At 43.4% G+C, this 72089-nt stretch overlaps 2 protein-coding genes across 3 annotated transcripts; one reads left to right on the top strand and one right to left on the bottom strand.

The window, feature by feature from the left end:
* Nucleotides 1–13002: 13002 nt before the first annotated feature.
* Nucleotides 13003–56676, top strand: ckap5 (cytoskeleton associated protein 5). Of its 2 annotated transcripts, XM_083764169.1 has the most exons (44): nt 13003–13107; nt 15743–15842; nt 17397–17590; nt 20934–21140; nt 23933–24104; nt 24191–24326; nt 24561–24661; nt 25138–25251; nt 25490–25594; nt 25959–26048; nt 26238–26402; nt 27263–27391; nt 27564–27722; nt 27907–28011; nt 28140–28250; nt 29227–29319; nt 30129–30314; nt 30829–30923; nt 31366–31549; nt 31889–32058; nt 32719–32893; nt 33303–33416; nt 34546–34674; nt 36182–36376; nt 37102–37228; nt 37775–37866; nt 38295–38405; nt 39642–39764; nt 40403–40552; nt 40672–40875; nt 41306–41441; nt 41983–42176; nt 42338–42534; nt 44909–45082; nt 45735–45855; nt 48842–49021; nt 49429–49616; nt 50607–50682; nt 50818–51006; nt 51295–51438; nt 51720–51803; nt 52634–52766; nt 53353–53477; nt 54125–56676. In XM_083764169.1, exons 2-44 carry the CDS (start codon nt 15786–15788, stop codon nt 54374–54376), a joined length of 6186 nt encoding a protein of 2061 aa, XP_083620295.1. In that variant the 5' UTR covers nt 13003–13107; nt 15743–15785; the 3' UTR covers nt 54377–56676. The 2 variants fall into 2 exon arrangements, with proteins under 2 accessions (XP_083620295.1, XP_083620296.1); XM_083764170.1 differs by lacking the exon at nt 38295–38405.
* Nucleotides 56677–58183: 1507 nt separating this feature from the next.
* On the bottom strand, nt 58184–63219 carry LOC310857673 (G1/S-specific cyclin-D1-like). Its single transcript, XM_083763458.1, has 5 exons — nt 62562–63219; nt 60962–61177; nt 60406–60565; nt 60027–60175; nt 58184–59713 (listed from the first exon to the last, which is right to left on the bottom strand). Exons 1-5 carry the CDS (start codon nt 62763–62765, stop codon nt 59552–59554), a joined length of 891 nt encoding a protein of 296 aa, XP_083619584.1. The 5' UTR covers nt 62766–63219; the 3' UTR covers nt 58184–59551.
* Nucleotides 63220–72089: the final 8870 nt, after the last annotated feature.

Below are 72089 nucleotides of genomic sequence, written 5' to 3'. Positions count from 1 at the left end.
CTGTCCAATTTTGGGCCTGTGGCTCCTATTTGTTGAACTCCCTCTGGTGTTGTCAGTGTGGACTTCGTTGACATTAAGGAAGTATTTAGACAGGTACATGGATTGGGTATCTTCGTGGTGTAGCGAATCTTGTAATCCAGACCCATTGCAAGATGCTGTATTCTGTCGTCCTAAGCCATTCCAGCCTGTCAAAATGGGCAGGGCTGAGGTGGGTTCGGGGAGTAAGGCCAAGTAGTAACCTGACCAGTTTTTTTGCGGCTTTCGCCTTTATTTTTTTATAGAGGGACAGACAGTAGGCTGACAGGAAATGGGGGAGAGAGATGGGGGGGGTGACATGCAGTAAAGGCCGTCGGGATCGGGAGTCGAACCCACGGCACACTGCCAGACTCTGACTACCGGCCAAAGTGCCTTGACTGCTGAGCCACGGACCAGGCCCTGTAGCCTTGTTTTAAGGGCCTTTGAGGTGCTGTGGTACCAAGAGGTGCATGCATAGTCGAAGAAACCTTGTAGCCTACAAGGGCTCTAGGGTCTTTAAGGTGTTTTTGTTGACCAGTGAGGAGATCCCACACAGGAATCTTGTTCTTTGGTTGACATTTTTGATTACGTTGATGATGGCCATTTTATCACCGGAAAGATTTGCCTCCTAGGTAGGTCATTTCAACTTTTCGTGTGATAATATTGTCACCCACTCTAACTAAGAAGCCAGATGGCTTTCTGCCATGCTCAGACAGTTAACATGCATGTAAAACTAATTATTTTCTCTTAAACCAACCAACAGTTAAACCAACACTGCTGTTGTGTAGTACTTTTATAAACTTTATTTATGTAGCAACTTTTTGTTACAAAATGTTTTTGAGATAAAGGAAATACAGGTACAATAAAATGAACACTAAATGAGCACTAGGAGATCTTAGTATAATCCGATCGACCGTAGGAATTGGCTTTAAAAAACTGTTCTGTTCTGTGATGCTTGTTTCAGAACATTAAAAAAAATCAGGATAATACTCCAATTTTCTGGTCAGGTACAGTAGGTTATTTGCGGGCCAGCAATATTAATGGAATATGAAATTGGACAGATCCATCTAGATCACATGACTAGAGATACTGTAGTGTGTACCAATTTGCAGGATGTTACTTATAATAACTGTACTCTGGTCCCAGCAAATCAGGCACAATTTGCTATTTTATTTTACAGATTATATATATAGTATATGTATGACTAGCTCTCAATGATGACGTAAGAAATATGGTCATGTATGTAATCTGGTCCCAGCAAATCAGGCACAATTTGCGGTTTTATTTGCATACGCATCAAAAGTGGCGTGTTGGCTGGGACGGTTTTTGGCGCAAAGTAACCACAGTATACCGCTAATCAACTTGATCAGAGTTGGAACAACTGAGGTTTGACCAAGCAGAAGACAACCAATCACCACTCACCAACCACTGTCAACTCCACCCTGTGCCACCCATGCCAACCACTCACCCACCTCCAACCAGGCCGACCACTCCTACCTCACCGATCACTGGGGCCGCACACACACACACCTCAAACCATATAACAATATGACTGTACATCTGATGCACAAGCTTGTATATCGGATGCCATCAGATGCCAAGAATATGACGTATGACCTCTTCCCCCAATATTAACCTTCATCATTCAACCTCTTATTTATTTGTCCAAAGACTGACATAAAATAGTTAACATATACTACTCACATGCTTTATCCTCAGGATGGCACGCCATACAGCGATCCAGGTACTGTGACATGAACTTGAAGTAACTGGGCTGAATGTGTACACTGCTTACAATGAATCTAAAATGTACCTTTGCATACTTCATATTCATATTTTATAGAAACAATGTAGTTAGATATATTATATTCCTATAGTATTACTTCAACAGTGAACTGTTAATTATTCTATTGCAATATTTTGGCTATGAAGAGAAAACACTTTTTATCTCCTCAAGTGGTCCCTGGACCACTGGTTGAAAACCACTGCTCTAGTGAGAACATAGAAATAGAATATGTTTGCAGCTGAGGGACATGGACATGAAACATGACCCCAAGTATAGGCTACATCAACTAAAAACACAATCCCCATTCCCCATACCTTCTCTTTAAATAGAACATTGTTGCCACCTAGTCTTAGATACATACAATGTATTATTAGCCTGTACATGCATATTACATGTATCACTCCCGAGCAGAGTTGGACATAATTTCTGTTTTAGTTTAGGCCTACTAAAGAGCTGGAGAATACTCATTCCTTTGTCAATGATAACTTCAAACACTATGTAGGGTCTGAATCATGCCTGGTATGATCTGTTGTTCTTGGATCTGGAAACCTCCTTTACAACTTGAGCAATTCTCCAGTGAACCTTTTTTAACCACCATAACCTTCACACAAATGACATTGTTCTGGATCCCATTCCCGTTCTATTCTATTCTCTTTCAGGGCGACTCCAAACTGATGAACTACATTCTTACCTTGTCTCTGCGTTCTCTGCATTATTCCACCAAAAAACATGTTGAAAATATGGGGGACCAATATTGAACCACTGGAAAGTAGTAAAAAGTGCTTTGGACAAAACCACAACTCCATTGGACCCTCAAAATGTCTACTAAAGCAACTAACTCCACCACCTCTCCTCATTGACTATATATAAAGTCACACCAACTTTGATGAGGCAGTATTGCTGTGTTTTCAAAATGAAGGTTCTTAATTTCCTGAAAAATGAACATTGGAGTTTCCTGACAGCAGAGATAGTCCATATAGATGACACCATCAGTGGCTGGCAACATGAAGTCTCAGATGCACATTGGGGGCCACACTGTTCCCATGTTGATCCACACTATTAGAATTATTTTGGCACCCTAGTTTTTGAGGGGTGCTATTCCCTCCGACATTTGGCTTTCATTACATCATCATGTGGCAGCCAAGTCTATGGACTTTTAACATTAATGGGTTTGAGAAACAAGTTAACTACAGTATAGGGGTGAATAGAATTGACACTGTGCCACATGTGGAATGATCAAAATGGTGAATGGGTAAAGAGGCCGCCTGGGAAACCGAAGGTCTCCAGTGCACCTAGTTCCAGGCTCTAGTCTATGAGCCCCAAGTGTCTGTGAGCAATTACTTCTACCCCACATTCTGTATCATGAAAATAAAAAGTACTCATTATGCAGAAGGTCCCGTTTCACAGGTTTTCAAATTTAAGTTTTTTAAAATGTCAGAGCTACAAGTGAGATTGAAGATCTGATCTGATCAGAGCTAATAACCAAAATCTACAAAGTAGCTATAACTAAAGTTTTCAAACAATTAAGATCATAATTTGTATCACTCCCTCAGTCCAAAAATGAATCAGTTCTGCATACTGCTGGATTTATTGAAACCAACGTTGAACTGATTACACAAATGCTTAGACTAACATGGCATAAAAATAAATTAAAGAACATACATACAAAACATTTGTCAAGTGACAGGCGTGCACCTATGTCTACCCGACACCAGACGGCCATATAAAGGGTTCCACATTAGCCAAAACGATGGCACTTCCGGCCCAACTTTGACATGCATTGAATAAGCATATATGAGCAATAACTGAAATTAAATACAAAACAAATTACAGCAGTTACAATTTGCCTCCGAGATGTAGTGGCTGTGGAGTAGAAGTAAAGTAGAAATAAATTGTGCCCAGTTAGTACAAATTAAATTAAATGTGCCTAGTTACATTCCACCACTGGCACCTGAATTGATCGCAATAGAATGTAATAACCCAACCCTAATAGTGTAAAACGTTATGAGGTTTCCTCCCAACAGCAACGATATGTAGACGAGCAAATCGGCTAACCAATCAGATATTCAGTTCAATGAAAGGATAAATTAGGTCGCATGTGCCTCAAATATAACAAATTTGTGGCAACAAACATTAAATGCCATTGCCAATGAAGGGAAAATTTACATCATATGTATTGTAGACTAGCAAATCAGCTAACCAATCACATCAATTCAGTTGTTCATGAGCTGATGTAATGATGTAATGATAAGAGCGACCCTCACTTCACACAGGTGTGATTTTTTTTAAATGATTTAGTTTAGGTACCCAATGAATAGACCCTTATGTGTCTGTGCCTCAGTGTACAGTGTGTACACACTCTTGAAGAAATTGACAGGATTTCCCATTAACCCATTTTGGACGGGAACCCCTTTTGGCGTTTTAAGAATTAGGTAAAAATAGCAGATCTGCTGCAATATGAGCTTGTAGATCTGCCATTTTTGAAAAATCGTGAAAATGTGGCACAAACACCAAATGGGGTTCCCGCAAAAAATGGGTTGAAATACAATCGAATTCTCTCATAGAAGTTAAAGTGCTTAAACTTTACACAAACTGTAATCCTCTCATGAAAGTACTAATAAAAGCATTCTGTATTATTCTATATGTCTAATGTATGAAATAAAAATGTCTGTCCTGATTCCACACCAGATCGTGGAATCCTCGTCCCCAGCGATGGTCATGTCGTCATGGACATCTCCAAACACGGTGGGCTGGATGGCCACGCCTCCTCCACACATCAGCTTGGCTCCCTCCTTCCCACTGCAGATGTAGCGAACTGCTCCTCATCCACCTGCACAGATGTTGTGGTTCATATACTGGCTCAATACATTTCAACATTGTCATGCCTCAAGTCAAATCATTCAGTGCATAATCAATACTAGTTCGACCTGACATTTAATTTAGAACAGTGATTCTCAACCTTTTAAATTTCCAGTTTGATGAGCATTCAGCCACGGACCCCCATTTTATACAACTTTTATTGATCAGTTCCCAATCCATCTCGACATTACTAATTTAGTGTGACAGTCTTCTCATTAATCCAATAGCACCCGATTCTACAAATCTCTTCTAAATCAGTAGTTCTCAAATTGATATGCATTTGGCCGCAGACCACAAATCAAGATTTGTCAAAAATGTTCACAAATTGCAGATATGAGCTTGTACATCTGCCGATATCCAAAATTACACTTTTAACCCATTTTGGGCGGGAACCCCTTTTGGTGTTAGCATTATGTTATGATTTAGCTATTTAGATGGGTGGCGCGCTACGAGCTTGTAGGTCTGCTATTTTTTTAAACAGTCAGGATTTAAGACATTTTTAGAATCTGATCTCAGGTCAAAATGCGTTAAAGAACCACCATTCTTCTGTGTGTTAGAATCTGATCTCACGTCAGAATAGGTTAACAGTGCCGCAGTTGTGATTTACCTGGGGTCCTTGCTCAGTGTGTTGTAGAGATCTCCCAACGCCACCACACCTCCTAGCATGCTCCACGGTGGTGTCTCGGATACCCTTGTGGTGATTTCTGTAACACAGGTTTGTTCTATCTACGGATTGTCCTTAGTTGATCCCTTACCGTTTGAGCTGTCCGGCATGTAAATGCCATAACCTGCTCTCTGGGTAAGAAATACATAAGCTCCTCCGCCACGTCAAGGCGTCAATCCATGGGAGGAGACCCAATTTAGTCATCGCCAATTCCCAATTGCCCCAAGTGTCCTCGAGTCCCTGTGGCTGGCACCACCACCCCCACAGCTGGGGAGGTATAAACTACTGTGTGCATCCCCCCATACACACTTGCAAGTAGCTTCTGCAGTGCAGCAAAAGGGACGGTCACTTGATCCATCGCCAGATTAAGTTCCCCACCCGTAAACACGGCCAATTGTGTTTGATGGAGCGCCAGGCCAAGTTGGAGGCACTGCAGTTAATGCTGCAGTGGTGGGCGAGTACTTTACCTCTTACCACACCCAGACGCCCCATAGACAGACGTTTCTAAACGCTCAGGCGCAAGATGCAACCTAGAGCCTGGCTCCGCAAGACGCCAAGGCCAGTGACCATCACAGGGTTGAAGGGCACCTCAAGCCAGCCCACCAGACGCGAGGCCAACTGACTGGTGACGACTCCGTCAGTAGAAACCTGTGGACAAACTAGACATAGTTAGTGCAGAAAACAGACAGGCAAACATACAGACATAACTTTTTTTGTTGATGCAATACTGCTCCATTCTGCTGCTCTGTGGAGAGAGAGGGGGTTTTATTTATTAGTTTTTTTTAAGACCGTGTCAAGTTTCTCTGTGAGGCCTAGCACGTGGAGGAACATGGAATGCCTCCAAGATCCACTTCCTGTTGAAAAGGCACAAAACCAACCTGTACCAGAGGTCCTTAAGAGCTGCTTGTCGTCTAGGAAAGGTCACTTACCTGGTCGATCCTCTCATGAAGTACTACTAAAAGCATTCCGTATTAATCCACACAATTCTATAAGTGTAAGGTATGAAATGAAAATGTCTGGCCCTCAACTTAGCTGCATGTCCAGAGATAGACGGCTCCTTGATCAACTTGATGCACCCCCGTAGGAAAGGAAAGACCCTGTGCATGCAGCTGCTACAATGACCAGCGCACCCCAGGTCTGTCTGAGTTACAGTCTTAGACCCGTCTTGCTTCGAGGAGGGCCTCTGTCGATGCGACCAATACCATCGACATCGGTCTTCCCCTCTTCAGTTACTTCTACCCCGTCACTAAAGACTATACGCCTCCTTACAGTTTCAGGGAAGCTACAGAACACGGACAGCTGCATCTGTCCGTCTGACCTATAGACAGTCACTCTCCACTGCCTTTGGACTGGCCTTCCACCCAACTCCCATGTGGCGGAGACGCCAGAGATGACTCTGGCCAGCTGCTGACCGTTCACCTCCACGAGGTCATAACGGCTGCCACAGCGGGCGTTCCAACACCTGAAGGGGGGCGTTAGGGTGTCAGGGTGGGACGGAGTCACCAGGGAACCAGAGAACTCCTGGAAGAGAACGTTGCTCTGGGTAGTCACCACGGCTTTTGGTGGCGTGGGAGGGCGGACTAGCACCCACGTCTTAGTACTGGGGACATAGCGCTTACAGAGACACCGGGTGACTTTACGGATAAAAGCTGGTCTCCACTGCTTTCTACGACGGTCATACCAAGGAAGCACTGGCCTCCACTCATTAGTACGCTGGTCAAAGTAGCATGCACAGGGTCTCTCCTCAACAACGGGTGTGACATCCTTCGGAGGTCTGAGAAGCTGCTTCTCAACTACTACTAGTGAGGAAACGTCACTTACCTTGTCGAACTGGCGGTACAGTTCAGGGACACACTCTGTGATGGTGGCCAAGTCGTCAGCTGTCAGGGCACGATTCACCAGGTTGTCCACGCGGACGTCTACCTGCCTTCTGAAACGAGCCCTGAACTTACCTGCACGTCCAGAGACAGCCGGCTCGTTGATCAACCTGATGCGATACTGCTCCATTCTGTGGAGAGAGAGAGAGAGGGAGAGAGAGAGAGAGAGAGGTGCTGCTCTGCCTGTGGAGAGGGAGAGAGAGAGGTGCTGCTGTGCCTGTGGGGGGAGAGTACTGAGACAGAGTACTGAGAGAGAGAGCTGAGAGTTGTATAAGGCTGATACCTGTGAAAGAGAAATGTAAAAAGAAAAGTGAAAGAGAAATGTAAAAAAAAAAGAAGAGAGAAACAGATCTAACAATGAGTATTATTTATGCTACAAGTGGTTAGCTTAGGTCTGTGACTGCAGCTATGTTAGTTTGATTCAAAATGTAATGGCCGAGCCACAATTTGAGTTAACTTTTAAATGTAGGCCACCTAACTAACTTAAGTTTTAAACCCAGTACAACGGTAATAATTAAGACGGTAACCTGACGGTGCAAAAAAACAATTGCCCTCTGTGATAGTAGTTGTGGCCTAGCTAGGCTACAACGGATACAGACAGCCTAAATCCTTTCAAACGTTTATGAAAATCACAGACGTTATCGAGGCAACGATGATACCAAAACCCAAATGCTTACAAATGTATTTGAAAAACTAAACTACAGACGTTGACGATACCGACACAACTACAGTCAGACGTTATCGATGCAAGGAGATACCGACAGCCCAAATGCTTACAAATGTATTTGAAAAACACAACTACAGTCGACGCAACGATACCGACAGGCGGCAACGGCCGGCCCTTACCCCAAGCCCAACGTAGTAATTCGAAAATAAAACTCACTGTGTTGAAGAAGGAAAGCAAGAAAATTAGCACTGGTGCAAAATAAACACTGGTTTCGTGGTTGTCGTGTGTGTAATGGTAGTCCGTTGGTGATGTATATCTGATGAGCAGGTAGTTTCAGATTGCTGTTAAGCAAGTGGAAAATGCGACTGGTTCTGTGAAAGTCTCAGTGCATCTGCCTGAAAGCCGGTGCGAGCTACGCTACGCTCAGCTGTGGCCCACCCCTCGTCGTTGATTTGTCGGCTCGGCTGACTCAGGCTGACGTGGCCTATCGCTGGTCGCTGATTGGTTCGGCTGTGGGCTGTCGCTGGTCGTTGATTGGTTGGTTTAAATGTCAGTTTGAAAGTACGATTGCTGGATTATTTTTGATCGCAATGAAATTATGTATTTCCATCAGCCGTGTGTGTGTGTGTGTGTGTGTGTGTGTGTGTGTGTGTGTGTGTGTGTGTGTGTGTGTGTGTGTGTGTGTGTGTGTGTGTGTGTGTGTGTGTGTGTGTGTGTGTGTGTGTGTGTGTGTGTGTGTGTGTGTGTGTGTGTGTGTGTGTGTGTGTGTGTTGTGTGTGACATGGCTGGCAGCTAGTGTTACGGTGAAATTGGTGACCTGACGAAATATGTGATCATCTTGTGGACTTCTTGTCTTTGACACAAAAATACCGCTAGGTTATACTGCTATAAGTGGCAAGTGCTAATAAACAAACAGCAATGATTTACGTATGGAATGGACACTGACGTTATATGATGTGTTATATGACCTATTTCAGCAGGTCACCAATTTCACGGTAACATCGCCATGCTGGAATGAACGAGACTCGGCAGAGATTTTGGGTATTGTAATTCAGCGTTTACATGACATCACGGTGTCAGATCACGTTCAAGACATTTAGCAACCGTTCTGTAACTTCTGTAGCTACTGTCATGTCGACCAGACGACCACTGTTACTGATTTACATAATGAACCGAATACCCCATTAGTTATGTAAATGTGGCCCACATGACAGCACTAGCACTCTATTGATACTAGTAAACTAATCTGTTCAATACACAGTAACACCCCCTGTTGTGTATTGAATAGATTGAACAATGAATAGAGTAGTTAACCTTTCGACTTTTGTGTCGAAGACTAAAGTTCAAGGCCTTCTGTCTTGAACTTGACCATAGGAAACCTGAGGTGGTTCAGGGGAGTTCCTGCAAAATGTGTTTAGCATGTACTTTAACCACGCCTGCAGAAGTGGCACTAAAACCATACGAGTTGCGATTTTTACGAGGAGGGTACCGAGATAAGAAGAGAAAGGACACTGCTGTATAGGCTATTCATTTACAATTATTATTTAATTGTATTTTATTATCATTGTTTCATTGTCTTTGCATTGTTTAAATTAAGCTGTTCTTTTTGTATAATTGCTACTACTATCATGTTATTTTGTAATACTAAATATTATAAATACTAGGCCTACTAGAAACTCAATTGACAATTTAACATGTTCATATGCATTTGATACTATCCAAGGTGAAAGTAAATAAGGTTTATGCCAGTATATCAGCACTCGAATGTAAAAGTCATTATATACTGCCCTCATGTGGCCATTCTCGGGTCTTCAAATGATGCTCCTTTGTATTCTGGCAGTGTAAATAACTTAGGGGTATATTTGGGTGCTGTATTGCAATCATTGTCTCCACCAGGCCGAAGGCTTGGGGAGAGAGTATGTTTTGCACTCCTTCTGTGTGTGTGTGTGTGTGTGTGTGTGTGTGTGTGTGTGTGTGTGTGTGTGTGTGTGTGTGTGTGTGTGTGTGTGTGTGTGTGTGTGTGTGTGTGTGTGTGTGTGTGTGTGTGTGTGTGTGTGTGTGTGTGTGTGTGTGTGTGTGTGTGTGTGTGTGTGTGTGTGTGTGTGTGTGTGTGTGTGTGTGTGTGTGTGTGTGTGTGTGTGTGTGTGTGTGTGTGTGTGTGTGTGTGTGTGTGTGTGTGTGTGTGTGTGTGTGTGCGCCTTAGGCTACTGTAGTGAAATAAATATTTAAATTTATTTCATTGCAATGTACTTTTCAACCCTGTTGAATAATAATTTATTAGATTTATATTTATATTATTAGCTATGTGCACTATGATTTCCACTGCCTTGACCTAAAGTGTCGACACAGACTAAACACTAAAGGACATTCCCAAAATCGGAGGTTACGTTGGAGCATCCAAGTTATAGAGGGGTGGTGTGGATTCTCTGGCTGTGCACATGGTGCTGAAATAACCAAGACGCTGCTGATGTAGCTTAATATAAAGCATGGATCCCATGGAAGGCTCTTCTGAAACTGATGGGCTTGCTTGCTTCATGTATGATGTAGCCTAAGTTGCCCAACACAAAATTGAAAATTTAGGAATGATATCTATTATAATGAGGATAGTCAATGTTCACACATAGTGGGCCCTACACTAGCTCTGATCCATAGCCCAAGGCATTAGACTCTAATGATTAGAGCTATGGATCAGAGCTAGCCCTACACCTGACCTATGGAAGGCAGGAATCCACCTACCTGTCTGCATATACATGCCACCTGTCTGACTAGTGACTGGTGACTGCATGGTCAAAGCAGGATTCCGAGAAGGATTAGAGTTAGGTAGTCAGGTAGATTCATATTACAGCTTCAAGCTGTGCACCACCAAATTGTCATGCAATAGACCGTGCTGGGTTATTTAATAATATCACAATAATCTTGCACAAACATGAGCTGACAGGAGAGGGATTTAAAAAACTCGTCACCCAACTTTAAATATTCTCTACAGCAACACTCAAGTTTTGTTTTTGCTCAAGTTTAAGGACTAGAAACAGACTTCCCTATGGTCTGACATGTGACAATGACATTACTGTAGTCTATATTAGATTAAAACTGTTTAAATTCCATTTTATATTTAAATTGTGTTTATAGCACTTCGATACCATCAAAACATGGCTATTTGAAATAGCCATGATCTTACAAGTGTTTGTTAAAGTTATCTTCCTCAGATCTTTGGCTCACTAAGTTATATAGATATATAGACAGTTAAAATAATTGAGTAACTAATATGTTGCACAGTTTAACAATATGGTACATAAGTAAGAAATTAGTCTTTAACAAGTTTATATAGTAATTTCATTCTCTCTTCCTTATATTTATAATATTTTCAATAACTTGAATTGATTTACAATAGGAGAAAAAGTAACTCCCGAAAGCCGCATTTATACTTTGTTGCAAAATATTTCCCTCACGATGACTGTTATTTTCAGTGAGCGACAGTATCCTACATTGAAGTATAAATTTGACAAGTGCAGTACTTGAGAATGAGAGCATAGGACGACATCCAATGTGTGGCACTGCGGCCTACAAATAAGCAGTCAGTCATCATCATTCCATCTCAGCTTAGGGGGCTGCCGTCTCGCTCACTCTTTACACTTGTAAGACAAAAACAATGGATGACAAACCTTTTATTTATTATCAAAGCAAGAACTTTCCACAGCCGAAAGACAGATTTTCTGATTTCCAGGCCTGTAGGTTATAGTCCTTGTTCTTTTATTTGTGAAACCGGTCAGAACTGCAATTCTTTTTGAGTGACTGAGGGTTTTGTCAGTGTCTTCATGTGCGCCCGCATACATGCCTGTGTGTGTACATAAACTGTCCTATTTCAATACATCCAAGTGCTCGTCATACACACACAAGAGGAAAGGAGGAGTATCCTTCCCAGAACACATCTTGAAAAATGATACAACACTAGATTACAATTGCCAGGCCCTGGCCCCATTACCAGACAAATTATTTTACAGTTTCAACAAAAAAATGCTTTACGTTTAGGTACAAAATAAAAAGGTATGAATAATATAATGCAATTGTCTTGTAAATTTTCTTTAAAAAAAGAAATGAGAAAGGCATGAAACCATACCCAAACAGAAAATAAAACGAGTATCGAGCACATTTGGTCTCAACCAAAAATTATATTCTTTGTGATTTAAATTTTATTTATGACGACATTTGCAAATCCATCTCTCACTTGGGTTTAGGAAACTGACATTCCCGCAGAGTGTTTAAAATTGAATCTTTAACCCAAAATGTTCTTTATTTTCTCCTTCTCTACAACTCAGAACTTTTTACATGTCAGTACAAAAAGTGTTCTCAACCTTAGAAAGAAGAAACAAAGCCCTCAAATGGGGCAAGAGTCTGGGGGAACCAGGAGGAGAGGGAGGATGTCCCTGCAGATGGTGGGCTCCATGGAAACAGTGTGTGTTTCAAGAAAGATCCCCATAGAAACGCAGCTTCAGCTGAATCGTTCCTCTTTCCTGCCTTCTTGTCTTGCTTAATTTAGCAAACATATATTATCATTATATCAATCGTATCCATTCCAGCTATTTTACAAATCAGGAACCACATTTTGTATTTAAATACCTTCATGTTTTTGGAAGGTTTATAAATCCTTATAAAACATGAAAACTAAATATTATTAGATTAATACAGTATTTAATTGTGTGTGAGATAGATCTAGCAAATACAAATATATAAATATACTTCATACTAAATTTAATATACTTCATCAGACATACAATTATACAAATATAAATTCTGACTTCTATGCAAAAAAAATCTTCATATACACCGTCACGGTTATAGAAAAAAGGAAAGACGTGTACAGTATGAATACACAGGACGAATATTATACAGGACCACAAATTATGGAAGTGCCACTGTGTAGTACTATTTGCAAAGTATACAAACGATCTATCAACCACACACACACGCACACACAAATCCACCGCCCCTTCAGTAGTACGGTGGTAAAAAAAAGTGAGCAGATCTACAAGCTCACAACTCGCCGCGACGCCTCGCGTCGTCCGCTTGTAGATCCGTTGTTTTTGGAACGCGCAGTTTTCCTCCGCCTCTCCGCCCTTGGAGGCGTTTCAGACCAGACATATCTCGGCTCGGGAGGTGGTGACGGTTGGAGAGAATGATGAACACCACCGCCATCTAAACACTGACAGCATCGACTCTCTAGCTGCAGATACGCACGCAGGTAAACAAAACAAACCTGGAATATAAATTATCCTTTTGTGGGATTTCCTCGGCTCTGTGTGATACGCGGGTTGGTGGTTAATTGTAGTGCTGCGTTGTGTGTCAGGCAGGCCTCGCTGGGTGTGTTTGTGTTGTTAGAAAGCTAACGCTAAACCCATTCTAAGCTAAATGTTAGCTGCCTTTTGAATGATGCAAACGCGATACCGTCTCTGATTTTCGTGCACTTGAACTTCTTAGCGTCGCCATTGTCCCCATTTCTGCCATCGTCTGTCACCAACCTGAGCTTGAAGATTTATTTTATTGTATTCTTATTAAATATTGAGGCGTTCTCTTGGGCAGTTGGGCGGATTGAACCTGCACACATCATGGGCCTGTGTTGCTAGCTGCGGCTAACGCTAGGTTAACTATAACTAGTGCGGGTTAACTAGCACGAAGTTGAGGCCAGTGTGCTCAGTTAGTGCTCATCTGATCAACTCACGTGATCGGAATAGGAATGTCATACTCTTGGCACAATTGGCCTACATAGTATAGAGGTTGAGATACACGCAGGTAAATATGAACGTTAACCTAGTTTAATATAGTGTAACTGTATGGCTGATGGAGTACATTACTGTTTGGATGTGCTTGCATAGTGTTGTGCGCATGTATTTGACACCTCTTCTAAAGTATAGTGGATTTTTAGTATTGCACATTTTAAATCTTTAATTGTGGGGGTTCATTTTGTATTTCTAATACAGCTGCAGGTGCAAGGCTATCCATTCCACGCCGTCTGTACAGAATACAGATTGTGACACATCAGCTGTCTTAGACAATCGGGTACATTTCTTAAGCAGGATCGTTGTTTTACAGACATTTGTATGTTTTGAAGGTCAAGCTAGGGTCTCGGGTTGAGATGCAAAATATAACCATGTGGCTCCCAGGCTGTAAAATGTGAAGCACTGAACACTGAAGCAAGTGTTTGACTCCTAATTGCAGACCCAAATTGTTGTCTGGATGTGACGTCGATGAGATTTTCTAAAGGCACAATTGTAGGGTTGGGGTGGGTGTGTGAGGTGTGTGTGAGAGAGAGTGCGACAGAGAGAAAGTGATGACAAAGTAAGACTATGACATCAAAGTTATGTAATTTGTTATGTTGGAATCTGGAATGTTGTAACTGTCCCAGAACGAGAGACAGTGGTTTCAGGTATAAACTTAAATTATAAAATATGGTTTTGGTTATGATCATACTTGGGTTAAAAAGGTTATTCAAAAGGTAAAAATGCACCCTAAGCAAGGGAGTCACATGATCAAAGTGTCACATCATTCACATGACGTCACCTATCAGTAAGGGTCAGAGGTTGAACTGAGTTCCTGGAGAGAAGTCGATGTTTTGGGAACGTCAGAGAGACAGACAATTATAGTTCATCTGCACATGGTTCAAAGGCGCACACGGTACATATATTCTTTATTATGTGTTCTTCTTTATTGTGGTGTGTTGTATATTTCTGTAAATGTGGAACTGCAGACTTTATTGACAAGTTGGACTCACATGTGTGGACTCTCTCTAACTAAGGACTCTGTTTCCTTGTGTATGGACTATGGACTCAAAAACCTGAACAAAATGTCTTTGTTTCTTTATTATAGTTTTCACGGTGTCTTGGTGACTATCAAGAGGAGTATCACCTTAAAATAAAACCAAATATGACATCTGTATGATGCGTGGACATTCCAATGAACCTGTACAGTTACAAATGTCATTACTGCTTTATGATTTACAATACATGCCGTTTATCCACATTTCATTTCAGCACCATGGACTTTAATAGAAATGGGGACAACGACTTTTGTTTTGTGCTGTTCCTAAGTTTAAAGACCCGCAACCAAAATCATGTTTTTGTAGGGTTAAAGACAATACATGCTCCTTCCGGAAAGTGGGGGTCAGGGTGATGATATCACTTCAAATTGACGACGTCATTCAGAACTTCTGATGGGTGGTCTCAGAACTTCTTCTCAGAAGAACTCCTGCACTGCCAGTAGTTCCCCTGACATTGTGTTCTTTGAAGCATAGCCATGAAAACACTGAAAACAAAAAAAATATCTGTTTCAGATGAGCAGCACACTGAAAACTGGTTTGACTTAGGGCAAAGCCTCATCATAGACATAGACATGTTTTCACTCAGTTAGTGCTCATCTGAAAACCAGATTTAGGTTGAATATACTTATGTATTAATGATTTAGAGATATGACAAGAAACGTTCAACTTCATGTGCAAGACAAGTGCATGCATTATGCACTGATTATTATTAAGCCTGCCCTGGATTTATTAAAATGTTCCATTAGTGAATATGCACTATTGAGTGAAGACTTAATTTTATGCGATCACCACAGCCCCGGGACCAGGGGTTGTATGTCAGTTTCCATATAAGTTGCTATATAGTTGGCAAATATGCTGCTTTTGTTTATCCTTCTTTCTTGGTGGCAGCTAAATATGGTAAAGATAGTCGGCTACTTTCTGGATAAAAGTTAGCTGTGATGAAAAGCACCAAGAGTGCTGTATGTTATTATGATGGTGAGCCTTGGAGTGGTTCTTAAGTTACAATGTAATGGCTTATGGCGGCGGCTCTCATCTAATTATTCTACTGTTGATGTCATCCCAGTTGTTAAGTTCCTGAGGGGAAGGCCGCCCCCAGATTGGCCACCATGGCGGACGACAGCGAGTGGATGAAGCTTTCTATCGACCAGAAATGTGAACACAAGGTGAGCGCGTCACTTTGGAGTATTTCCTATATAATACCAAAACATGTATAGAGTACAGTAGGTCTGATATAGTGTGCTTAACCTGTGTGAGCATGCAAATAGAATGGGAGTGGATATGTGGACTGTGAGAAGGTGTGACTAAACAGAGTTGTGTGACTGTCATGTCATGCTTCATTTTAAAGGTACTATACTGTGACTTCATGACAATGCAGCTTTACGTAAAACATACAGAACTATAAATGAATGTGGGACTGGGACTAAACATGAATGTGAACCTGGAGTCTGCCAGTGACACTCTGTGCTTGAACACTATGTGCATGCATGATTGGACGAGTGGGTTCAGCAGATGTCGGACTCCTAAATGTCTAATGGTTGTCTGACTACAGTGTACTTTTTAATAATGCAGTATAGCCATGTCTGACATTTAAAGATTTTAAAAGGTGAAACCCAACAACAACAAATTGCCTGCTGTCGAATCTCTTTGCCGTTGTCAAATCAGACGGGGGGGGGGGGGGGGAGGGGGGGTTTGAGATCCAGTATGACGTCTTTTGAGATGCAGCCAATTATGAATATAGGTCACATCGCTCTACCTTCCCAAGTACAAATTGGAAGAGCTAAGGGACTGGTCGTTATTTGTCAAAGCTTGATAACATATATATTGAGTGTTTGAGGGGGGCATGTTTTTTTTAAATTATCATACAACTTTAATTGTTGAATTTTGTGTTTAATTTATTTTTGTTTTTCATACATGTTTTACTCCCCTATCTACATTAAGTTTACCCTGTATGGCGAGTCTGGCGACCCCACTTGCAAGTTGGTATCTCATATTTGTGCGCATGCAAAAAGAACAGATCTATAAGCTAACGCGTCACTTGGCAACGTGTTGTTAGCTTGTAGATCTGTTGAGTTCTACCAGGAATGTATCCCCTAGCTGCCAGATTAATATTTAGATCTTTAGTTGAAAAAGTTAAAACTGCAATGGCATATTATGTTGACTATAATTGAACCAAATGAGCCCCCAACAGCCGGTGCTATTCGCCATTTCGCCTAAATACTTTCTGCTCCTACTGTTGGTGTGAATATAAATAATATGGTGGTTGGGGGTGGAGGGAATACATTTTCCCCCACTCTATGAGGAGGGGTCACAAGAAAGGAAGAAAAAAAACAAGAAATTATGACATATTTAAATGTCAGGTGAAACAAGCACTGTCTCCGTTGTCTTTTTTCCTGCTTTCCAGTTAGCTCATGACATTAGCCGGTGTTATCATCAGGCCCTACGCTCCGCGCTGTGGTGATTATATAAGTCTCTATGGTTGCAGAGTGTGGTCTGGGTGCAGACTTCTGCGTTGTTATGAAGTCATAAAGGATAGAGGGAGGACTGGAGCGACAGCCCCGCCCCCCGCTATTCATTTCAATGTTAGTTGCTCCGGTAGAACATTCTACTTCCGCATTTGTTCTATTTGGACACCAACATTTGGTGTGTGTCCCAAATAACGACCAGTCCCAACTTAAACGGTTTGTGTTTAATTTCTCCCTCTCACATTCCTTAAACAGGTCTGGAAAGCCCGCCTCAATGGATATGAAGAAGCCCTGAAGCTCTTTCAGAGGATTGATGATGAGAAAAGTCCCGAATGGGGGAAGTACTTGGGACTAATTAAGAAGTTTGTCACAGAATCTAATGCTGTGGCCCAACTCAAAGGTCTGGAAGCTGCTCTGGCATTCATAGAGCGTGCACATTCAGCTGGCAAGTAAGTAAATGGATGGTATTAATGGCATATAGCCTACGCTACAGTAATTACCTGATATTGTCTCCACCAGGCCGAAGGCATGGGGAGAGCAGGAGAGTATGTTTTGCACTGTGTGTCCGTCCGTGTACAGGACGGATCTTCGGCACCGTTGGCCCGGCTGATGCCAAACTGTGCACACACACTCCCTGGATGTCAATGATTAACCTCTGCCCCAAATTCCTCAGAACGGCCTGTTTTAGCGCCACCATAAGGCCGATTTTTGCTAAACACTTCATTACATTACTCGTGCATATGCAAATCGGTATACAGTGTATACACTATCTCTCTATTGTCATGTGATGAACATGTATCTGGTCCATTTCCCATATTCCATCCTGAGCTCGTTATTAATGCAGTGGTTGGCTTAGTCAGGCCTCATTCACACGTATCGAACACAAATCAAGCAAATGTTTGGTCGTTTCTTTTGGCCACCACAATGCTTTTCCAATGGGAGTCGTATATGGTTTGACCAAACATTTGAGTTTGTTTGGTGTTTGAAACGTGTGAATGAGGCCACAGAGAACGCACACATGACGGGTAGTGAAATAGACACGTTATCAATACAATTCTAATCATTAAAGTGTCCAGTATTTCACCTATAAAAAGCATACAGCAAGCGGCTTGCTTTCCATTGTGTTGTCATAGAATAACTGTATGAGAGGGTAATATTGATTACATTTCTTAAAGTTGACAATTATTGATGCAGAATTTGTTTATAGGCACGGATGCTTTTGGTTAATAAAAATTGCAACCGAAATCAATAAAATCCTGACGACACCCTTCCTTAACCCATTCTGACCGGGCACCCATTTTGGTGTCGGCATCATGTTATGCTTTAGCTATTGAAAAATAGCAGATCTACAAGCTCATATCGCGCCACCGAGTGGCGCGATACGAGCTTGTAGGTCTGCTATTTTTGAAAAATCGAAGAGCGACTGACTTTTTTAGAATCTGATCTCAGGTCAGAATGGGTTCATCAGGACCAGTGTGTGTCCGGCGGAAACCTCGTATGAATCTGATCTCAGGTCAGAATGGGTTAAGACTATTGTCTTGTGGATATAAAAGATAGTGTTACATCCCAGCTCCAATAAATGATAGATGACCATGACGTCTTGTCTTGTCTTTTCAGTAAAACTCCGTCTCTTCTTGCTCTTTCTCTCTTTCTGGTCTATCGGATGCGGTAGAGTTCTCCTCATGTACAGACAGAGTAACCTGATATTTGTCTAATGGTTATTTAAGAGGAGCAGCCAGGTACTACTGTATGCTGTTAATGGTCTATGTTTAAGAGTCTTATTGTGTCACATGTACAGTATGCGACAGGCAGGAATAAAGCGACTGCATTAATTCGATTTCTTTTAGACAATTAAAAGGATACCCTGATGTGGTATGCTGCTTGTATGAATTAATTGAAATTGGAACAATGCCATGATCAATGTAGATTTTTCCAGATATTATATTTTTGAGCATAAATGCAGTCAACCGTGCTCCATGTATCGGCAAATGCTCAAAGGCCCCGTTACATAAAGCATTGATCTTAATTACATTAAAAATGGAAGCGATTCTATAATGTACACAATCACAATCCTAGATTTTTTTTTACTAATAACATGCACAAATTTGTAATCTGATTAATGCGCTCAAAGTCGGGCCCAATAGGTTTTCCTGTTAGATCAGTCAACTTGATGCATTTTGCACAAGGCCCAGTTCGCACAAGGCCCAGTTATCTTGCAATTGTCTGGCTACTGCCTGTTAGAGCGTTCTTTTGTAATGTGGGACAATAATGCCTAATGTATACTCTGTCACACAATGAATGGTGTCACGTGCTGACAAGAACTGTGACACGTTAACTGTGACATGTTTCCTCCCCCCCCCCCCCCCCCCCCCCTGCATGTCCTGATGGAGTATTTAATTTAATGCTTTAAACAAATTGCTTGTTGGTGACTGAGATGATGTTATGTTATTTTGGATACACAAGTCAGTCACTTGACTCGTGTCTGTAATGTTAACTGAACAATGCGCAAGCTGACCAGCTAACAGTCATGCTCCTCTGAGATAAACAATAGCTGTTTATTTCAGCTTGCTGAAATCTCAGCATCGTAAGCCGCTTGCATTTTCATTAATGACAACAACCTATTACACTTATTAATGCAACATTGCTGTCACAAGTCTGTTCTCTCTGGGTTAGGGTTGTCGCCACCATTCTGAACCACCTTTTGCCAAGGGCTTGGATTTCCTTGCATCTGCGGTTTAGCTATGGACTCGATGAACCATCATGGCTTGCCAACTCTGGATGGTTTTCTTTGTTTATATCCACTGGCGGTTGCAGCAGTCCATGCCTCTGCCACCAGTGTTTAGTCATGCGTCATGTGCCACTTGTCTGTTATTAGTGGATTTGTCTTCCCTGTTGTTTAATCTGTTATGCCTTGGGTTGTAAAAGTAATTTAGGTTTCTTTCTTTTTTTTAATGGCTTTCTATATTATTTTAAACATGCAGTCTCAAATTATCGATACTGTTGACAATCCTAGGAGGGTATAGATATAGAACATTAGTTGCAACATTAGGTAATTAAAAATGGGATAACCAATCTTACCTACTGTATGTACTCTTTACAGTTGAGTTGACATCAGCAGTGGGCAGCAACAATATAGTTTTTGATAACGGGTATACCAACCACACGTGCACCCTTCAGCCTGCCATAGGAGACACACGCAGAGAAAGAGATTAGAACATCCATCTATAAATGCACCACGTCTCGGTGCGTCTGTAATGCACGTAACTCGAGAACCGGTGGGCCATGGATCTCCAACTTCCATCGTTACCGACTCTACGGCCGGGCACCGGTCTGGTATCCTATAACCATAATTCAACCATTTTCTGTTCATTCTTGACATTGAATTAACACAAAGCTACTGAATAATACAAGGATTATAAGTACAATTTAAACTTTCACCATAGGTCCCAATTTCAGCAAGTGCGGAACCGGACTCTCGTAGCATGGCAGGCTACCGCTATGGTACTATTACAGGTTTGGGACAAATGACAGGTCTGCTCTACGGTTTCATCTCTATGGGGACAACATTCCCTTCCAATTGTGACAAAACATTGGTTCAATGTTGAATTAATTATATTCTTGTTAACCTCGGGACAGCAAGTGAGATAATTGTCCCCCAAGGATTTAACAAAAGCAAATCCTAAGACCTGAGTTGGATGTTCATAGTACGGGTGCCCTATGCGATATTATACAGTATATGTTGTCAAATTGACACTGGTCTATCATGACGTTTTGATGTCTTTTCCATTGCAGGACGTCAGGAGAGGTGGTGTCGGGTGTGGTGAGTAAGGTGTTCAACCAACCCAAGCAGCGGGCTAAGGACCTGGGCATGGACATCTGCATGATGTACATAGAGATGGAGAAAGCGGAAGTGGTTCAAGATGAGCTGCTCAAAGGCTTGGAAAACAAGAACCCTAAGATAATTGTGGCCTGCATTGTGACACTGACAAAGGCTCTCAGGTTAGTCCAACGACTACTAATAATATGGTATAATCTGTCTGTCACTGTAACTGCTACATACTTTAGTATTATAACACTGTCTTCATTGGAAACCTCCCCATAGTTCTGATGCTGTGTATAGTCACAAATCGATAAATCATTGTCATGCTGATGCATGAGAGGTTTTAGTTGGCAACCATAATGCTTTTGTTTTAAATTTGGTTGCTGTAATAATCACTATCAACTGTTCTAAAAGCATTAATATCACTGATAAGGCTTAGCTACTGGCTTTTAAGACGACACCTGTAGCCGTGATATAATCATGGTACGGTATATAACACCCTTTTGTGTATTATAGTACCGGTATGTGTTATAGACTATTATTATGTTCTATTCTATGTAGTAGGGATGTCAGGGGTTAACCGGTTAACCGGTTAGCCGACCGTTAAGAAACATCCGGATATTTTTATCAGCTTTAACGGTTAATTTGCATAATAATAAATGCGTGTTCTGATCTTAAATCCCTTTATTTTAGATCGTTTTTAGTAATAGTACAACATAAACATTACAGAGACTGTAGTTGTCACTGTACAATACTTTAAAACAGTTGTCATGTTGCACACATGCCTAAAATTGCTATTTGCGCCGCCCAGCTTGTCGCACTCCAGGCTGCATGAACAGCGCTCAGGCTCTGTTTTCTGCCCCCTCAATGTCCCCGTTCTCTGTTGTACTTCAATGGCTAGTTGGCTACAAGTTACAACGGTAGCTTTGCGGTAGTCAAAATGTAAGCGAGTGACAGCGAGACGAGATGAACACATGTCGACCGTATCAATGCAGAGACCTACATTATTAAATCCATTATTGGCCATTTGGCCTGGAGGGAGAACGTTTACAGCCGCCGCTGCCGCTTCCTCCTCCTTCTCCTCCTATCCGTCTCCACACTGGCACGGCTTACGGCTATCAAAAGTTAGCTATCGATGTTTGAGGGTTTTCTCGTCAGCGAAAAGTCAACAAACGGAACACGGTGACATGCATGCTGATCTTCCTTAACCCATTCTGACCTGAGATCAGATTCATACGAGGTTTCCACTGGACACACGCTGGTCTGATGAACCCATTCTGACCTGAGATGAGATTCTAAAAATGTCAGTCGTTCTTCGATTTTTCTAAAATAGCAGACCTACAAGCTCGTAGCGCGCCACTCGGTGGCGCGATACGAGCTTGTAGATCTGCTATTTTTAAATAGCTAAAGCATAACATGATGCCGACACCAAAATGGGTGCCCGTTCAGAATGGGTTAATAATAAAAAAAGGCTTAGCCCATGCGTCCAGTGGCTTTATAGGTATAGGTTGCTCGGATCTGGACTGGATTTATTTATGTTTTGTTGGACTAGAACCGGCGGACCTCTGTACTGTAGACGCGCAGATGCATGCATCATGCAGATGCGATGCGTTGTTTATTGATGATTAAGCCAGAAGCCTACAACAATTTATTTATATTGTTAAATGTTGCTTTTTTGTTTGTCTTTTATAAAAGGAGCATAAATAAATGTATGCCATTCGTCTACCAACTTTAATTATGTAGCCTGCTATACATGCATATTACATTTGGGGTAGCCTATTAAAAAAAGAAAAAAATCAACCACTATCCGTTAATGAACCGGTTAATCCTAACGGGTAACCGGTTGGGAAACTATCCGTTACTGACATCCCTACTATGTAGTGTATATACTCAAAGTAGGAATTACCATAATATTATCTTATACTAGTCCATACCCGTTCGGGGATATGACATACCCAATCCCTACCTCTCTCGGCTCCCTCTCTCTCTCTCCCCCTTCTCTATCTCTCCATCTCTCTCTCCCCCTACTGTCTCCCCCCCCCCCTCTATCTGCCACTTATATACAGTATAATGGGTGTCTCCTGTGGCACACCCGTTATGCAATGCTCTGCCAATCACGGCGCTGATTTTTACAAAACTTATCATTAATACTTTCCCCGCAGAAAAACGTAACCTACGTTAATCATTAGTCTCTGCAAACGCCAATAAATGTAAGTTACGTATATTCAGTTGTATAAATGTTTTAATACGATCTACTCTAAATGCTACTCTCATTAGCTGTTTTGAAAAGTCGTGAAAATATTTATTTCAAAAAACTGGATTTTTTGTAACAGCTATTATCTTACACTGGACTGCGCCATCTTGATTTGCGTGTGCACCCGCACGTGTGTGCGCACGCGTTCAGTCACTTTTATCCAAATCCCCGTCCCAGGTGGCATTTCTAGTCAAAACGAGGCTTATGGCCCAGGCCGTGGCGTAACGGTCTGGGCACCTGACTGGTAATCCAGTCGCAGTGTGCCGCGGGTTCGACTCCCGAGCCCGACACGGCCTTTACTGCATGTCATCCCTTCCTGTCTTCCTGTCAGCCTACTGTCTGTCCCTTCAAAAATCAATAAAAGGCGTAAGCCGCAAAAAAAAAAAAAAAAAAAAAACGAGGCTTATTGCACAGAGCATAGCAGTCGCTGTAACGGCGCCGGCCTGTACTTCTCATCGTCCAGCGAGAGATCAACATCCGGTCGACACAACACACACCCAACATGACCCAACATCCGGTCGCAGTGTTTTGGATCTTCAAAATAAGGGTTGAACGGGGGGGATATCCTGGCATATAGTAATCATTCTTTAATTAATCCTGGCGGCCAAACGGTGAAGATGAACATGGTATTAAACCTGGCTGTCTGTACTCTGTACACACCTCCACTCTGGAGTATTGTAAATGACTTACCACCTGTGATGGTTGTCTTCCCTCCAGTGAGTTTGGATCCAAGATAGTGACGCTGAAGCCAGTGGTGAAGGTCTTGCCCAAACAGTTTGAATCCAGAGAGAAGGCAGTGAGAGACGAAGCCAAGCTGCTGGCCGTGGAGGTTTACAAGTGGATCAGAGATGCACTGAGACCTGCACTGGCGGGCATCAACTCTGTTCAGGTTGGAGACGCACTTGCACTTTATATATTTGAGATAAAATGTGTTATTGGTCTAGTTAACTTAACATTTATTTTCTGTCCCCCTAGTTGAAGGATTTGGAAGAAGAATGGGCGAAGTTGCCTCCCTCCGCTCCAAAACAGTCGAGATTCCTCCGCTCTCAGCAAGACATGAAGGCCAAATTTGAACAGCAACAAGTCCAAGGAGGAGATGAGTGTGATGATGGTAGGTTTAACAAGAAAGAAACAATAAAATAAAATGAAATAGTTATTTGTTCAAATATCATACTCCAGGGGATGAGGATGGTGTTGTGATTAGCCAGCTAAACTACAGTATCACTTCAGTTTATGGCCAAAGGTTTCAGGCCATCTGGCCCATTAGCTGATTACAAGACTTGTCAGTCTGATGTCACAGTTCTCCTCCCCACTCTCTCCTCTGCTCTCTCCTCTCCTATACCAGATGAGGACGATGAGGAAGCAGCAGTGGTGGTGGACGCCTACGATCTGCTGGAGCCAGTAGAAATCCTCTCCAAGCTCCCCAAAGACTTCTACGATAAAATAGTATGGTTATCCAGCTGTTTGAAATGAACTTATCTATATTGAATATCGGTACGATATAGGATGAATAAAGGACTATGCGGTCATGTTTAGCATACTTACTGTGACTTGTGGGAATTGCATACTTGGCATTGCTGCTGTCCATATCCCAATGCATAATGTGGTTTGTTTGATATTCGAGGACACCATTCAATTTTGTTAATTTCAGTACGGCATGAAACTATGCACAAGATGGGGATTCCCCCCTGAGTCCCGGCCGACACAGCACATATCATTGCACAGTTATAGTCAATATTTCATTTTAATGCAACGATTGATTTGAAGAATCTATCTGAAAAATGGGCTCTGGAGAAACAATTGATTGTCCATAACCTAACATGCAATGACACATAGCTAACATTGACATAATTATTCAGGTAGGTTCAGATATGTTTAATAGAGTTTTGAGTGTGATCTCAGTCTTGTCTTTGTCTCTACAGGAAGCTAAGAAATGGCAGGAGAGGAAGGAAGCCCTCGAAGCTGTGGAAATTCTAACCAAGAATCCTAAACTGGAGAATGGAGAATATGGAGACCTGGTCAGAGCACTGAAGAAGGTACTGATCTGTTTTACAACAATTGATGCATAAATATCGGCATGCTCTTTAAATCTCCCCAATAGAGCATTTGATGGCTGGCTCGAAAAGTTAAACTCTCCCTGTGTAAAGGTATCGATCTGTGGAGTGAAATGTAACTGCATCATAGTGCAAATGAAGCAGACTGCTGAATTGCTGAAACTTAACTTACTGCACTGAGACTTTCCTCCACAACTAACTGGTTGACCTTGTGTGCTAGGTGGTTGGCAAAGATGCCAATGTGATGCTTGTGACGCTGGCAGCCAAGTGTGTGGCAGCGCTGGCTTCAGGGCTCAGGAAGAAGTTTGGAACATATGCAGGACTTGTAAGTCAAATTGACATAGCTGCTAAATATTGTTTATTTAGCTTCTTGAGGGAAACATGAAATATGCTAGTAATGATGCTAGTTTTCAAACTATAACCCACCATTGTCAAGTAGCTCTGCTCTTTAGAATTCCTGTATTGAAAATGCAATAACTCTGGCAGCTATTGTCAATAGTACAGAGCCACACAAGACATTGCGCTGTTCATTCTCTTTCTTATCATCCAGAATTAGATTTTTTTTAAATAAACAAAAGAAGCAGGTCGTGGCATGGGTATCTCTGTGGCATAAAAAATTAGCAGATTATGATGTGTACCCAACTACCCAACAACAATTGCTTCAAACTAACTCTTATTTATGTTCTCAGATTGTGCCGACAATTCTTGAGAAGTTCAAGGAGAAGAAACCCCTGGTGGTGCAGGCCCTGCAAGAGGCCATTGACGCAGTCTTCCTTACTGTAAGCATAAACACATGGTTCTCTGTGTGCTTTCAGGGCCCTGACCATCCACAATCTGACACAGGGAGTCTTTGCCACGATCGATCCCTCCAGATCATCTCCTCTAGAAACTGAAGTCGATACTGTTAAGTGGCATGGGTGGATTAATGGATGCATGGACTAATGGTTGTTGTTGCTCTCATCTTCCAGACCAATCTCCAGAACATCTCTGAGGACGTCCTGGGAGTTATGGACAACAAGAACCCTTCCATTAAGCAGCAGGCCTCTCTCTTCCTGGCCAGAGCTTTTCGACACTGCACGCAGGCCACGCTGCCCAAGAGCATTCTCAAACCTTTCTGTGCTGCCTTTCTCAAGGTACACGAGACTGTAGTAGATTAGAAGAGCGTTCTCAAACCTTTCTGTGCTGCCTTTCTCAAGGTACACGAGACGGTAGTAGATTAGAGCAAAGCCATCTGCACAAACAAATGGCTCCCATTAAGAGGATTTTATTTAATGCAATGATGTGACCTTTCGATCAACGAGCTATTCCTCAGACTTCCCCTCCAAACTATCATGGACATCCCACTGGAGAGTCAAATTAACTGAAAATCATTTAAAAGTCAAAATCAGTGGTTCCCAAACTTTCTAGTCCGCGACCCAAAAGACAAACATTCAAGAGAAACATTCGTTTTCTAATTTATGGAATTTCTCAGATTTTCTTTCTATTAAATTCCTGGAAAAAAAAATCATTGAATTGTTTTAATTCATGAAAATCTTTGCTTTTTTGGGAATGTTTTTTTTTAAATGTATTTGAAATAATATTAAAGGTATATTCAGTGATTTCACTTAATTCAAATATCACTTATTTTTTTGTTTTGTTGTGATAATCCTCCCTACTATAGAGTGTGCTGGCCATAGAAGGAGTTCCTCCCTGTCCCCAGTTAACCCCTGGGTTAAACCTTAGGTTTCGTTTTTGACTCTATCCTGATTGGACGAAAGGCTGGGTCCCACAGCCAAAAAACGAAACCTAAGGTTTTTTGAGTGAAATCACTGAATATACCTTTAATAATGAAAACCAAAATGTAGGGAACCAAAAATAAAGCGACCTATAAATGGGTCCCAAGTCGCCCCAGTGTTTGGGAACCACTGGTCTCTAAATCATAGATAATGCTTTCTTGGCTTTCCTTTTCCCATTTTCCTCCCCTCTGAATGTCTCCTTTTTTCACCTGCTTCAGCAAGTGAATGACTCTGCTCCAGAGGTCCGGGACGCTGCCTTTGACGCTCTGGGCACGGCCATGAAAGTGGTGGGCGAGAAGGCCGTTAACCCTTTCCTCAGCGACCTGGATAAGCTCAAGCTGGATAAGGTGAGGTTTATAGGGGTTTTATTCGTTTATAAAGTTGGATGTTAGGAGGAGTGAAAGATGGAATTTTGTCTGATTTTGATAAACCAATGACATGACGATGGAGGGAGGAGAGGAAACTCAACTCTGAGCCGTTTATCTTAATCTAACGGTCTCTTTGTTTCCATGGTAACAGATCAAGGAGTCTGCTGATAAAGTGGAGCTTCCAGGACAGAAGAAGTCTGGAGGAGGAGGAGAGAAGAAGGCTGCCGCCAAGGCCCCGCCCCCGGCAGAAGCTCCGCCCAAAGCCTCCGGTCCTCCCAGGAAGGTCCCCGCCGCCGCCGCTGCTCCCAAGGTGAGACCCGGAGACCGTTTTCACACGGCCGAAATGAAGTGGTTCATGGATGTTTTAAGAGTTTAAAAGTACAATATTTGGAACCGAGATGTAGTGGAGTAGAAGTAAATTCAGTAAAGTAAAAGTACCTCCAACACTGATTCAATCCGTGTGTGTGCGTGTGCGTGTGTACGACTATCTGCAGGCATCGGGCGGTCCACCTAAGAAAGGCAAAGCAGCTGCTGCCCCTAGTGGGAAAGGCAAGAAACAGGCATGTGAGACCAAAGAGGTGGCCGAGGCGGACCTGGCGGTGAGTGTGCAAGGCATGCTGGGGTTTCCCCCTAAACTAGCTGGACCACAAACGTTCCGTGCACAAAGGGGCATGCAAGATATTTGTATTCCTGCCAGCTGAGTCGTTGTGTCCGTTCGTGCTTTCAGCCGGAGCTGTGTGAGGAGAAGGCGGCGGCCGTCCTCCCTGCGGTCTGTCTACAGCAGCTGGACTCTAGCAACTGGAAGGAGAGACTGGCCAGCATGGAGGAGTTCCAGAGGGTAATGTAGTCCTTGTTTCACTGCCTCACGTCAGATTACATCAGTGCTTCTCAGACTTTTTGCCATGTCAAGGACAAGAAGACTCACCCCGGTGCGTGCCTGTTTTTCCTCCCGGAATTTTCCCCAGTGAGGGGGATAACTTTGTAATATGCTATTGGCTGTTTGTATTCTTTTTGGAAAAATATAAAAAGATACTCCTGTGGAAAGGCTATATTATATTACTTATATTGACCCTATAAACAATTTAGTATTATTTAGTGTATGTAAGGTTTTGCCCCCTCAAATGGTACCTCGTCAGATAATCTCCACATATCCTACAACAACTTCTGTGAACAGACTTCACTGTAGTAGCTTTTCATAAATTATATTTGTACTTGGGCTGTTCTGCTGTCATGAAAGTTTATAGTTAGAGAAATTCAAAATCCAGCCGTCTGCTGTCCAGCCTCCCCCACCCCTCACTGGGGAAAATTCTGGGAGGAAAACAGGTCTTCTTGTATTCAAATTGACACTTATCAGCCTGTTGACCCCCCATTTGAAAAGGTATGCCAGGGGGACCCCCATAAGAGAAGATCTTTGCGGCTCTAGCGGTGATTCTCAACCATTTTTATTTAATTTAATTTTCATTTCCCATTTAATGACATTTCTATCACTGGGACCCCGACTTATATTAATAAATCAATGTTCTGAGAGTGTACAAATTTGTACACATTCTGAGTTCGATACGCATACGGGTTCATAACTATCTATGATTTAGCTGGGGACCCCCTGGAACTCCCTCAAGGACCCAGTTCCCGGACCCCACTTTGAGAACCACTGGATTACATCACATTGTAGAACTACAGTGATAAGGGTTTACTGCTGCAGTGCCGTCTGACACGTTTCAGAAAGATGGTTATTGTTGATCTATGAGAAGAAAGAATCTATGCTGCATTTGAATCCTATCAATGTTGATGTGTGTTTTTGTTGTGTGGTGTAGGCGGTGGAGACTATGGATAAAGCTGACATGCCCTGCCAGGCTTTAGTCAAAATGCTGGCTAAGAAGCCAGGCTGGAAGGAGACCAACTTCCAGGTAACTGACAACTGTCACTATGGCAACACACACTCCCTCACTTTTGCAGTCGCCATGGTAACGCATGCGACAACACCAGATGGCATTCTGGGTTTCAAAATGACATGGTCTTCTGCTGGTTAGTTTTCACCTTGGCTGGTATGTACAGTAGGTGGAGCCATTATTCAGGAGCCCGTTATAGGACAATAATTTCCCTGGCGAACAAAGAGAACCTTTTGTGCTTTATTTGTTTGCACTGTAGATATTAGACTTTTCCCCCACGTGGACATGCATTCAAAGAAGCATGTGCCAGATAAGATGTATGTAACCTAGTTTCCATGCTGCTATGTCTCTGCTAAAAGAGAAGTAGTCCTTTTATTACACCAAACAAAAGGGAGAGCAGCAATATTGTTGGAGACAGTGTGGGTGTTCGAGTGCCGATCACTCCCATATATTTTGGTCGTGTGAGAAGATGCAGACATTTTGAAAATGATGGGATATAACCTCATTCGTCACCCCTGTAGTCTATATCTTGGACTAGGGCAGAATAAGACAGGCTGTTCAGAATATTGTCAATAGCGGCTAAAAAAGAAAGAAAATGGATCCTCCTAGAGAGGAACACTGGATGGAAATGATTGAATTCAAGAAATATATCTCATGGAAAAAAGGACCAACAAGGCAGAGCTATTTGAAAAACGTTGTGAAAAATGGCATTTGTACAAGAGTAAATAGTGTTTATCTATTATTAATAATAATAAAAAAAGTGCAATTTTGGAGATACAAGGTTTGCAGGACGTTTGATGGTGATGACCTGTTCTGTCTTCGTGCAGGTGATGCAGATGAAACTCCATATTGTGGGCCTAATAGCCCAGAGAGGGAAATTCTCCAAGACCTCTGCCTTCGTGGTGTTGGACGGACTGGTGGACAAGGTGGGAGACGTCAAATGTGGAGGAAATGCCAAGATAGGCCTGACCGCCATAGGAGAGGCCTGCTCCCTGCCATGGACTGCTGAACAGGTTGGACTGCATGTCTATGGAGTACCAAAGTCCAAAAAGTCTAACATCAGTTCAAAGCCATGTCCTCATGAAGACATTTTGTCAATAATATAAGAACAGTGTAAAAAAGAATCCAGGCGTTTTACCCATATGATTACCAAACAGGAACTGATGCCAGAATAAAATTCATATAGCCAAAGAATGGCTAGACAGGTTGCCTGGGAGACCGATCCAACCGGAACTAAACCGGAAGGGAAAAGTCTGCCTCCGTTCGCCTCAATGTAATTAGATTTACAAAAATGCATTTCTTGGATGGATACAATCACGCTTCACTTTATACGTAGTTCATTTACTTCCGGTTCATGTTTTGGGAACTGTGGGCCTTCAAAATAAGGGTTTCACTGAAAGAATTATTATAGATCACCTTCGGGCTTTAAAAGAATTGGACTCACTTGATTTCTGAATTGGTGTTCCCATACCTATAAAGTACATTTTGTCTCCCTATAAAAAAGGATGTATGTATGATTTCTTTCAGGTGGTGTCGATGGTCTTTGCCCAGAAGAACCCTAAGAACCAAGCCGAAGCACTCAACTGGCTGGCTGAGGCCGTGAAGGAGTTCGGCTTTGCTGGGTAAAATGGCGCTTGTAACAGGCTTCTAAATCCTTATAGTTTTCTGAAAAACCTATGTTTCTATGTCAGTTGTGCTCAACCTTTTTCAAGTCAAAGAACCCCCATAATTATCTATATTGGGCCACGGACCCCCATCTCAAAATATGTAGTTCCGGGGACCCCCCAGAAGCCAATATTTTAGTTAAAAATGTTTGCTCTGAAATATATATTCAAAGATTTGCGCCACATTTTCACGACTTTTCAAAAAATAGCTAAATTATAACGTAATGTTTAAAACACCAAAAGGGGTTCCCGCCCCAAAATGGGTTAATCCTGGCATCCCCTCTTTTGGGCATGTCATTATGGACACAAGTTCTCAAAGAAATATGAGAATGTACATAAATATAGTCTACACATTCTCCTCATCTAAATCTATTGACAGTATCTCATCTCTCCTCTCCAGCATCAATGTCAAAGCGTTCATCAACAACATGAAGACGGCTCTGGGAGCTACCAACCCCGCTGTGCGGACAGGAGCCATCACCCTCCTTGGGGTCATGTACCTTTACATGGGAGCTCCACTGAGAATGTTCTTTGAAGACGAGAAGCCTGCACTGCTGGCTCAAATAGACACAGAGTTTGAGAAGGTCTGTACTTGCCGGTAGATTTCTTCGTGTTGAGCTGAAGAGGTGTATAGACGCAAGTCTTGGAATGTTATGGCCGTTTTTTAGCCTGCGGCTTTTCGTGCAAAACGAATGCTTGCAATGCATTCAGAATCGTGAAAAACTAGTTTTGTTTGTGACCCCTCACATGCTTCTTAAAGTGTGTACATTTTGCCTGCGTATAGATTATTAACGGTAGCCCAACTTTCAGCAGCTGTCACAGATTCCCCTAGGGAAACTGAACTTCTTTACTAGACACCTTTACAAACACATTGGTGAAGGAATCTATTCTCAGATTGGACATTTTCCTGTTGATATTCACAGATGAAAGGTCAGACTCCCCCAGCCCCGATCAGAGGCACCAAGAAGGGAGGAGGAGGAGGAGGAGTGGAGGAGGAGGATGATGAGGAAGGGGAGGAAGGAGAGGACGACGGAGGAGGAGGAGGAGGAGGAGTGAAGGATATCATGGATCTCCTGCCAAGAACAGACATCAGGTAGCTAATATCCATTCAGCATGTTCCATCTACACCTCTGTATTCACAATGGATAGTAATGAAACGGAGGCTGGGTACATCATGCTGTAATTGCTCATTAACCGCTTAACCCATTCTGACCTGAGATCAGATTCATACGAGGTTTCCGCCGGACACACACTGGTCTGATGAACCCATTCTGAACTGAGATCAGATTCTAAAAATGTCAGTCGCTCTTCGATTTTTCAAAAATAGCAGACCTACAAGCTCGTATCGCGCCACTCGGTGGCGCGATATGAGCTTGTAGATCTGCTATTTTTCAATAGCTAAAGCATAACATGATGCTGACACCAAAATGGGTGCCCGTTCAGAATGGCTTAAACCGTATATACTTCATTGACCGGGGTCCTCCAGGGGTCTTTCCGCGGCCCCATCCTTTCTTCCCCCATACACCATCTCTTTGTAGAAAATATCCGCTCTCTATACGTTCAACACCCCTCCTTGAGCTTGTAGATCAGCTATTTCCCCTGAGTGCGTGCCTAAGTTTGGCCTACCTGTGGTTGATGGTGATCACAGATTGTTGTTGTGTAATGCCTTTTAAAGATGGAAAGGACTTATTGGCGTTAATTTAACCCACTATCCCTCTGTCCCTCTCTCTCTCTCTCTCTCTCTCTCTCCCAGTGATAAGATCACATCAGACCTGGTGACTAAGATCGGGGATAAGAATTGGAAGATCCGCAAAGAGGGTTTGGATGAGGCTTCAGCCATAATCTCGGAGGCCAAGTTCATCACAGCTAGCATAGGAGACCTGTCTCTGGCACTGAAAGGACGTCTCAATGATTCTAATAAGATACTGGTAAGCTATTCTATAATCAACTAAACGAGGAATCGGCACTCTGCGGGTTCAGTTCAGGTTCTTGTGTCTCACATAGGTTTTTTGTTATGACTCTTTTGGCAAGTGAATGCCTCCAGAAGTGACCCCTAAGGAGGTCGTGACATGCCACATATCGGCTCTGGCCTGACGGCGTGTCACGTGTTCGAGTCCCGTTCATGTCGACCTTTGCTGCATGTCTCTCCCCTTCTCTCTCTCCCTCTTTCTTGTCATTCTTCTCGTAAAAGTTCCTAAAATTTGTACTCGAACAGTACTTGATAAAAGTGGAACATAACTAAGTACATTTTACGGCTGGTTGATAGACTCAACGTCTCTGAATCGTGTGTGTGTGTGTGTGTGTGTGTGTGTGTGTGTGTGTGTGCTCGTTCTCCAGGTTCAACAGACCCTGTCCATTCTACAGCAGATGGCTACTGCAATGGGGCCTGGCCTCAAACCGCATATTAAACCCCTGGGAATCTCTATCATCACTGTGCTGGGAGACAGCAAGGTACAAACAACACACACACATCCCTATCATCACTGGGAGACACACACACACACACACACACACACACTTTTTGAGTGGTGCTAACCGCTCCAGCACCTGACTATGTACTGCATTAATCTATTTCTCCGCCCCCTGTGACTAACGTGTGTGTGTTCCATTCCTGGTGACGTCATGTGGGTCTATACATCTAGATCAGTGGTTCCCAAACTGTGGTGCATGCACCCCGTGTGGTGCGAGAGCGCCTTCTAGGGGGTGCGCGACATGAAAAGGATAATGCTGGTGCTATGATTTTATTTTTTATTTTATTGTAATATTTAAACAAACTTAAACTTTTAACATTCAGTAGATTTTCTGTGGTCTGGGGTTTTCTGGCTCAAACAAGTGCTCTGATTTTCCTGCTGTTTGTGACATCTGCTGGCAAATCCCATTGACATATATGGGATTTGCAGGCTGTGACGTCACCGTTTTCACAGTTTTGCCTGTTTTCATTGCAGCTCAAAAGGCTTCCAAATCCCAGAGAAAACTCCAGACCACAGAATATCCACTGAATGTTCAAAGTTCAGGGGTTGTTTGGGGTGTAATTGAGGTCATAAAACATAAAAGAAAAACGAAAAGTACAAATAAATGAAAATTAATGTCATGAAACCTTTAACATATTATGCCAATATATGGCAAGTATATGCAGAATATAGCCTGCCATATTATTCAGGTTCATATATGTGGTTAAAAAGGAAATAAATGTCTCTATATAGCTTATGCAATTTATAATTCCATGTGGGGGGGGGGGGGGGGGTGTCAGCTAGGCCGGGAGGTAACTGGGTGCATGGCCAAAAAGGTTTGGGAACCGCTGATCTAGAATCATCATGATAAAAGTTACCGCTCACTTCACACAAGTGTGATTTTATTTTTGTTAAGTATAAAACTGCAGCGCCAAAATAGTACCGACAATGTTTTCCTTGCTGATGCAATCATCAGCACAGCATGATGCGTCACTGATACTCAGTATTTTTCATAATGAATAATGGATTCGTATGAACAAAATCAGTGGAGTACTTTTCTCACAGCCAAACATTAATATTAGTCCGAGCAAGCGAATGAAAAAGGGACCGTCCTCTGTCTTGTTCTGTAGGCCAACGTGAGGGCCGCTGCCTTGACGACGCTGAAGGCGTGGGTGGAGCAAACGGGGATGAAGGACTGGCTGGAGGGAGAAGACATGTCTGAGGAAATGAAGAGAGAGAACCCCTTTCTACGACAGGAGGTACATGCATACCAGAGTCACACTGGATTTGGGGCCCCCGCAGCCATACCAGAGTCACACTGGATTCGGGGCCCCCGCAGCAGTGACGTAGAGTCTGGGGGGGGGCAGGGCCCCCATGACGATTATAAAAACATTTCGTCTCTGCCCCGCAGCCATCTTTTTAAACCGGTGGTCACAAACCTTGGTGTTAAATTGGACAGTGATTTTAAGTTTGTCAAACAGATTTATCAGCTGAGGCTGTTAGCAAGAGTCAAGTCTGCTGTAACGTCTTATAAATGTGCTTTTATCTCCTCAACCCGACTCGACTACTGTAATGCAATTTACGTTGGCGTTACCCAAGCCTGCCTGGGTCGACTACAGTCTGTAATTGGCACCATTGTACATATCGGAACTCCCAAATCATCAACGAGAGCCCTGAGGTCGACTAACCAGTCACTTCTTAATTCATTAATTAAGCTTCGCTTTGCATAAAGTCTATAATGCATCATAATCGCATTTATAGTGCATTGATGATGATGCGCTCATGGGGCTTCATAGAATATTTATAATCATGTATGACAACTTATAACAAGTTTTGTGAAGTATTGTAAGTGCTGGTCAATAATAACAAGTAAGACGCGGGAAGCGAACGCAGCTCGTAAATTGCAATAACAACAATTAGAATAAATTACTTACTTTTTTTTTCTTTTTAGTTAGTAATTTTTTCAAGTTTTCTACTGTGTGTGTGTGTGTGCTACAGCTGCGCCCTCTGGTGGCGGGCGGGTGGTGTCACAGCGGGACAGACAGACAGACAGACAATTCAATTCAATTCAAAGGGCTTTATTGGCATGGGAAAACATACGTTTACATTGCCAAAGCAGAAAGAACAGTACAGCAATACAATCAAAACAAAAATTATGTACTTTGTCAGATTCTTCAATAGATCAACTTCTATGTACCAAGATCACTCGATGTAGGTATAGTGCAGGCATATACACAATGATTAGTCTTTACGGTGGTTGTGTTCCATTTGATATCCTTCTCCTATCACAGCAACTCACAAATCTTGCTGCTGTGTTTGCACATTGTTGTACTTCGCCCAGCAGATATGGGAGTTTTTTGTCATTGGTCATGTTTTCAAAATCTCCATGTGTGGTTGTAATCTGTGGGAAGTATGTGTCTCTGATGTCTTGGTACAATGGACAGATGGTTAGGAAGTGTAGCTCGGTTTCTACTTCATTTAGTGTGCAGTGGGTGCATAGTCTGTCTTCTCTCGGGATACAGGTCTGCCTATGACGGCCTTTCTCGATCGCGAGACTGTGCTGTGACAGACACACACACACAGACAGACAGACACGATCTGCAGGGTCTCATAGTTAGTGCTCATTGCGTTCGCAATAATAATAATGCATTATAAGCCAAGCGGAAGCTGCGGAACAGCACAGTCAGTTACTGTAAGGCACTTACTATTATTGACTTAATTTCCAAGCAATTTATATCCCCAAGTAATTTCCATGTCATTCCTCAGCTCTTAGGCTGGCTGGCGGAGACGCTGCCCACCCTGAGGACGGTTCCAGGGGACCTGACGCTGTGCCTGACTCCCCTCTTCTCCTGTCTGGAGGACAGGAACGGAGACGTTCGGAAGAAGGCTCAGGACGCCCTGCCCATCTTCATGATGCACCTGGGCTACGACAAGATGACCAAGGCTGCGACCAAGCTAAAGGTCTTAACCTTCTGACCTGAGATCAGATTCTAAGAATGTCTATTACATCCTGACAGTTTCATTATTAACCCATTCTGACCTGAGATCAGATTCTAAAAGTGTCTTTGATTTTTCAAAAATAGCAGACCTACAAGCTCGTATCGCGCCACTCGGTGGTGCGATATGAGCTTGTAGATCTGCTATTTTTCAATAGCTAAAGCACAACATGATGCCAACACCAAAATGGGTGCCCGGTCAGAATGGGTTAAAACCTGAGACCAGATTCTATACACGTCTTCTAAATCATGACAGTTTTCAGAAAAACACCATACGTTTCTATATCAGTGGTGCACAAACCATTTCATGTCAAGGATATATTGTTCCAGAGACCCCCCCTAGAAGCAAAGATTTGAGTTTAAAATGTTGGCTGTGAAAGAATATAATTATATTCAAAGATTTGTGACACATTTTCAAGTTTCTCTCTAGATCTACAAGCTCGTAGCACGGCACTCGGTGCCACACTATGAGCTTGTAGATTATACCATTATACCAAGTATACCATAATGCTTAAACACCAAAAGGGGTTCCGGTCCTGAATGGGTTAAATCTTAAATATCTAAATACAGTTAAGGTGGACTGGTTACTGCAGTAATTCACATCACATGGCATTTCATCAAAATTAATAGTTTGTCACCCGAAAAAAAAAAGACATTTTTCATTTGATATTTCCTCTCCCTCTTCCCCAGCCTGCCTCCAAGGACCAGGTGGTAGCCATGCTGGAGAAGGCCAGAGCAGTGATGCCGGCTAAACCTGCCGCCCCGGCCAAGGCCGGTGGTGGAAAGGCTTCTTCTGCTGGATCCAAGGCTGCACCAGGTACGCTAGGGCTGATCAGATTGATTGTACGGTAGATTTTTATCCATGGTTACCTCGCAATTTAGGGAATTGCTTGTCCCATAAGTCCTAAACAGTGTAACTATGCATTTGGTCCTCATGTTACCTCTGCAAAGCCTTTATCTGTCCTAAAGTTTAGCCCATAAGGGGGACAGTTTTATACTTTTGAGAGTTTAATGTACTCTGCAGACTGCCAACTTGATGATGTCATAATAAAAAGAGAGATAAAAAAGAGAGAAGGATCCGGGCACACAAGGTTAACAAATGAGGAACGCCTTTATTAAATTAAAAGGCAACTGCCAACACGTTCAGGTCTTCATCAGGGCAAGAATGATGATGTCATAAATGAATAAAACAAGAGATGGACGGTTTCTGTGTATAAGTAAATGCTTCGCTGAATTTACGCTTTCCAGCATGGATCAATGAATCGATTAACGGATGGATGGATAGATAGATAGATGGATAGAAGATGTTGCCTTAAAACCCACACTGGAGCCAGCAAACTGTAATTCCATGGTCCTGTTTCAGGTCCCAGGTCCGACCCAGTCGGTGAGGACGACAGCGCTGCAGATGCCAAACCTGAAGCCAAGAAGGTCAGAGGTGGACCCGTCATCAAGAAGGTACGTTTTTGCCTGACCACAATCCATCTACTTTTGGTTTATAGTTTTAGGTGATAAAGTCCGGTTAAGCCCCGGGGTATTTTTTTTCCCTTGGAAAAAGGGAAGGCTCTAATTGTCTCGGCATATGAATGGACACAGACAAAAGCGAAAAAATTTGTTAAAGAAAATTCTGGAAGCATGTTTTTCTTTTATCATCATAAAATAATTGATCACTTTTGCATGTTGCTTACCACTTTTGTTTATGTATTCAAATGTAATTCTTTTTTTTTTATCATTGTGCATATTATCATATGAATGTGACATTGTTCCATTTACCTTCTAGCTTAAATCTATACACCAGGTTTTTACATTCATTTGGTCAGTATTTTATTTTGTGATTTGTGAACGTGTTTTTTTTGTGACTTGGTTGGTTGTCTCCACTCGCCCAGCCCCCTTCCCCCCTCGAGGAGGCTGAACCCACCCCCCTCCCCACGGAGAAGGACAGAGACAGTAACGCTAGTAAAAAGCCCCCCGGCAAGGGGAAGCTCGCCGCTCAACAGGTAGATGTGGGGCATGGTTTGTGTCAGGCTAAAGAGTGTCTTCACGGAGAAATACACTTAGATTTAGGCAACAGGGCTGCGTAATGGGGGAGAATGGAAGCTGCATCAAAGTCTGGTATTATCGTGCACAAATATAAACTCATAACATAACCAAATACAGAGTCACCTCCCTGACTGAATTGCTGGGCTAATCGTTATATTTTTATTGGGGGTAAAAAAAGACATAGTGACCCAGGGGACAGGGTTTGACGACGTCAGGTACTCTGAGTTCACGGACAAGTTAGACTGGTCTAAGGTGATTTCTAAATGATAACGCTTGCCTTACACCAATTCTCAACTAAACTACCGTACCTGCCGCTCAAGGCCTGGCCTGTCTTACGTTGAGGACACTCTTTAGCCCGACTCTGCCCCTGTCTGGTTTCCTTCCAGTACACACCACTGGGCTGCTTCTAACCCTGTCTCTGTCTAATCACTAATATTACTGGAGACGAAGGACATCCATGGAGGAATTCATTGAAACTTTGACTGAATCAATGTGTATATTAATTTATATACATTTGTTATTATAATTACCGTATACACATCATTAGCTAAAGCTATGCAATTATGATTAATTTATACTCGTACCATTGTTGGCTTGGAGATGGTCTGTTTTTGCGTGTTGTGACAACATTGTACGATGTTGGACAAGATCAGTAGATTTAAGACCTCAAATCTCTGCACTGCATGATTTTTCTATGTGTCTGTGTTGCACCTTTCGGAGTGGCGTTACGACTGTCTGCTTTTTGTTCTTTTGTATACGTTTAACTTAAGGCAATGTTTCTTAAACCTTACCTTCTGTCTGTCACCTTTTGAAGAGCCCTGTATTCTATTTACATAAACACACACATACACACACACACACACACACACACACAGTGTACAGTATGTGCCCTCTCACATTAACGAAAACAAACTAAAGTAAAAAAAATATTGCAAATGACAACATCCATGTTTTAACACGTCAGCTCACTCTCATAGGCCTTATTCATGCTTTGGAGAAGAAGTGTTATATGGCATGGCTTCGATTCTCTTGACGGTACTCACCTGAAGAAAGTGTGTACTTTAATGAGAACACACTTCTTTCAGTAGAATGCACTGTGGAGGGAAGTCTTTGGCCTTTTCCACAAAGCATAATTGGGCTTTACACAACATGCTGTCCAGTGATTGTGATGTCACCGTGCAATCCTTCCCCAGGGTCCTGCGGCTAAGAAGTCCTCAGCCAAAAACGCTAAGGATGAGGAAGATAAGTCTGGACCCCTCTTCGTCAACATCCCCGGTGCCAAGGAACAGAGGCTCAAAGAGGAGAAACAACTTAAGGTACTCGGTCCGAATCTTGTGTTTGCCATATGTCTTGCCTGCTTTAAAAACCTCATACCCGAGGCGGGGTTTGGCGGAAAGGGCCTTTCTGTGTGGAGTTTGCAAGTTCTCCCCGTGTCCCCTAGGGTAGGTAGGTACCCTAAAAAAAACGTGCAGTAATCCTGGTCACTAAGTAAACTGCCTCCCCCTGGCCAGCCGGGGCGCCTGATGGAGGGGAAAGGAACTGGTTGAGATAACGTGTTCCTCCCATGCGCTACGTCCAACCAGGGAAACCCTGCCCTGTCAGGTGTAAAGGAGCAACCTGGACACTCATGCATGAAGGAAGCATGAGTTCAAGTCCGTTGCTCTCCCCAGGTTGGCGGCGGGTGTGTAGAGCCCAGGATTACAATAGATAATTGATAGAGGGGTGAAAATGGGTTACAAAATCGTGGGATAAAAGTTATATATTTAAAAAAAAAAACCTGGTGGAATATACACAATATTCCTCTGAATGTTTGACCTATAGCCAACACCAGGAGCCTCGGGTTGTAATTTAAGTGTAAGGTTGAAACACTCCTGTAGAAAAGATGTGAACTCCACGTTTGCTTTTCTATATTAAACCTGACAAATTGACTCATCTGCCTGATTTTCTTCTCCAGATCTTAAAGTGGAACTTCCAGATGCCTCGCGACGAGTACCTGGACCAGCTCAAGACCCAGATGACGACCTGCTTCGCCAAGTGGCTTCTTGATGACCTGTTCCATCTAGACTTCCAGAGACACGTCAAGTGCATAGGAGTCATGATCGAGGTACTGTTGCTTATTGTGGCGTTTGTTTCCCTTTTATCTCGTGTGGACTGTGGTTTGGGGTGCTAAAGTTAATCGATTATTAAAAAAAACGACCCGCTTTATGTGTACCGTTTTGACAGAGGCTGGAGTGCGAGAGCGATGCCACGATCAGCTGTCTGGACCTGATTCTGAAGTGGTTCACTCTGAGGTTCTTTGACACAAACACCACGGTGCTGATGAAGGTTCTGGAGTACCTCAAGCTGCTGTTCACGATGCTGAGCAGAGAGGATTACCACCTCAGCGAGTATGAAGCCTCCTCCTTTGTGCCCTACCTCATACTCAAGGTTAGCGACTATTTTTTTTTCTTCTTTACCCATTCTGACCTGAGATCAGATTCATACGATGTTTCCGCCGGACACACACTGGTCTGATGAACCCATTCTGACCTGAGATCAGATTAAAAAAAATGTCAGTCGTTCTTCGATTTTTCTAAAATAGCAGACCTACAAGCTCGTATCGCGCCACTCGGTGGCGCGATATGAGCTTGTAGATCTGCTATTTTTAAATAGCTAAAGCATAACATGATGCTAACACCAAAATGGGTGCCCGGTCAGAATGGGTTAAGTGGAAGGTGTGGAAGCGGAAGGCCGACTAACTTGCAGCAAAAGCTAAGCAATTCTATAGAATGGATCTAAAATGTGCTCCACTTTCTCTCTTCTTCCTTCCTTCCTTCCTTGCGTTCTCCCTTCCCTTCTCTCCCCCTTCGTTGTCCAGGTGGGGGAGTCCAAGGACGTGGTTCGTAAGGACGTGCGGGCCATTCTGGCCATGATCTGTAAGGTCCACCCGGCCTCAAAGCTCTTCCCGTTCCTCATGGACGGCACCAAGTCCAAGAACTCCAAGCAGAGAGCCGGTACGGATGTCACTCGGCGGGATGTCAAAGCTGATTCCTTCAGCTTGTAGTTTTTTTACAGAAGCGTGAATGGCAACGTGTCCTGCTAATTGTTCATTGTTAATTTATTTTTGCTGGATTCACATGTAAATGTCGCCATTGCTTTTTTGCATTACTGAGATGAGAAACATTATCCCCGTTTACGTATTTCCAATGGGGATGATTGTTTAAAGGTATATTCAGTGATTTCACTCAAAAAACCTTAGGTTTCGTTTTTGGCTGTGGGACCCAGCCTTTCGTCCAATCAGGATAGAGAGTCAAAAAACGAAACCTACGTTTTTTTGACCCCCAGGGGTTAACTGGGGACAGGGAGGAACTCCTTATATGGCCAGCACACTCTATAGTAGGGAGGATTATCACAACAAAACAAAACAATAAGTGATATTTGAATTAAGTGAAATCACTGAATATACCTTTAATACCCTTTCCAGAACAGACAGCAATGATATCGGAGTGTTCTAATAATGTCCATGTCCCGTGTTTGTCCTCAATGTCTTCCCAGAATGTCTGGAGGAGTTGGGCTGTTTGATAGCGGGCTGGGGGATGAATGTGTGCCAGCCGACTCCGGCCAAGGCCTTGAAGGAGATAGCAGTTCATATTGGAGACAGAGACACGTCTGTCCGCAACGCTGCCCTCAACACTGTACTGGCTGTTTACAATGTCTGTGGAGACCAAGTCTACAAACTCATAGGAAATGTAAGACGGTTACTATTCTAATAACATGATTCAGACTGTAAAAAAAAACAAGCAAAAATGCATCTTAAAGTTATAACGAGTCATATTCTTTCAAAAGTTGTGTTTTGTCACACAGTAAATAACTCTTCCACGTACCCTGTACTTCTGCTCTCTTCCTCCAGTTATCGGAGAAAGAAATGAGCATGCTGGAAGAGAGAATCAAGCGTTCGGCAAAGAAGACGACCCAGCCTGCCCCTCCCAAGAACCAACGTGGAGAGGAACCAACGAGGAACCAACGAGAACACCCATCCAACCCCAGTGCTACCTTCCTCCGCAGCAAGCCTGCCCAGGGGTCCCAGGAGGACCCCAATAAATTGAAGTAATTTAACAACGCTCTACCAAGGCCTTGGTAGAGTGCCTTACCAGATTTGCCGGCACAGATTAAATGTCTGAAGCTCTACTGTATATCAAATGTCCTCTTTTTCTATGAATATAACTAGACCCCTGAGTGTCTGTACTCTAGTGTATTAAAAATTAGGTTTTTCCCATTTCAATGTTTTCAAATCTAACATTCCTACTCTTCCATAAGCATGTCTGTCCTTCTGTCAACCAACTCGCCTCTTTATTGTGACTGTTTATCCACTGTGGTGTGTCGCTAGCGTTGAGATTCAGACCATAATCCTCTCGACTTTTCTGTTTTCTGAACTTACTGTTCTGCCATTCTTTCCTGACCTTTATTACTGTTTTATTAGTTGGGTTGCTCTCTCAGACGTGTTCGGAGAAAATATACAGAGTCTTTCCAATGAAAACTGCTATTGGAAATGTACACCTCTGGACAGTTGGGAACATGTCTGTGAAACCAACCCCTATGTTTGTAATCGGTTCTCTAACTGTCTTTTTGTCTGTCTGTGTGTCTTTCTGGGCGGCCAAGCAGCAGCAGTCTGTCTCTTTCCTTGGCTGCCAGACAAGTGGTCCAGCTGCCTGTCATTCTGTCTGCTTGCCTGCCTGTCTGTCTCTTAACCCTTCATCTCTCTACTGTATGATTCCTCCTTTCTCCTCTCTCTCTCTCTCTCTCTGCCTGCCTTCTTCTTTGGATCAGAATAATGTATCGCACGTATAGGATGTGAGTACTACCTCCTCATGGCCCGCCTCTGTTCCCGGTTGTTGGTGGACATATACTGTATGCTAACTTGAATGCAATCTAATAGTGTATGCATCACTCATACTCTAAATCTCCCTTTAAAAAAAAATACAAAAAAAGCTATACTTGCGAGTGACATTTGAATTGTAGTCGATCATTGATGGGGGAAAAGGTTCCATTTTGTTTTACACCAAGGAAAGCAAACTAGCTTAACGAATCACTTAACAAATTGTGGCAGTAAAAACCTTTTCCCTGTAATGGAATTTTAATACGTATTGCAATTCAAATTGTCCTCGTGAAATTGATAGGAGTTTGCCTCCTCCACAATCCGTACCACCAGATGGATGTTTTCATGTGCTTTGTCGTCGCGTAAAGCTCTTGTAAAGGCTGACAAATATCATGTATTCAGTGCGCTGCCGCTCGCTGTCTTGCTCCACAAACCTCCATGGCCCCCGTTGGTGTGTGGCTATAGAATGTATGGTGGATGTCCAGACACAATATAATCACTGCTCAACATTTCCTAGAGATGCCTTGACTCTTGACATCTGCTCTTGATATGTTTGCTCCAGTGCTTTCATCACACTAGAGCGGTGCCCATTGGGCACTGGCCTACTTGGAACGATGCAAGTTGGAAATGCATGACCCCACCCAGAAATTGTCTGTGTCCCTTTTCTGCCCATATATGGAGTTATTTGTCAGGCATACCCAAATATGGAGCTTTTGCAGATGTCAGAACTTCGTTGTGATGTCACAATAGGCCAACTACATATATGGAGATCTAGGGGTGATCAATTGGCTAATTTGGGCCCTGTCCAGAGCCTAGATATGCCCCACCCAGCTATGCACCGTTCCACCCATCTGTCAGATTTCTGTATCTGTCTCTCTGGCAATTTATTCCTATATATGGATTTCTGTGTCGGGCATGCTCAAATATGAAGTGTTGTGAAGTCAGAACAGTCCAGCTCCATATAAGGAGATATAAGGGGATCAGGTCCCGGGCCTTTTGTGGCGGTTCTGGACAACCGTGCGTCCGACCGACTCGACACCAGGCACTGCACTCACTTTGGGGGTGTGGAACGTGTGTCGAATTTGAAGTCGGGCGGCGAACGGTTCTCGAGTTGCGTGCATTAGACGTACATAGAGAGACATGGTGCATTTATAGATAGATAGATGATGGTCCTTCCAAGGGAACAAACATTCCAAGTGTCGGGTGTTTGATAAGGCATCTTATTAAATGTTTCTTTACCAGTTGGTACTGATCAGCTCCAGTCCTGAGAACCCAATTGGATTATAGATGAGCAGACCTGATCAGGTTCAAAGATATTCAGATATGTGCGTTCCCAAAGAAGATGATGTCTTTGGCCAGTAAAGATAACAATGTAGACTATGGGCCCTCAACTGGATCTTTGTTAGATAAAGAACCACCAAATCCATACAGACTGAGAATATTGAAGTTTCCATATTGCCATCCATGTTGTAGATGCAAAGCGGACATTAGTTTTCAGCCAGGACTGGAGCCGAATCGAATGAAAGACGACTGTACTTGCATTAACATACTTTCTTCTTTCCCTGTCCTGTCCTGCCCTTCCCTTCTCCATCTCCTCCTCTCCAGCCAAGCGCGTCAGAATGCCGAGCACAGGGAGTCGTCCCACCCGTCCATCCCCAGGGAGTTCCAGTTGGACCTGGACATGATCGAGACCGACCACTGTGGGGTCAGCGAGCTGCCGGACCTGGTCCAGCACAAACTGGACGAGCTTCTGGAGCCCATCATGATCCCTGAGCCCAAGTTAATATGGAAACACACACACACACACCATTATGACATTTTACTTGACCATGAATTGGAATTTGGCACTCACATAATTGCGATTAATGATTTAACCCATTCTGACCTGAGATCAGATTCATACGAGGTTTCCGCCGAACACACACTGGTCTGATGAACCCATTCTGACCTGAGATCAGATTCTAGAAATGTCAGTCGCTCTTCGATTTTTCAAAAATAGCAGACCTACAAGCTCGTATCGCGCCACTCGGTGGCGCGATATGAGCTTGTAGATCTGCCATTTTTCAATAGCTAAAGCATAACATGATGCTGACACCAAAATGGGTGCCCGGTCAGAATGGGTTAATTGTGTTTCTGTTGTTGAATATTATTTGAACATTTTATGAATCGAAATTACATTTCTGTTTGGCTTTTAGCCTTCGTAAACCAACAGGGCAGATGGACATTTTTATTTTATTTTTTAAATTATTGTCATTAACATGGAAATGATTATGGCGATTATTGTGATTATCTCAAATAATTGCGATTAGGCGCTCATGTAATAATTATGACAGGCCTACGCAGAAACACAAAGGACACGAACGCACCGATACAATGTTCCTATAGGTGGGCTTCCATTCCTCAGCATTAACGGAGTTCTGTGTGTGTTCAGGATGCGTTCGGTCTCTCCGCACTATGATGAGCTGCACAACAGCACCGCCTCCACCATCAACTTTGTGATCTCCCAGGTGGCCAGCGGGGACATCAACACCAGTGTACAAGCTCTGGCACAGGTATTATTAGCCGCACTACTCCAAGTGAAGTTAACCCATTCTGACCTGAGATCAGATTCATACGAGGTTTCCACTGGACACACACTGGTCTGATTAAACCCATTCTGACCTGAGATCAGATTAAAAAAATGTCAGTCGTTCTTCGATTTTTCAAAAATAGCAGACCTACAAGCTCGTATCGCGCCACTCGGTGGCGCGATATGAGCTTGTAGATCTGCTATTTTTCAATAGATAAAGCATAACATGATGCTAACACCAAAATGGGTGCACCAAAATGAACGCACATACACTATACATTAACCCATTTAGCCTGACCTCATCTTCTAAATCCTAATAAATATTTTCACCATTTTTCAAAAATAGCAGACCTACAAGCTCGTAAGCGCGCCACTCGGTGGCGTGCTACGAGCTTGTAGATCTGCTATTTTTCAATCGCTAAATTATAACATGTTTAAAACACCAAAAGGGGTTCCTGCCCAAAATGGCTTAAGACGAGACGGTGTCTGAACGGGTTTCATTACAATTAATGTAAATGTAAAGTAAAACATGTATATATATATTGAACAATCACTGCTTTCATTCCATTTATGAATCACTATCTGAGGAAGGGGGGGAAATTAATCTTTTGAGATTTCATCAGGAGTAAATGGAGTATAGGTTCGTGGTTCAGACATGCAAAGGTGTAGCTTTTCGGCAAAAATCGCCGTTTTTATCACAAATATGGGACCTATGTGATTCATGCAAATCCGTTAAAAAAAGGTTTGGGAGGGGTGAGGGGGTCTGTGGTGTGGACACGCCGGCGTCACTTTCTCTCGCTGTGTGTGTGTGTGTGTGTGTGTGTGCGTGTACGTGTGTGCACTGTGTGTGTGAGTAAATAAATAAAACGCTTGATACATACAACTTGTAGTCCTCCCCCCCCCCCCCCCCCAACTGTTGAATAAGGAGAGGATGTTACTCTACATGTCTTAAATAATGAAGTAAACTGACCCTGTTGACTGTATTATAATTCATTATTTTGCCAGTGAATATAATTTCTATTTTACATGATAAATGAAGAGTGTAACTGTAAGGTATTTTGAGATGGGAGTGCGATTGCTGGACCCGTTTTTTAAGAATCACACCCGTGTGAAGTGAGCGGCACTCTTATCATCTTATCATCCATTCATCCAGTCATTTTTGTGACTAATTAGGACAGAAATCTACTGAATATAGGAGGGGCTAGTGCTCCTCAAACTGTTGGAGTAAATTAATTGTTCTATGACTATCAGGAAATGAATGTTGACATCTTGCTCAATACTGACTATAGATTTGTACTGATTTAGTAAATAATCATCTGTCATTTTTGAGTGGTGCAACCACTCAACCACACTATAGACGGCTACAGTATGTGTGTGTGGCTGTGTCCCTGGGTCTGTCCCTGGCGGTGTCACTGGGTCTGTCCCTGGCTGTGTCATTGGGTCTGTCCCTGGCTGTGTCACTGGGTCTGTCCCTGGCTGTGTCACTGGGTCTGTCCCTGGCTGTGTCATTGGGTCTGTCCCTGGCTGTGTCACTGGGTCTGTCCCTGGCTGTGTCATTGGGTCTGTCCCTGGCTGTGTCACTGGGTCTGTCCCTGGCTGTGTCCCTGGCGGTGTCACTGGGTCTGTCCCTGTGTCATTGGGTCTGTCCCTGGCTGTGTCCCTGTGTCATTGGGTCTGTCCCTGGCTGTGTCCCTGTGTCATTGGGTCTGTCCCTGGCTGTGTCTCTGTGTCATTGGGTCTGTCCCTGGCTGTGTCCCTGTGTCATTGGGTCTGTCCCTGGCTGTGTCTCTGTGTCATTGGGTCTGTCCCTGGCTGTGTCACTGGGTCTGTCCCTGGCTGTGTCATTGGGTCTGTCCCTGGCTGTGTCACTGGGTCTGTCCCTGGCTGTGTCCCTGGCGGTGTCACTGGGTCTGTCCCTGTGTCATTGGGTCTGTCCCTGGCTGTGTCCCTGTGTCATTGGGTCTGTCCCTGGCTGTGTCTCTGTGTCATTGGGTCTGTCCCTGGCTGTGTCCCTGTGTCATTGGGTCTGTCCCTGGCTGTGTCCCTGTGTCATTGGGTCTGTCCCTGGCTGTGTCCCTGTGTCATTGGGTCTGTCCCTGGCTGTGTCCCTGTGTCATTGGGTCTGTCCCTGGCTGTGTCCCTGTGTCATTGAGTCTGTCCCTGGCTGTGTCCCTGTGTCATTGAGTCTGTCCCTGGCTGTGTCCCTGTGTCATTGAGTCTGTCCCTGGCTGTGTCCCTGTGTCATTGGGTCTGTCCCTGGCTGTGTCCCTGTGTCCCTGGCGGTGTCACTGGGTCTGTTCCTGGCTGTGTCCCTGTGTCATTGGGTCTGTCCCTGGCTGTGTCCCTGTGTCATTGGGTCTGTCCCTGGCTGTGTCCCTGTGTCCCTGGCGGTGTCACTGGGTCTGTTCCTGGCTGTGTCCCTGTGTCATTGGGTCTGTCCCTGTGTCCCTGGGTCTATCCCTGGCTGTGTCCCTGGGTCTGCCCTTTGCTGTGTCCCTGGGTCTGTCCTTGGCTGTGTCCCTGGATATAGCATTTGTTCACCACCAAGTGTCACTGTTGCACAGCCTAACACACAGACACACAGGCCGGGGCGGAGGGCTAGTACAGTGCAGAAAGTAATTAATTTGAACTTGATCTTTCTACATACTGAGAGTAATAGATTTGTGCTGATGACTCTTAAGTGTAGTATATACTGTCCCCCACGACCCCCCCCCCAAAGTGGGTTTAGTACCGATAAACGCTCAAAAGATCTGCGCCGCGGCTTCGCCCGTGGCGCAGCGTCGGGCCCCGCACACTGTCACCTTTTTCACCTTGGGCCTGTTTGCATGCCTGGTGGTTAAAAACACACGGGCCACTGCAGATGAATGGGATTGTTTTAGTGAATGCCAGATGCATTGTTCTAAACCGTTTGTTCCTGCCAGGTGCAATGTTTGCCTCTAACCTTTTTCCTGCTGGTGGTGTCTCCACAGATTGACGAGGTGCTGCGCCAGGAAGACAAAGCGGAGGTCATGTCGGGTCACATTGACCAGTTCCTCATCGCCACGTTCATGCAGCTGCGGCTCATCTACAACACGCACATGGCTGACGAGCGGCTGGACAAGAAGGACATCTTCAAGCTCTACAGTTGCATCATAGGAAACATGCTGTCTGTGAGTAGCCATGCACTTCCACATGAGAATGGCTAAACCTTTCCCATCTGGAAATGTTTTGTGGAGATCAGAGAAGATTTGTATTGTTACAATATCAAATATCATTATTTTGAAGATTTTTCAAAACTTACAAAAAGGAAAAATAATGTGTTGTGAGCTTGCTATTCAAAAATAGCCTAAGGATAAAATAGGGTTAAAGTGGTGAAACTGTTGTTGATAACTGATGTAAACTAAGGTAACATTTCTTTGGAAAGCAACTATTCTTTATGACTCCATTTCATCACACTAAACTAGCTGTCCTACTGTAGTTAGCTTCTCGCTGTAATAATATCCTGTAGTAAAAAAAAAACCTGGTGGCTCTGGTCATGTTCTCTCTCTGTTCCACATCCTCCATATCCTTTCCCCAGTTGTTCTGGATGGAGTCTCTGGCCAAAGAGGCGTCCATGGGTGTTCTGAAGGACCTCATGCATGGTCTGATAACTCTGATGTTGGACGGCAGAGTGGAGGACATAGAGGACGGTCAGCAGCTGATCAGATCGGTCAACCTGCTGGTCGTGAGAGTACTGGAGAAATCAGACCAGACTAACATACTTAGGTAAGCGCTGTGGGTGTCGTGTTTCATTTATACTTCGTCGCTTGAATTAACGAGCTGCTAGCCTGAATGCATCGTGAGGTTTGCAGATCATATATTCCTGGCTGAGCGTAATACAGATCAGGCACTGTGTCAGCCACATGAAGTCAGAGACTAATGTAACACTAAAATCACGTTTTGGTGTTAGTAAATACTAATAGTGTAGGGCCACTAGATAGTGCTAGAAATGGATTCCGTCTTCCAGGGTGGTGCAGGATTAGATTAGATTAGATTCAATTTATTGTCACTGCACATAGTATACAAATACTTTGACAATGAAATGAATAGTGGCGTCCAACCAGAGTGCAATACAGTAATGATAATAATGGGAATAAATACACTTGTTGTTGAATGTACAGAATGTACAGTATGTACAGTAATATATAATAAAGGAAATAAATAGAAAAGGCAAGAAGGGCTAAAGTACCTCTCCACCTCAACAGAGTCTAAAGGTAGTGTCTATAGAGGAAGCCATGGAGCAGTGCCCCGTAGGCCAGGTGTAGCTAATCAGTGCTGCATTGTAAAGCTGCTCTTAATGGTACACCTTTGACCTTAGTAATGGCTGCGCTCGCTGGCCTAGCGGTCCAGGCGCATGCCACATATAGGCTCTGGCCTTACGGTGTCGCATGTTCCGAGTCCCGTTAATTATTACGACCATTGCTGCATGTCTCTCCCCTTCTCTCCCTCCCACTTTCCTGTCTATCTTCACTTGATACTATAAATAGAGGCAGAAAAGCCCAAAACAACAAAATAAACAGGTGCAACTGCACCCCTCCGTGGATTAGTTTATACAATTGGTCGTGTTCGGAGGAGGGAAGCTGAGCGCAGCCAAGCTCCTCTTTAACACATTAACATTGCCATTAACATATAAAGCACAGTAAACAAGCTTCACCCCCCTAATATCTTCTTGGTTCAACATACCTTGAATGAATCATTTTCACTCTTCCTATCCAGTGCTCTGCTGGTGTTGCTGCAGGACAGTTTAATCACTACAGCTGGCTCCCCCATGTTCTCTGAACTGGTCATGAAGGTAGGCATTTTCAAACATCACTTTGGGGCTGTTTAGTCATTTAATGGCAATTCATGTGTGGAAATAAGTGGCAAAGATGTTTGAATTCACAACCAACAAATGAGCTCTCTCTTTCCCTCTGTTCCTCCACCACAGTGTCTGTGGAGGATGATCCGCTTTCTTCCAGACACCATCAACAGCATCAATCTGGATCGCATTTTACTGGATGTCCATAATTTCATGAAGGTCTTTCCAAAAGAGAAACTCAAACAGCTCAAGAGTGACGTCCCTCACAGGACCCTGAAAACACTGCTGCACACACTCTGCAAGCTCACGGGCGCTAAGGTACCACTCACACAAATATACATACGCACACACCCCAATTGTCTCATATAATGGTGCTGAAGTTAAAGCTAATGCTTTCTGGAAACCATTTCCATTCAATCTGTACAGTTCAAAATGGAAAAGTTCCATAAATATCTGTTTTTTCCTCAGTTGGCGATGTTTAAATGGGTACTTTAACACTGACGGTGCAGTTGATATTTAATGTGATTTAATTGAAATCATGGGCATCATTATTAATGACGGGTAATTACTTTTTTTCCCTTCCTATATTTATTTGTGAATATTTAGATTCTCGATCACATGTCAATGATTGAAAACCGCAATGAGTCCGAGTTGGAGGCCCATCTGAGGCGGGTGGTCAAACACTCGGGGAACCTCTCTGGACTCTCTGGAAAGAGTGACCGAGGCAATGAGAAGTCAGGCCAACGTGTGGTGAGGAACACACACCGTGTACAGTACACACACATGAACCCATTCTGACCTGAGATCAGATTCTAAAAATGTCAGTCGCTCTTCGATTTTTCAAAAATAGCAGACCTACAAGCTCGTATCGCGCCACTCGGTGGCGCGATATGAGCTTGTAGATCTGCTATTTTTAAATAGCTAAAGCATAACATGATGCTGACACCAAAACGGGTTCCCGTTCAGAATGGGTTAAGGCAAAGAGTTGTCTGTCGATTTGTAAACTTAAATTGTGCTTTTATTTTATGCAGGATGAGAGGATGTCCAAGGCTAAGGTCAGCGACATCCTGTCGGAGATCTTTAAGAAGATCGGCTCTAAGGAGAACACTAAAGAGGTCCGTTCAACTGTTCGTCGTGATTATTAGCAGTGGTGGCCATTTTCTGGATCGACGATCCAGGCGCCTTTTCAATTTCTTTCCAAAAACTATTTATATAAATGATTTTAAGCCTATAATCAAGTCATCCAGGCTCCTGGTAAATCATGACCATACACCAGGGTTCCCCAATTAGCGGCCCGCGGGCCAGCGCCCCCTTGGGCGGCCCTGAACATTAATTTCAGGGCAAGACCTCGACCTCGCCGACTCGGCCCCCAGCCTGGTACCGTAGTCAAAATATGGCCCTTGAGGAACATTTATTGGGGAACCCTGCCATACACATTTGACCCCTTCACATTTTATTATGTGAAGGGAAATGTATTAAATATAGTATATCATATAATGAAATATAAAAAATTGTATGGCTTGGTTCTAGGCTTAAAATGATTGATATAATATTTTTGGAAATCTTTGGGAAAAGAGAAAAATGGAAAAGGAACCACCAGCGCTCATCCGCTGAAAACTTGAGAGGTGCTGGAGCCACAAAGGGAACATGAGAAAAAATATAAAGGGAAGCTCCGCACACTCGGATCTACGCACAATCAATGTATTTATTTAGCAAGCTTTCGGTCTACTGACCTTCTTCAGGCATCATGGAAATCTTTGGGGAAAAATGAATGGGGTCTGGAATAGATCGATGGAAGCAGAACATGGCCACCACTGCCTAGGCCATATAACGTTGTCTGTAAGAAAATGTGTACTCTCTGCAAATGTGTCCACCATAGGGAGCTGAAGCATTATTATTGATAATGATAAACGGCCCTCTAAGTGACTTGTCTGTCTGTGTCCAGGGTTTGACGGAGCTGTACGAGTATAAACAGAAGTATTCTGACGCCGACCTGGAGCCCTTCCTCAGGAACACCTCCCAGTTCTTCCAGAGCTACGTGGAGCGAGGACTCCGGATGATCGAGTCCGAGAGAGAGGGCAAGGGCCGCATCCAAACACTGTACCTGTGGACGGAACAGCCATATTCTCTTTCTCTCCCTGTCTTCTCTCTCTTTCTCTCTCCCTCTCCTCTCTCACACGCACGCGTCACAACATTTCTACTCCTAAATCCCATAGACCTTTTTTTTTGTCAAATGTGTTACACATGTAGCTGCCACCGGTGCACATAATCAGCATCACGTGCTTCTGTGGCGACAGTGAATTTGTGTTTAGTAGGTTTCTTTTTTTATGGCTACTTCCTGGCACCGCCGCAGTACATTTTACAGACTGTATACAGAAATCCAGATAATCAAATATAAATGCATATCGGAACCGATAACGGATACAGGGTCACCTCCATGACTCAATTATTTTTTTTAATTATTGGAACAGTTCATACATGACATGATGACTTACTCTATAAAGCCGCCTGTATCATAGCTAGTGCATCCTACACAGGTATGCTAGCTAAACGGCTACCTGTATTATCCACAGGTATCCTAGTGCACTTTTTCTTTGTTGTCAAACGGCCTACGTGAGTCTCCTGAATAACATCAGGGCGGGTTGTTGCCTCTTGTGTCTCCAGTCATCCCTCAGCACGGCGTGGACTCCACTGCTCTGAACAGTGGGAACGGAGAGGAGCTAAAGCCTGCGGTCTACTACGAGAGACTGAAGATCCTCCGACAGAGACAAGGCCTGGAGAACTCCAGGGTTGGTTGGACAAACAATATATACTGCTGCTGCTACAGCAACATGTACCTGTAATGGTTCATTTAGTTTCATGTGAGGGTTCAAACTAACTCCTCCTGTATAGACGAATCCACAGAGGGGTGCCCTGGGGGCACAATCATAGCTGCGATGTCACATAATTAACATTAATATTATAGATTCTGCGGCAAACAAGCAACATTGGACAATGATAGGCCGACATAATGTTGGATGCATTTTTCCAACACGATAAAGTTTGCAGCTTCTAAAGTCATTATTGTCTACATAATTATCTTCCATGCTACGGGCGCTGTTGGAAGTCTTTTTTTGTAGTAGTTAATGCTTTTATTGTCTCACATTAACCCATTCTGAACGGGCACCCATGTTGGTGTTGGCATCATGTTATGCTTTAGCTCATATCGCGCCACCGAGTGGCTCGATACGAGCTTGTAGGTCTGCTATTTTTGAAAAATCTAAAAAAACGACTGACATTTTTAGAATCTGATCTCAGGTCAGAATGGGTTCATCAGACCAGTGTGTGTCCAGTGGAAAACCTCGTATGAATCTGATCTCAGGTCAGAATGGGTTAAGTTTCTCTGCAGTGGACGGCGCATCATCAATCCTCTCATCCTCTCTCTCTCTCTCTCCAGTTGCAGCAACAAGGGCTGGGTTTAGGCGAGGAGGAGCTGCAGCGTGCCCCCATCTCCTCCTTGCTCTCCAAGCCGTCTGTGGCCTCCTCCACGGACATGCTTCACAGCAAGCTGTCGCAGCTCAAAGAGTCCAGGGAGCTCTTCCAGCAGGAGCACAGCCCCCCGCCCACCAACGTGCGCTCCGCCTCGCCCTCCACCAACCTGGACGACCTGAAGAAACGTCTGGAGAGGATCAAGGCAGGCAGGCAGTAGGCGTGTGTAGGGGGAACTATAAAGGCAGGCAGGCAGTAGGCGTGTGTGTAGGGGAACTATAAAGGCAGGCAGGCAGTAGGCGTGTGTAGGGGGAACTATAAAGGCAGGCAGGCAGTAGGCGTGTGTAGGGGGAACTATAAAGGCAGGCAGGCAGTAGGGGAACTATAAAGGCAGGCAGGCAGTAGGCGTGTGTGTGTAGGGGAACTCGGGTGCACCCCGAGATCTCAACCAGTTTCTCCCTAAAACCTGGTGTTGGAAAACAAACGCAGGATTGTATTTGTTTTTTTGAATTCTGTGTTTGCACTTGTATTCTGCTAGTAGGAAGAAGAGGAAGGGTGGGGGAAAAAAACGCACTTGAACTGTAACACCGCCCCTTCCTTCCTCCGTGTTAACAATACATTTCAATTTATAATCTCAAAAGAAACGCAATGCCTGGCCTGACACACATAACCTCTCCCACTACACACCTGTATCGGGTTCAGCTGTTATTAGACGACAAACTAAATGTTCCTTGAGCTTGATGCTGAGTTAAGTTCAGTATATCCTACATCATCTTCATGTTGTTTTGAAATGTGAAAAGTAACTGTCGAATGAGTCTGAATCTGCTAGGGATAATACTTGTATCGGAAGTTTTATTTACCGACGTTTCCCTCTTTACAGAGCTCTGTACAGTTTCACCTTATTGGCATTTTCGGCCCCATGGTCCGCAATGTCCTGTACCCCCAAACCAACTACAGCGTAGCCATACGCAGACTTGTCTCGTTGTGCTATACAAGAGAAGTGGACTCTTCTTGTTGTTTATCTTTCTCCGTTAATTATTGTGGCACAATATATTTGTATATACTCGAGGTTGCTAACCACTTTAGCCATAAAGAAGCGCTTTTTAGAGGTTGCATTTCCATTGTCAGCGGAGCGGACCCTTTTGTTTGGTCCACATCTGATGTTCTTGTGGTTCTCTCGAGAGCCCGGAATCATGTGGAATCTGATTTGCCCATGTTTAGGCAGCCATGAGGCAGTCGGGTGTTCTATATGTATGTATATATGTATGATTGTACGTATGTGTGCACCAGTTATAGTTTGAAATCCGATGCTTTGGAATTGCAGTCCTCATGGTGTGCCTGACACTTTGTTTTAGGTTAACTATGGCTCCCCCTTGTGACTGAACACTGTCATAGACTCATTTTCTTATTCATTCCTCTGCTTTTGTTTGTTTTTATATCCATGTTTGTTTGTTGTTTTTCCCAGAACTGTTCTTCTGTATAACTGTATTCCATTCATCTGTCATGGTATTGAGCTGGTTCCTCCACGCATTAGAAGTTCTCAAATGTTGGAAGAATAACTGTGAAATCAAACTGATTTACTTTTTGAATGGAGTTCCATGATAATTGGCATCATACACATGTGTGTCACCATTGCACCAGAGAGGTATAGAACATAGCAGTACGCCATCTCCTCCATGCATCTTTCTGGCACAGCTGAGCTGCTATTGGCTGGATAAATGTAGAGTTCAAATTCCACATAGGATTCTTAACCGTTGTAGCCAGGTGTAAGAGAAACCTGAACTAAGGTTGAAGTTATTTGCTCTTTGTAAAAAACATTAAGAATTACTGTAGCAACTAATGTACTTGGAATGGACACTGATGAAAGTTGAGACGTGTTTAAATTCATGCTGAGTTGACGACCCCACCGTAACCAGTCAACGGATCGGCTCACTCTATCTAAACTTCTCTCCGGGGTGACTTGTCAAATTTATCTCATTTTGCCGACAGTCTGAATATTGTCTTGACGTGGTCCCCATTGCTGTGCATCTAATATGGGCCGTTTTTCGCTCGCAGGAAGCACACCGTTTGATTAAACTGGGCACAGAAATCGCAGCAGCCCATTTTTTGTTTTGTGTGGTTTCAAAGGCAGCCAATCAGGATTTAGGTTATCTCATCTACCATCAGGACCGTTCACACTAAGCAGAGCCTTAGATGGATGGTTTTGGTGGGGATGTCTGAACTGGAGAATAGATGTTTCATTTTGGTCATGTTGTGCAGACTGCTGTGGACTTGCTCTTCTCTGAAACAAAACTATTGGCTCCTTGAATTCACGAGGTGTGGGGTTGGACATGGGGGTCACTAGTAGTTACTTTGGAGCTGTTGTGATCGGCCCTAGAAACTGAAATGACCAAACTCTTTGTCTCTGTATGGCCCTGGGCCCACTGAAGGAATTTCACCACATTCTGTTCTCAACAGCATGGCATGAAGTAAAGGATTGTTTTTATTTTTGATGTAAATAAAGTTTGCATTACTAAAAAACTTAATTTTTTGTTTTATCTGATGAAGATGCCCCTGTCAGGCTTACTACTGAAGCTGAATGTTGAATGAAAGGGGGGGGGGGGGTGTTTTGTATTTAATTCAAATGCCAGTAGTGTTTACATTGTTGCTCTTCAGTTTTATGTGTATACCGTAATCCATAGTGGAAAATGGCAATAAAGGCTTTTTGTTTGGGTTTTCTAACAAACTAGCTCTGGTCTCCTATAGTTTTCATTTGATTTGTATGTAGCTCCATAATAAGAACAGAAATATTTGTCTCCAGTTAAATCTGCCTGACTAATATCCAGTGGAAAGCTCATTCTTGACAGACTAGTAATTTTATTTTCCTCCATCTTTATCATCGTTAACACATGAATTGTTGCTTGACTATTCTGGGGCAAACATTTGGCAAAGTTGCAAACGGGTCTAGGGACCCAAGGGTCCAACTGAACCCTTCTATGGACTCCGTAAGGTGGTTCCAAGATTAGGTCATATTTGACCAGGAGATCTGCACTTTGTCCACCACTGGCTATTTCTACCAAATGTTAGCCTACACGGCTATAAAGCTCAGGGCGCCAGTTAGCTAGTCACAGTCAGCTACGTATTTGGCACATACACTAATTGTGAGCAATTTAACTGGGAGTGTACACATGTGACCAAAGGGAGTCCATTGGCTACATTTGTACACTATCGGAGTTACAAATGGATAAATGAACACTGGATGTGTGTAAAATGGCTCATGATGACAAGTCATAATGACAAAACTGAGGCCTAGTCAGTGTGGAACAATTAGGTATAACAAATATTTATCCAATCAACCCATGAATCTACATGTACATTTTTTCTCCACTTTGTTTCAGAACAGAAATTGCAGCATCAAGTTATAGATATAAAAACGATATCACAATGCCAATAAACATTTTCTATGAGAAAATTAAACCCTAGAACATGGGAGTATATTGGCAGTATCTTTATAAAACAAATACATCCACAATATAGCAGCAAACATGTTGAGGAAAGAAGCAGACTTAATTTTTTTCTTTTTTTTAAGGGATGGCAACTTGGTATAGCCTTATTTTTCTCATCACACACGTGTGGGTAATCATACGGATAAATAAGTTAACTGAAAAGAATGTCCCGTTAGCTTTACTCTTGCACCTAACTCATCACTGAAACATGTGGCGTTAGTCAAAGCTGCATGTCACATCATATAGAAATTGCATCCACACAATATTAAACAATGCGAAATCAAGAAAGAAAAAGGGTAATAAAATACAGTATACTGTCATGAAATGTGTCAGTCTGAAGCCCAATTTATAACTTTGTTGTACAACAGTGTTTCTCGCTGAAAATAATGTATACATTGACTATTAGCCGAGGACTCGTTTCTAGCAGCTTATAATTTCAGGCTGTGGCAGTCAAGTGATTCATGACTTGATTCTGTAGCTCTTCATACATTTCTCACGTCTCCTCTACAAGACCGTCTCTTCCTATGTTCCTTTCCCACCACTTCACTGAGCACAACTAAAACATCAAAATGTGCAAAAGAAAAAATGTTTTGCAAGCTCTTTCCTTTATAGCGTCACAGGACAAATTTGTATGTTTTCTTAATGTATCAATTTCCCCATGTTTTTCAATGGCACATATTGCAATTTTGTAAAAGAAAAGATGAGAATAATTTGGTGTTTTCCGTTCCATTGTCCTTTAGGCAGTCCGATGTCTTCAGAACCCAAGGGCCTATCAAATCTGCCCAAACACCATTGTACAAAGCTAAGAGAAGCTTAAGCATCAATCAATAAATGAGGCAGTTTTTCTTCATTCCTGACAAGGTCAGATGTAGACGGATTCGGATTTCCTTTGAAAGAGGCAAGTTGTTGATGGTGTTTAGCAAGACAGACCTACTAGTATTTCCCCCATCCTCAACCATACTTAAAACCACAGAATCATGAGCAACATTAAATGCAATTATATGGGCTCATTTCTGCATTTTGAAAGCATACTTTGCAGAAGCTTTGAAGATCAGTGCTGTTGCAGACCAGAACCACAACTCTACAGTTAATGTAATGCTGTTGACACCTGAGCTCTCCAGAGAGGGTGGTCATTTAGTTTCAGTCCAATAACAGACTCCCTTTAATTAATTGTTGTGTGAATTAAAATCTAGGATGGATCAAAATGGCTGCAAGGTGGAGACATTGTGACACTGTAATATTCTTTGACATTGTCAGAAACAAATGGGATAATACCTTAAAAAAGGCGAATTCATACATTTGGGCCACAATAGCATTATGTCTGCTCCAAAAGGTATAAATGTCTTCTAATGTCTTCAAACACTCATAGTCTATGTACAGCCCACACCAAAGGCAGGGTAGACAGTATCTAAACAGCAGGTACAGCCCAAGTCAGGAAAACAGTTCTGAATTCTGTTAAAATGTTCAAACAGTCCCAAGTTATGAAAGAATACGTCTCCCAGCACTGGTCCCACGATTATTGAACTTCCTGAACGAACTTCAGATGTTTGTACCCACTGCTGTATTGACTCTGTCACTAAATCTCGCTCCAAAATGTCATTCCAATCTGTACTGAAAGAATGGAAGATAATACGCAGACAAATCCGTTTCCTCATTTCCAGTTTTGTTCGTCCACTCTCTGATTGATTAAAGACAGGCAGAGAACCTCTCTCTGCGTCACCTTAACTCTATGAGCATCCCATAACACAAAAGCACACGTACAGAGTTGCAGACACATGTAATTGTGTGTATGTCTGTGTTTGCAGGTATGCAGTAGCTAAAGCGGTACACCATCCATTTAATCAGTCCAAGCTCTTCTACCCTTATTCTACCCTCAGAGAGCAACTCTGAGACACGGTCCAGGCATTTACTCAAATGTTGACGTCCCGCACATCAGTGGGCGTGGCCGATAGGTCATCCCCATCTCCGATGCTCTTGGTTTCCGTGGTTACAGTGTGTGGTTGTTGTTGCGCTTGCCGGAGACTCGTTTCCAGCAGAGACTCAATTTGTTCCTGACAAGCCCTGAGACAATCCTAAAGACATGGAGAGACAAACAGACACATCATTCAGATACCAAGTGGCTTTGGTTTGGTTTGAGTTGGTTTCTCACTGGAGGAGAAATGGGTGGTTGAGGGATGCGGAAGTGAAAAAGAAGCGTGGAAGAGGTACACAGAATGGTTGCATAGGGTACAAATGTACCATAATAGGATAATGGGCGAAACGGCAGTGATATTGGCATCACTTGTCTTATAGTATAGTAAAGTAAGCTGTGCACAACGGCACACTATCTGAGGGTAAGTATATGAACTTGGATGGATAGATGGGTGGATGTACGAATCTACCTACCGGATCACTCCTGATGATCTGTGCCAGTCGCTCCGTTAGTTTCTGTGATGTCATGGTGTTGCCCACCATTCTAAGCTGTAAGCCCTCTACCGCAGCTGCCATACTTCCCGCTGCAACCATGGAGGGAGGGTTGGCTATGAATTTAACATCTGAGGAGAATAACCAGAGATATAGTTAATAAAGTACAGGTTTTTTTTTAAGAGACTGAAAACAAGAACATAGTCAAACAAGGATTAGTAACAAAACATATTGTAATTGTGTAATAGGAATATGCTTAAATAAAAGGCTAGAAGCACAGGCAACAATAACAACAGGCAACATGTTGCAGGTGTACATCTTTACTTAGCAGAGAGACATTGAATGCATGTCCTTTACGTACCAGTAGCGCATAACGCCACGAAGGTCTGCGCGTGCTTCCTCAGAATTGTCCTGTGCTCTTTCCTGATTTGCAGCTGGGACAGGAAGTGGTCGATGAAGTCAAGGGGTGTCACCGCAGCCAAGTCCCACTTCAGTTTACTCAGAACCATCAGTTCCATTTGCTGTGAGATGAAAAAGAGGACGAGAGAGAGCGTTAGATGTGAGTAGAAAGGAGTAGATATACAAGACTTTTCTTTTAGAATGGGCCTCAGGTCTTAATGGGTTAATCAACTACATGTGTTAATCAGTACAGCATAAACGAAAGCAAGGGCTCGCAACTCACTTTGGTCTCAAGTACTTGAGAAAGAGAAAGACCGACATGGGTCGAAAGGTTGCTGTGTCCGTGAATAAAAGTTACCTGGAGCATTACAAAGTGAGTTGCGAGCCCTTTGCTTTCGTTCATGTTATCTGTTAGTTTAACAGTTTGGCTCAGCACCAAGGCCGGGGGATGTGCGTTATATTATCTTATTCTTAATCAGTACAGCACCCATAATATATGAATTCACCGATAAACTCACCAATAGCTGCGTCGGTGTGACAGAGTTGTCTGTGTAGATGCACAGCTTCTCAGCAGTGAGCGGTATGGTCTCCTTCATCTTGGACGCCAGGAACATACAGGCAGCTCCCAGCAGCTGCAGGTGGCTTTTCTTGGTCAGTTCCACCGACAGGAACCTGTCCAGATAGTTCATAGCCAACGGGAAAACGTCTTCCTCACACTTCTGCTCCTCACACACCTGCAAAGAGAATCATAACTAGATCGATCAGAGCAGTGGTTCCCAAACTTTCATGTCAAGGACCCCCCCCCACAAATGGAACCAAATAGACCCATTAGGGTACATTGTGTTCCATTTGTACACTCTGAGTTACAGACCCAAAAGGGTCCATTTGGTTCCTAAGTATCATTTAGCTGGGGACCCCCTATTAGAGATTCACAACTTTCATATCTACAGCGGGCACCAGAGGGCGTAGTGACAGTGAGGATGAAACAGACAACATATTTTACTGCTAGTGCTGCTGGATGGCCACCATGCAGCTGAGAAAGTATACTAGGCAAGGACAATACGCCAAATACACTACAAATAATTAAAACAATAAGTTATAACATTTGCAGTTAGATGTGTCTTTTTGGTTGACATTAGCCTACTGACAAGCTACAGACAGAACACAATAGGCTTAATGTATAGGCTATAGAAAGGGCCTAAAAAGAAGTTGTCAGGCAGACATCTTCCTCGTGTGAGAACACAAAGGCTTGAAACGCGTGGTCTACAGAAAACAGAAAGAAAAGAAATCGCCAACTTTGCTGCAGGTTTTCGAAAAATATTTAGAAATATTTCCCGTAGGCTCCAGGCTCCCTTACACAAGTAACATTCTAAAATGTTAATCCTACGACTATACCGACAATGAAGAATGTTTCTTTAAGAACGAGTAAAATAAGTGGGCGTGTATGAAAATAAGTTTAACTAGGAATAATTCGGGTGAAACCATTAAACATAAACACATTTAGGCCTATCTGAACATCTTTGACAGATATTTGACAAATGTTTTAGGGTGAAAGTCTTATCATTCCTGCAACAGTCATCCATTATTAATTAATTGTGTATCTGATATACACAATTGGATATCAGTGGTGGAAAGTAACTATAGTAGGCTACATTTACTCAAGTACTGTACTTAAGTAGAGGTATTTGACTATTTGTACTTTCTTTAAGTTCTACTCCACTACATTTCCGATGCAAATATTGTACTTTTGCTCCACTACATTTATTTGACAACTTTGTAGATTTTGATTATTTGTATTATTATTATTAGCCTATTATTATTACAAAACAAACATTAGGCCTACCCACATCAGAAATATAGCCTACATTTCGCATTGTGAGCTTGTAGATCTGCTATTTTCAAAAGATGTTTCATGCATTTGAAAACTCGAGACATTCTGCATAATGAGTACTTTTACTGGTACCTATGCCTACTTTAAGTAAAGTAAAGAATTTCTACACTGCAGTATTGATAGTTTTACTTATTAAGTAGCCTATACAAAATGTGAGTACTTTTTCCACCACTGCTGTCCTGTCCTGTCAGTGTTACAGTAGGCTACACACACACACACACACACACCTCCAACATCCAAGTGGAGACTATCCTCCTCATGTAGGGAGCCACATCTCTCTGCACGCACTTGAAGTAGTTGGCAGCTGGCAGATAGTTGTCCTCCGCCTGCAACAAAGCCTGCAGCACTCTGTCATTCAACAGGTTCATGTCCTGGTAGGCTCTGCGGATAGTGTCCACTTCACAGCAGATCAACTGATGATGGGTCTCCATCTCCACTTAATCTCCAGACAACTCCTCCACAAGTGTGTCCGCTTTCAGCAGCTATTCTTTCTTTTAGTTTCGTTTTTAAACAACATAAAAAAAAGGATGAAGTTTTGACAGTTAGCTACTGTTCCATTTGCTTCCGAGTGGACAGCCTGTTCCAATTTCACTTTCACAGTGAAGTCAGAACATTTGTCGTCTTGGGGGAAATTAAATAAAACAATACTTCTAAAAGGCTAGTATTTGAAAGCAGCCTGCGCTGTGTCAGCCTACCGAGTCCTCATTTGCACTTCCGCAGTTTCACAAATTGTGCTTATTCCTTTTCTCAGTGTGGTTTGACCGCAATTTCCTCTTTTCTTGGTGCACACCAAGAAAGACTTCCAAGAAAGCTCAAAGGTGGCCTGCTGCTGCTCTGTCCGACAGCCGTGCTGCGTGCTCTCTTCTCTCTCTGACTCTCACTCTCACACTCTCTCTCTCTCTCTCTCACACACAGTAGAAAGGGGTTTTACTGTGTGTGTGTGTGTGTGTGTGTGTGTGTGTGTGTGTGTGTGTGTGTGTGTGTGTGTGTGTGTGTGTGTGTGTGTGTGTGTGTGTGTGTGTGTGTGTGTGTGTGTGTGTGTGTGTGTGTGTGTGTGAGTGTGTGTGTGTGTGTGTGTGTGCTGCCTCTTGCTGCGGCAACTCCCCCAAATAAAATCTCTCTCTCTCTCTCTCTCTCTCTCTCTCTCTCTCTCTCTGTCGCCCTCTCTCTCTCTACTTCCCCTGTTAACTCTCTTCTCCTCCTCTGTGGTCTGCCTGGGCGATGACGTTACTGTTGTGTTGTTCCGTCCCGACCGAACACATCAAAGTATTGAAGGGGGTGGCAGTCGTTCACGGAAGAGACGGTGCAGTGCAGAGCCTCCCCCACCTTCCCTTGGCTTGCACACACACGTCTGCTACAGTGTGGTCTTAATGGTCGGTGGTGGTGGGGACTACTACACCGCCAATAGCAGATAGGGGGAGCAGAGAGCTTATTTGGGATGAAACTTTGCAGGCCTGTACTAGGGAGTATATGGCCATAGTTGTTAACCACTTGGACCCCATGCAGCATCCATATTCTTGGGGGAACTTTACACAAAGAATAGCCGATCTACAAGCTCACAACGTGTAGTGACCCCATGCAGCATCCATATTCTGGGGGGAACTTTACACAAAGAATAGCCGATCTACAAGCTCACAACGTGTAGTGACCCCATGCAGCATCCATATTCTGGGGGGAACTTTACACAAAGAATAGCCGATCTACAAGCTCACAACGTGTAGTGTTGTGACGCTGTAACGGCAATCCTTCTCCTTCCAATGTATATTTGCACGTTACTTCACAGGTGCTGGGAGTGATCATACGCAGTACTAACAGAAGCATAACAGATGGATGTCCAGTCTTAGATCCAGTTTTTCAGATCCAGCTATTTTTGGCCAGGAGATTAGGTGATGATGATTATAGCTACAGAGGAAACTCACGGTCGTTTTACGAAGTCTAAAGGCCAAACCGCACCAGCCGCGGTTTGGCCAGTTGCACGAGTCACGACGCAACACGCAACTCCTTTTTTAGGTCAACCACATCAATGCAACTCCCTTGTGAAAGTTGCAAAGTGCCACATGGTTGAAAGTAGTTGCATGTTGCAACTTGCAAGAAGGTGCAACATGGCGAGTTGCAACATGGCGAATCATTGGTGCGGTTTGGGATTTAAAGAAGTGGTTCTCAAACGTTTTAATTCATTTAAAAAAATCCATTTGGTTCCATTTGTACTACATTCTCAGAATTACAGACCTACAGTATAAGGTTCCTTTGGAACCCCCTCAAGGAACCCAACACTTTGAGAGCCACTGTTCTGTAGCGTTTGAGTGGTTAAGGAATAAGGATGTTGTAGCGCTACTACACTCATCACATTCACAACAAACGGATGTCTCGTAGAAAAGACCAGTGGTGCCATGCTCGTTGCGGAGTTGAGACGTCACCGGATTTCTCCTCCCATCCACTTGCATTGAGTTGCTCACCTCAGCGCATGAGGCGACTTCACCCCTTCTTCCGGGAATGGAACAGAGTGCATTCTGGGATGCATTTGTGCCAAACACATGAACGAGTACCGTGTGTGCGTGCACTGTGAGAGAGTCATGGACGTGCACCGCTGTTGTTGTGTATTGGCTCGGCCGCCTCGGCGCGTTCAAGTAATTAGCCCAAATGCCGCTCGAGCTGCAGTACCTACTTTCGGCCACCATGACTTTTTCGCTTCAGCGTTTCCTCTCGGTGACGTCTCTATTAATATGTACTCTAAGGTCTTCAGTGTTTCCTCTCGAGACGTTAGTTAATATATACAATTAATATATACTCTACGGCCCTCATTTATCAACGCCGGTGTACACCCGTCGATATGAGGGCCTAAGTGTGGTACCAACAAAACATTTTTTACCGGCATGCACAGGTACGAAACGGTGCACGCTCGTAGACCGCGTCCCCCTAGATTCACGAGGCACCAAAGGCTACCCAAATCACTTGCATAACAGGTTTACCAGGCGTCAGGCGTCCGCTCCTCTAGCAACAATAGATTGGCTGCCCCCTTCGCACCTTCTACCAAGCTACAAAAGCTGCTGACCCGTGCATATCAATGGTCCATGTGTGACCTATTAAGCACTGTAGTCTGTTAGGTAGGCATAGGCTACTGCTGCCAGACAGATGACATCATTAAATTGCCATAACACCAAAACAAAATCACCGTTACATCGCTGGAAAATACTACAGTGTAGGTGTAGGATCATGTCTGCTCTCGCTCCCCGCATGTGTGTGACCTTTGATCTCCGTTTCTCAGGGTTGCAGGTCATAGTTTGGACAGCACATACAAGCCTCTGCATTCCATTGACACATTATGATTGATCCTTCTCACAATAGTGGTACATGCCACTCGGCGGCTTCGCTAGCCTTCTGCTGAGTTATACCAATTGCCATTGGTCTTGTGGATGAGCTGTGCATGGGCTACTATTAGCTACTGGGCTGATGGGAAGCTCAAACTGGCTATTTTGATAGGAGTTTCTAATGGCCCAATGATTAAATACAGAGTTATTCAAGTCTAAAGAACATTTTAGGGACTAGGTTGCAAACTGTTAATAAAGTATTCAATCAATCAATCAATCAATCAATGCAGGCAGGTGGTAAAAGAACCTGACCACTCTAATGCATTGTACTATTGTTTTGTGTCATTTTATTGTTGATCTATGTGATGCTCTTTTTTTATTTCATTTTATTGTACAGGTTGTGGTCAGGGTGAAACCCTGGAATATAGAACCCGTAATAGGCTACTAATAAACGTTACACTTGTAAACCTGTACGTACTTACTTACTTACTTACTTACTTACTTCATTAATGTAGCTTATGTGCACACAAATACTAATAACCAAAGGTTACTGTATTCCACAGTCCGTACAAATGTTCATTCAGTGCTGTTGATTTCAATACATTCGGTCAATTCAAATTATTTCGCCTTTCAGTCCACCAGCAGTTATTAAAACCTCCTTAGTCTGGCAAAGACAATAAAAATCTGTTTCATGTTGGAGACAGGCGCTCATTAAAATCCTTTCTCATGTTCCATGTAGGGATCCGGTAGCTAGGGCCTGTGACCTATTTTGGGTATATAGAGAACGAATAGTAGGGGGAAAAAAAGTTGAGTAAAGAAATGCTGATGAGCCCAGAGCAGTTATGGTGGCATCAATAGCATATGTTCACAGCCAGGGTTACTAATGAGGTATAAATACCACAATGCAGATAGCGTCCCACACTCTCATCATTTTGTATGTGTGTTAGAATGCATGTGTGTATGTACTATGTCTGGCTGTGTGTGTGTGTGTGTGTGTGTGTGTGTGTGTGTGTGTGTGTGTGTGTGTGTGTGTGTGTGTGTGTGTGTGTGTGTGTGTGTGTGTGTGTGTGTGTGTGTGTGTGTTTGTGTGTGTGTGTGTGTGTGTGTGTGTGTGTGTGTGTGTGTATGTGTGTGGGGGGTGCTGGAGAGGGACGCTCCCAGCAGCTCTCAAGTGCGTCAGCGTCTTTGAAGTCCTTGAATGCCCTCGTATCACGGCTATCAAGTCTGGACACAGGGACAGAGGCAGAGAAAAGGCCGGGGCTTCTTCCCAAAGAGACACTCAGTCTGCATGCCCCCCCCCCCCCTCTCTTATTCCCCCATTTGTGCCCTCCCACCCTCTCCTTCGGAGTCCTTCCCTAGCTGGGGGGGATTGTGGGGTATATGTCTGCCACTGGCGTTTTGTGTAACTGCAAGAGCTGTGCATAGATAATGTGGGGAACAAGCTACACTGTAGCACACTTTAGGCATATACTCTAGGCTGTAGCAGACATAAACCTTTGTCAACCAATGAACAGGGTTAAGTGGTCCAAGAATTAGATTGCTGAGAAAATAAGTATGTGCCACAAACCTAGCACGTATCTAAAGAACATACTTAGCATCTTAACAAGTAAAAAAACAAACATTCTATGATTATTATCTAAACTAGACCGGTATGGCTTCAGGCACTACGTAAGTCGAGAACAATGTAAATCGGGAACAATTCAAGTTTCGCAGCTCTTTGAGTCTTAGACAGATGTTTTTCGTCTATGCCCGACCATATTGTGTCGCCAAAACATCTCATCAGCCACCTTCCCTTTTGACTGTCTCAGTCAGTGGGGGCTGTAGCATGCCACTTGGACACAGGCCAGGGTCTGATTAGCCTTGGTCGGGTCGCCTGGAGGAGGGTAGACTTACTCATCTGCGAAGAGAAAAGCCTGGTCACAACCTAAGGCAGAGATTGCATAGCCGGAAGTGTCGGACCGGAACATCCGACAGATGTATTTCCCCCGGATACAATATCTTTCGACCTATCACAACACAGATTTGTAAAGTGTCAGCATCATTTTCTTGAGCGGTACCACCAAATTCCAGCAATGCACTCTACAGCCGTAGGTCTTGCCCAGCATGGGAGGAGGTTGTCTACGGTAAGACCAAGAAACACCCCACGATTCCAGGTTTACAACACTGATGATGTGTCCAAGTTTGTGCATCAGTAGATGTTTAATTTACTGAAAAACTCTGGGAGTGGCAGTACCAGTGACAACCAGGAACAGACCACGGAGAGGGTGGTGACAGCCGTAGAGACGACAATCTGGGGCCGGGGTGGTGAGGGTTGGCAGCCCAAACCACTTCCTCCGTGAGGAGGAACCAAAAGCTGCAGACTGCAGTAAAACATGCAAGGAGGGTTTGTATGGTGCAGAGGCTTGTATGGTGCAGAGGCCGAGATGTGTGCTGTTCAGGAGGGTTTAAAATCAGCCTTGTATGGTGCAGAGGCCGAGATGTGTGCTGTTCAGGAGGGTTTAAAATCAGCCTTGTATGGTGCAGAGGCCGAGATGTGTGCTGTTCAGGAGGGTTTAAAATCAGCCTTGTATGGTGCAGAGGCTGAGATCAAATCAGCCTTGTATGGTGCAGAGGCTGAGATCAAATCAGCCTTGTATGGTGCAGAGGCTGAGATCAAATCAGCCTTGTATGGTGCAGACTAGAGGCTGAGATGAGATGTGTGCTGTTCAGCGGCAAGCCGGCAACGACGACCTAACGCACAGAAGGATTCTCTGCACGTCTGGTCAGACGAAGGAGGAGCCAGGCCCGGGCCCCCACAGCGCCTGGAGCCTCTTAGTGTCGCCAACATCTCATCAGCCATCTTCTCTCAGTCTCAAGAGACAGTAGTGGGGGCTGTAGCTGTAGCATGCCACTTGGACACAGGCCGGGGTCTGATCAGCCTTGGTCGTGTCACCTGGAGGAGAGTGTCTTTTGCTACCAGAAACACCCAATGATTCCACGTTTACAACCCTGATGATGTGTCTGAGTTTGTGCATCAGTAGATGTTTAATTTACTAGAGCAGTAATCTAGGTGAGATAGTACTAGTGCCTGTGTCACTATAGAGGCTGGGGTAAAAAACGAGGAACACCACCACCAATATGTTTTTTTTAATATGTTTCTCCCATGTTAGCTGTTCATCGAGTGTGACCCCAAGGAAAACTCACTCTCTTGAACCTGTCTTGAGTGATACGCACAGCTGATTATCATCCTTAGTAGCTGGTCTAGCAGTGAACACAATACTACCAGTAAGACACCCTAAGGGCGAGAAGCGAGGTCGCGCGCATGCATCCGCCTACGTGACGGCAGACTGCTGGGCGAGCACTGCTGTTTTGGCATGGGGGATCAGATCAACATCAACATCTTGAGTGTACAGGGTTTGATGAGGTCAGATCAACATGTCAGAACCGGTCAGCTCCATATATGGAGATCTAAGGGTGGCAGCGGGGGCAGTGTCTTAACGTGGCTGCACTAATAACTTTGGGGGCGGGCCCGTCTACAGCTTGAATGGACAGGTATCAGTCAAAAGGGAGACATCGAAAGGGAAGGACGGGTTGGGTAGGATCAACATATGGAATGTTAGAATAGGTCAGCTCCATATATGGAGATCTAAGGGTTTGAGGTACTTTGAGGTCAGATGTAGAGTTGCTGGCCGGCTCCATATATGCAAATCTAGGTGATGATCCAGTCTTCTCTATGTATGGCTATCCAGGGTTTGATGAGGTCAGTGTCGTGATCTTCATATATGGAGCCGGCCATATATGGAGCGTGTCACGAGGCATGATGGACTGATGGCCATATATGGTCGCGTGGCGTGTCATGAGGCGTGACGGAATGACAGCCATATATGGTGGCGTGACGGACCGGACTGACTTACTGACTGACCTACAGGTTTTGCAGGTTTTCATAGTAATCTACGACCTACGATCGCAATGACTCTGACAACCATAATAGAATTCACTTGTGACACTGCCACATAAATGTGTGACATTCTTTATTTCCTGTCCTGGTATGTAAAGCAAATGAAACATAACATACTGAGTGATAACAAGGGAATATATTGGTTAGAATATGGTTGAATATTTAACCCCAATGTTTTTGTTGTTGAGTATGGTCATTCATTTTCTGTTGACAAGGTTTGATCATATAGCTGTGGGGGAGAAAGCATGTTAGCAATAGTACCAGGAAGTGAGGTACCAGGAACAGCTCTAAAAGTACAGGAAGTGAGGTGGCATTTTAGGTATTAAATGAGCGTTTGGTGATGGTTTGTCAAAGAGACTCTTTTAACCCATTCTGACCTGAGATCAGATTCATACGAGGTTTCCGCCGGACACACACTGGTCTGATGAACCCATTCTGACCTGAGATCAGATTCTAAAAATGTCAGTCGTTCTTCGATTTTTTTCAAAAATAGCAGACCTACAAGCTCGTATCGCGCCACTCGGTGGCGCGATATGAGCTTGTAGATCTGCTATTTTTCAATAGATAAAGCATAACATGATGCTGACACTAAAATGGGTGCCCGTTCAGAATGGGTTAAGGCCAATACTATACCATAATCCAGGGGTCAGCAACCCAAGTTGTTGAAAGAGCCATTTTCGACCAAAAATAAATTCAAAATCTATATGGAGCCGGAAAGAAAATTACGCATTATAATGCAGCTTGCCAAGCTTTATTATCTCCCGGGTTGCAACGAAACTAGCAGAATTTAGCAGGCTTTCCCTGGAAATGTCTTTCAACGTAACTTTTTTTGTTGTTTGATAGCTTCTCACTGCAGATTAAACATACAGGCAGTCAATCTGCATTGGCTGTGAAGGCAAAAGCCTCTGTCCACGAACTGTTAAATCCTCTGTTTTTCGTCGGCTATCTTTATTTCTCTCCCTGTAGAAGCCATAGCGTAGCAGGCAGCAGCCTCACACACCCACTGGTTTGTTTATAATAGACACCTGGCTGGCACGGCACTGAGTGTGTCGCATGCTGTGACGCAAATTTTAGTTTAGTTAAGTTTTCCAATTTTGTAAAAATGTGTAGAATAAATATTAAGAATGCTTGTCACGTTTGGCCTCCTACAGAAACCATAAATGAAAAATAATTTATTGCTACTTTTAATGCTACAGGGAGCCACTAGGGCCACTGTTGCAGACCCCTGCCATAATCAGAAACTGATACACCACATAGAACATTTCTGACGGTTTGGACAAAGGAACCTGCTGTGGCGCCTCCTGACATGAATGTTGGGTGAGGAATAGCCTACATTATTTCCTCCTTTTTGTGAAATGCATTGCCTTTTCATGTTCTAACTTTGTGGATATTTGATTTTGGAAAACAGAAGATCTACAAGTTTTGGTTTGATTACTTTCGGGATTACTTTTTTGATACTTCACTCATTGGAGACACAGACTTCATGTTACGGGAGATCTATTGATTGTTGTTCAATTGAATTTAGTTTGAATCAGGTTTAAATCAGATACAAATATTGAAATGTAGTATTCTTTTTGGTCTGCATGTCACGATATCTGTCTGTTGTATACTTTTATTATGTAGTGTTGCCCTAGTGTTTCCTGTTCTGCCTAGTGCTGTTTGCCTGTCTTGTCTCACCTCACTGTGATTACTAGTTCTCTCCACCTGTGTCCTGTTAGACTCCCAGCCAATCCCAGTGTTGATTGTAGTTCTGTTGCACCTGTGTCTAGTCTATATAAACCTCCCCGTGTTCAGTGTTCCCTTGTCAGATTTTAAATCAATGTTACAGCGTATGTCCTGCTACACTTTACTGTGAGTTTTATGTTATGTTAATAAATATATTGGACTGCATCAGTTTGCCTGCCTGGTTCTGCTTCTGGGTCCTCACCTGACACACCGTGACACTGCATTACACTTTGTTACAGTATGTATAAAGAATTACTGATGCAGGTAAGGACCTTTATTTATTTAATATAACTCAGTGTCTGATTGACACTATATGACACTATGACTCAGACATACCGGTAAGCAACCATATAGAGTTCCCACTGCAGCCATGTTTCATGCTGACTGTGAGTCTGTGACAGCATGACATCAGACCAAACAACTAACTGTCTGAGTCTGATTGGACCCTACAAATCCTCCGGCACACTCGGATCAGCCAACGTATCGAAGCTGGAAGTATATTCACTAAAAACGCCGGGACAATGCACCACACGTCCCAAACTCTTCTCCCTTCTGGCTCCAATTAAAACTATGGAATGCACTTCCCATTGCAATCAGAACTGCAGACTCACTCCCAATCTTCCGCCGTAGTCTGAAAACCCACCTCTTCAGTCTCCATCTTAGCCCGTAGCACTTGCCCTAGCACTTGCCCTAGCCTCGACGACCTTATGCAAAGGCTCAACTTATGTAATTTAGATAATACTTTTGTAGACATATAGCACTCTATAGTGTATATGCATGGTTTC

The sequence above is a fragment of the Protomyctophum parallelum genome (genome assembly GCF_964188405.1).
Source record: "Protomyctophum parallelum genome assembly, chromosome: 4".
Taxonomy (NCBI): domain Eukaryota; kingdom Metazoa; phylum Chordata; class Actinopteri; order Myctophiformes; family Myctophidae; genus Protomyctophum; species Protomyctophum parallelum.
This window is presented reverse-complemented; position numbering and strand designations above follow the sequence as displayed.

What these genes read in the sequence shown, in the direction of transcription:
- ckap5 (XM_083764169.1), top strand. Translation starts at nt 15,786, where the DNA reads ATGGCGGACGACAGCGAGTGGATGAAGCTTTCTATCGACCAGAAATGT. An exon ending in AAGACTTCTACGATAAAATA is followed by an intron (nt 24,662 to 25,137) that starts GTATGGTTATCC and finishes TTGTCTCTACAG; the next exon opens with GAAGCTAAGAAATGGCAGGA. An exon ending in GGAAGCTCGCCGCTCAACAG is followed by an intron (nt 38,406 to 39,641) that starts GTAGATGTGGGG and finishes ATCCTTCCCCAG; the next exon opens with GGTCCTGCGGCTAAGAAGTC.
- LOC310857673 (XM_083763458.1), bottom strand. Translation starts at nt 62,765, where the DNA reads ATGGAGACCCATCATCAGTTGATCTGCTGTGAAGTGGACACTATCCGC. An exon ending in CGTGGCGTTATGCGCTACTG is followed by an intron (nt 60,176 to 60,405) that starts GTACGTAAAGGA and finishes TATTCTCCTCAG; the next exon opens with ATGTTAAATTCATAGCCAAC. An exon ending in AGATCATCAGGAGTGATCCG is followed by an intron (nt 59,714 to 60,026) that starts GTAGGTAGATTC and finishes CCATGTCTTTAG; the next exon opens with GATTGTCTCAGGGCTTGTCA.